This window comes from Akebia trifoliata, chromosome 16, assembly GCF_017979445.1.
Source record: "Akebia trifoliata isolate Shusen 1 chromosome 16, ASM1797944v1, whole genome shotgun sequence".
In the NCBI taxonomy this organism is placed as follows: Eukaryota; Viridiplantae; Streptophyta; class Magnoliopsida; order Ranunculales; family Lardizabalaceae; genus Akebia; species Akebia trifoliata.
The window spans coordinates 4,668,597-4,740,685 of NC_141390.1; the positions used below are offsets into that span (position 1 = coordinate 4,668,597).

At 35.4% G+C, this 72,089-nt stretch overlaps 2 protein-coding genes and 2 long non-coding RNA genes across 5 annotated transcripts; 3 read left to right on the forward strand and 1 right to left on the reverse strand.

Moving 5' to 3' along the window:
- The first annotated feature begins 22,644 nt into the window (after positions 1–22,644).
- On the forward strand, positions 22,645–31,040 carry LOC147382386 (uncharacterized). Its single transcript, XR_015173296.1, has 3 exons — positions 22,645–22,812; positions 23,317–23,433; positions 29,897–31,040. It is a non-coding gene; the product is annotated as an uncharacterized LOC147382386 (long non-coding RNA).
- A 1,956-nt stretch (positions 31,041–32,996) lies between these two features.
- On the forward strand, positions 32,997–33,840 carry LOC147382387 (uncharacterized). Its single transcript, XM_086428557.1, has 2 exons — positions 32,997–33,749; positions 33,832–33,840. The coding sequence occupies exons 1-2, from the start codon at positions 32,997–32,999 to the stop codon at positions 33,838–33,840; spliced, it is 762 nt and encodes a 253-aa protein (XP_086284683.1).
- Positions 33,841–34,089: 249 nt separating this feature from the next.
- Positions 34,090–35,560, forward strand: LOC147382388 (uncharacterized). Its single transcript, XM_086428869.1, has 2 exons — positions 34,090–35,195; positions 35,291–35,560. The coding sequence occupies exon 1, from the start codon at positions 34,104–34,106 to the stop codon at positions 35,181–35,183; it is 1,080 nt and encodes a 359-aa protein (XP_086284995.1). The 5' UTR covers positions 34,090–34,103; the 3' UTR covers positions 35,184–35,195; positions 35,291–35,560.
- A 2,239-nt stretch (positions 35,561–37,799) lies between these two features.
- On the reverse strand, positions 37,800–44,728 carry LOC147382389 (uncharacterized). Of its 2 annotated transcripts, XR_015173978.1 has the most exons (6): positions 44,364–44,728; positions 42,905–43,102; positions 39,298–41,996; positions 38,434–38,912; positions 38,050–38,108; positions 37,800–37,956 (listed from the first exon to the last, which is right to left on the reverse strand). It is a non-coding gene; the product is annotated as an uncharacterized LOC147382389 (long non-coding RNA). The 2 variants fall into 2 exon arrangements; XR_015173979.1 differs by lacking the exons at positions 42,905–43,102; positions 44,364–44,728 and having other exon boundaries at positions 38,434–39,991; positions 40,113–40,144.
- Positions 44,729–72,089: the final 27,361 nt, after the last annotated feature.

The following is a 72,089-nucleotide window of genomic DNA, read 5'->3' on the forward strand; positions in this document are numbered from 1 at the left end:
ACCAAGTACACCGAGATGGAGAGTGGCCAATGCTCCATCGATACATGGGAAGACCTCAAGAAGGAGCTGAAGAATCAGTTCCTACCCCGAGAATGTGGAGTTCATTGCCCGTAGAAAGTTGAGGCAACTCCAACATACAGGTACAGTGCACAACTACGTCAAGCAATTTTCTGTATTGATGCTTGATATCCGTGACATGTCAGAGAAAGACAAGCTGTTCTCATTTACAGAAGGGCTTAAGCCTTGGGTTTAGATAGAACTACAGAGGCAACGTGTGCAAGATCTCACGACTGCTATCGCCGCAGCTGAGCGGTTGACAGATTATTCTCCCGTGGATGGGAATAGAAAGAAGGTATCCAATCAGTCGAAAGGGTACTCTTCACAGAGTGAACGCACACATGGGTCTTCCAAAGGTAAAAATAGAGGATCTAGACACAGTCCAAGCAGGAGATCCCACCGGGATTCCTCCCCTTCGAAGAACACAGGTACCCAGTCCAGCAATCACCGCAACATGATTCAGTGTTACTTGTGTGGTGGTCCTCATAAGACGTTCAATTGCCCGCAAAGAAGCAAGTTGAACGCATTGTTAGCTTCCCAGAGTGACCCTAGTCACGAGAGTTCAAGTGAGAAAGATGAGGATGAATCTTCTCACATGGGAGCTATGCATCTGTTGAATGCAATGAAACAGACCTCTGAGACTCAGAAGATCTGTCAGCGTAAGGGTCTCATGTATGTTGATCTGGAGATTGGTTGTAAGACCACCCAAGCAATGGTTGATACGGGAGCTACACATAGCTTCATTGCCCCTGCAGAGGTGAAGCGCCTCAATATCCGGCTCGAAAAGGATTCAAGCCGAATGAAAGCTGTTAACTCTGAGGCCACTCCTATACAAGGGTCGGCCAAGTCCGTGGCCATCAAGATAGGTCCATGGAAGGGTAAGCTAGATCTTCTCGTAGTTCTACTCAATGAGTTCCGAGTTATCATTGGGATGGACTTCTTGCGACAGAACAGGGCCGTTCCAATGCCATTTGCCAACACCTTGGGCTTGCTAGGTGAAAGTCCAAGCTTCATTCCTCTCTCTACAGGTAAAGAAGAGGGAAAGATGATCTCAGCCCTTCAGCTGAAGAAAGGGTTGAAGAAAGGTGAGCAAACGTTTCTTGCTACCTTACGAGTTGAACCTGATGATCAGGACTATAGTTCAACTCCCCCATTGGTTAAACAGGTTTTGACTGAATTTGATGATGTTATGCCGGAAGAGCTTCCGAAGACCCTACCGCCACGTAGGCCGATTGATCATCAAATCGAACTAGTACCTGGTACCAAGCCTCCTGCAAAGGGGCCATACAGGATGAGTCCTCCGGAACTAGCTGAGCTACGCAAGCAACTTGATGGACTTCTGGAGTCTGGATTTATCAGACCTTCGAAGGCACCTTATGGGGCGCCTGTTTTATTCCAGAAGAAGCATGATGGGTCATTGCAACTTTGTGTAGACTACCGAGCGCTGAACAAGGGTACCGTCAAGAATAAGTATCCGATTCCACTGATTGCCGATTTGTTTGATCAACTTGGGGCAGCCAAGTATTTTTTCAAGTTGGATTTGAGATCAGGGTACTATCAAGTACGGGTTGCAGATGGAGATGAGCCGAAAACTACCTGTTCTACCAGGTATGGTGCTTATGAGTTCTTAGTTATGCCTTTCGGCCTTACGAACGCACCTGCGACATTCTGCACCTTGATGAACGACCTCTTCAGACCGTACCTCGACAAGTTTGTTGTGGTATATCTCGATGACATTGTGTTATACAGTTCTACCTTAGAAGAACACGTTCAACATTTATGCAAGGTATTTCAAGTGTTTCGCGACAATCAGTTGTATGTCAAGCTAGAGAAGTGTTCATTCGCTCAAGAGCAGATTATGTTTCTTGGTCACGTTGTGGGTAATGGACAGATCCGGATGGACATGGAGAAAGTGTGAGCTATTGATGAATGGAAAATCCCATCTACCGTCACAAAACTCAGGTCATTCCTCGGTCTTGTGAACTATTACAGACGTTTTGTCCAAGGGTATTCCAAACGGGCCGCACCTCTCACAGACCTGTTGAAGAAAGATCACACTTGGTCCTGGTCGGACAAGTGTCATGAGGCGTTTGAAGACCTCAAGCTTGCTGTTATGCAAGATCCAGTCTTAGCTCTACCCGACATCACCAAGCCGTTTGAAGTTCAGACAGATGCATCTGACTTTGCTATCGGAGGAGTGTTATTACAGGATGGGCATCCACTTGCTTATGAAAGTCGGAAGCTCAATGATGCTGAGAGACGTTATACCGCACAGGAGAAAGAGTTGTTAGTCGTCGTCCACTGTTTGAGAGTTTGGAGACATTATTTGTTAAGATCACAGGTTCATGTGAAGACTGATAATGTGGCTGTGAGCCATTTCCTAACTCAGAAGAAGTTGACACCAAAACAGGCTCGTTGGCAAGAATTCCTCGCAGAGTTTGACTTGGCCTTGGATTACAAACCAGGAAAGAACAATAACGTAGCCGATGCCTTGAGTCGCAAAGCAGAGCTAGCAGCACTTTAGCGACAAGTTTCTCAGGTTACCAACACTTTACAGCAGAGAATTCAGGATGGTTTGAACAGTGATCCCCAGGCGAAGGCCATATTGGATATGGTGCAGAAGGGGAAAGCACACCGTTTCTGGCTTCGGAATGGGTTGTTATATACCACCAAGAGCCGCATGTTTGTTCCACGTGCGGACGGGCTAAGACGAGAACTGATGAGGGAGTGTCATGACACTCCATGGGCTGGCCATCCGGGCTGGCGCCGCACATTAGCTCTCTTGGAGCGAGGATACTACTGGCCGAACATCCGTGATGATGTGTTAGATTATGTGAAGACCTGCCTCATTTGCCAGCAAGACAAGATCGAGCGCGAAAAACCAATCGGGCTACTGGAATCGCTTCCAGTCCCCCAAAGGCCTTGGGAAGTGTTTCTATGGACTTTGTCTCAGGTTTGCCGAAGGTTGCAGAGTATGGATCCATCGTTGTGGTTGTGGACCGTTTCTCCAAATATGTTACATTTATACCAACCTCGACATATTGCTCAGCAGAAGAAACAGTGCACTTGTTCCTCAAACATGTCATCAAGTATTGGGGTGTGCCCAAGAACATTGTCAGCGACAGAGATTCAAGATTTACAGGGAGATTCTGGACCGAATTGTTCAGATTACTTGGGTCTCAGTTTGACTTTTCGACCAGTGGACATCCTCAAACAGATGAGCAGACTGAAAGATTTAATGCCATGTTGGAGGAGTATCTCAGGCATTTTGTCACTGCCAACCAAAAGGATTGGACGAATCTACTTGATGTCGCACAGTTCTGTTTCAACCTTCAGAAGAGCTCTTCCTCCAACAAGAGTCCTTTTGAACTTATTACTGGCCAACAACCTTTAACTCCTCATACTATTGTTTCAGGATATCAGGGACAGTGTCCAAGGGCGTACAAGTTTGCTAAGTTTTGGCAGGACAACAATGAAATTGTCAGATCTTACCTTGAAAAAGCGTCTAAGCGGATGAAGAAATGGGCTGATGAACATTGTCGACCAGATCGTTTAAAAGTTGGTGACTTAGTTCTACTCAAGACAGATCAGTTGAGAAGGTTCAACCGAGTACAGCGAGCACACAGGGGTCTACTACAGCGTTATGAAGGTCCAATGCTCATCCTCTCTCGAGTCGGCAAGGTCTCCTACAAGCTGAAGTTACCACACTGGTTACGCAACATTCACCCTGTCTTCCATGCCAGTTGTCTCAAGCCATTCCACGCAGATCCAGCAGATCCAGTGCGCAGCATTCTAACACATTCACCTTCTCGTTCAACAATCCAGCCGGAACGTGTTGTCGACAAAGTTCTCGTCGAACGGCAAGTCAGCAGCAGTTCAAGCAAGCAGCAGCACATAGAGTACTTCGTCACATGGAAGAACTTGCCAGAATGTGAAGCCACCTGGGAAAGAGCAGAGAACCTATATCCATTCAAGCAGAAGATTGAAGAGTTTCTCAGGGACAATGCGACGAGGACGTCTGCAGAATAGGTGGGGGAGACTGTAACGATCATGTACTCTGACACCTAGAGTTTAGGTGTAGCTCGCCCCGGAGTTACCCGGGAGCACCCATGTAATACTATGTAAGGCTCATTATGAAGTCATGTCAGCCCCCCTACCAGGGCATATCTGTTAGCTTAGGGTACATGTCAGCCCCGTGCCAGGGCACCCTTGTTAGCTTAGTGGCATTTTCGTAATAAGGGAGTATGACCTCCACTTTTGATGTTTCCTTCTGGAAACCTGGATAAGGAAAGATATCTACCTTGTAGGAAGGATGTCAGTGCTATCCCAATCCCCGGCCTACACCCACGTTGTTGAATCCCAGCTCCGTGGAAGTCCCGCGTGTCATAGGATCATCAATTGCTGGTAACGCATCTATTGCTTTTGTAACGCGTTGCACCGTGTAATCAATAATATATCAACAAAGTTTCCTCCGGGCTTTGCCTCGTGTTGCCTCATTTACTTGTTTGCTAGCTACGTGTGTGTGGTGTACGATCATTTTACAGGCTTGCAAGTGGATTTGACCCCCTTGCGCCGCACGACCTCGCTTCGAAAAGAATAGGGCCGTGACAAGGTGGTACTCACTTTCTCTTCCTTGATAGAGAAGTTCATGAGAGGAACCTTTGTGGTTAAACCCTCAAGGCTTGGTTTACAAGGTCAATCTCTTGGGACCAGACCAAGGATTTTAAGATCAAGCCATGGATGGGCTTGAAAGTCAATTTATAGGACCTAAGATCGAACCAATGAAAGCAAGTCAAAGGGTGCGACTCATAGGGCTGAACTCTCTACCAATGAGAGTAGAGGGTTCGGCCTTGGGCTATTTTCACATATCTCAAGGCTTTCTCGATTTCAGATCAATTTTTATGGATCTCGAAGATCTCTTAGAACTTTTAATAATCCCATGGAATGCGTCAGTTTTTGGTCTTACATAAATTATGTATTTGAGCTTAACCATGAAGAATTTTGTGTTACAATGAGTCGTTTGATTGATATAAAAGGAAAAAGAATCGAAAGCACCATTATTTTTATTCTTTTTTATATATCAAATTCAAACACTCTACCAAATTTTCCATATAAAACATGGTTTCAAAACCCTCTGGGCTGGTATGACACGTCCAAGATCCAAATTGAGTCACCAATATTGTTAAAATATCAATCAAATTTCTAAACATTCGGCCAATTCAACCAGATTTTGTACTTTGATGTACAATAATTTATTTTTAACGATTTAAATATTTATTATCTAATACCTATAAATATAGATTATTGGGGAATGACTTCTCAAGTCGATCGATCCATTAGCTTGAAAATGTCCATGAAATATCAATTTTTTTCCCATTTCCTTTAAAGAGGCTTATAGCTTAGGCTTGGAATTTGACTTTTTTTTTCTTTTCGTTATTTTGTCGTTTCCTTTTTATAACTTCAAAGATTATTGGTTTATATACCAGGAAGTTTATAAACCTGGTATCCCATCTTGTTTTGGCACTTACCGAGATTGAGTTGACTTATCTTATCTCAGACCATTAAATCCTTTGAGATTGAATTGTACTCATTTTTATATTTGTAGTTAAATAGTTATAATTTTTTATTATAAGATGGATTCATATGTAAGTATTACAAAGGATATTTTTCGTTGGGTATTAAGGGGCTGTTAGAACCCAATAGGAGTTTATCTATAGGCCCGAATCTGACTTCCTCTTGATCTAGATTATCTGTATCATTATTTTTCAAAATAGGAGCTTTTAGCTCCACCTGTTCAATGACACCATGAGGTCTCTCAGTATCGAATATCTCCTTCGCACTGAATATGACAGACTCATCGAATATAACATCCTTACTGATAAGAAATTTCTTCCCTATTACATCTGGGCATCACAATCTGTAACCTTTCTCTCCAGTTTGATATTCAAGAAATATGCATTTCTTTGCCCTCGGTTCAAACTTACCATCATTTACATGAGTATACGCTAGACATCAAAATATCCTCAACCCAGAATATATAGCAGAAGACCCTGACCACACCTCCTCGGGAGTTTTGAACTTAATAGCACTGTTAGGAGATCTATTTACTAGATAACAAGCTGTGTTAACAACTTCAACCCAAGACTGCTTTGGCAAACTAGAAGTTGATTGCATACACCATGCCCTTTCCAATAGAGTCCTGTTCATTCGTTCTGCAACTCTATTCTGTTGTGATGTTTTCCGTACTGTATGATGTCGCACAATGCCCTCATCTTTATAGAACTCATCTAACTCTCCAATGTAAAATTCTGAACTATTATCAGTTCTCAATTTTTTGATTTGTTTTCCAGTTTGTTTTTCTATCAGTGTCTTCCATTGCTTGAATTTGACAAAACCTTCATCTTTGCTCTTCAAAATAAATATCCAGATTTTCGTCGAAAAATCATCAATGGACGTCAACATTTATTTGCCTCCACCATGTGATACAACCGGAGATGGACCCCATAAATTAGAATGGATATAATCCACATTACCCTAGGTTCTGTGAATACCCGTATTGAACTTTACTCTATACTGCTTCTCGAAAACACAATGCTCACAGAAGTTTAATTTTCCAATTTTCTTTCCGTTAAACAAACCCTGTTTGCTCAATACTGTCATCCCTCTCTCGCTCATATGCCCGAGGCACATATGCCACAATCTGGTGGTGTCTAAATCTATTGTTGATACTGACGCCAAACCTGTAATTGTCTGTCTTTGCAATGCGTACAACCCATTCTTCTTCAGCCCTTTTATTATCACAAGAACACCCTTAGAAACCTGAATAACTCTACCCAAGGAAATCAAATTTTTCTTCAATTCTGAAATATGCCTGACATCTGATAACATCCTCACAATACCATCAAACATCTTCACCTGAACTGTGCCTATCCCCACTACCTTACAAGCAGCATTGTTTTCCATAAGAACTTCACCCTCATCAAAAGGCCAATAGGTTGTGAACTAGTCCTAATTGGGACATATATGATAGGTGCACGCCAAATCAAGAATCCCCTTCTCACTGAAGAGATTGGTAGAAACTGAGAGTACATCACCGTTTCCATCTGCCACTGCTGTATCACTAGCATCATGGTCATTATGATTTTGTTTTCCCTTCCCTTTACGCTCCGGACAATTTCTTTTAAAATGTCCCTCTTGATGACAATTGAAACACTTTAACTTTCTAGTCTTCAATTTTGATCTAAACCGTCCTTTTCCATTATGGTTCCCTTTATGATTTGATCTCCCCCTAACAAACAAACCTTCACCTGGGCTTTTTGTAATTCCATCTACTTTCTTCTTTAATTCCTTAGAATTAATAGCAGATTTAATCTCCTCAATCGAAACAGTAGTTTTACCATACATTAGGGTGTGAACGAAATTCTCATACGAGGGTGGTAGAGAACAAACCAAAAGTATGACCTGATCTTCTTCATCAATTTTAACACCAACATTCTTTGAATTCAAAAGAAAATTATTATATTCATCAAGATGATCAGGAATAGAAGTACATTCTCACATCCCAAGGATGTAAAACCGTTTCTTTAGATACCACCAATTTGTGAGAGATTTTGTCATGTATCAAGTTTTTATCTTTGTCCATAGTAAATCTGTCGTGTCTGAATCATCGAATTCTTGCAGGACCTCATTCCTCAAAGACCACAGAATCGTATTGTCTGCCTTCTCCACGATCTCTTCTTTCTGTTTTGGTTTCAACGATTCAGGAAAATTATCGCTTCCCAATAGCGCCTTATATAAACTTTGCTGAACAAACAAAACTTTCATTCGAACCCGTCATAGATTAAAATTGTTCCTTCTATCAAATTTCTTGACATCATACTTTGCAGCCATAGCTCTGATACCAGTTTGCTAGAAAGAACCCTATGATCCGAAGTATAAATCAATAAGAACACAAGAATTTCACAAGATACAAGATATACGTGGTTCGGTCAAAGCATTGACCTACGTTCACGGGCGAAAACGACGATTTCACTATGATAACCAAAAAAAAAAAACTAGGTTACAATTTCTCTTTGCCTCTCGTATATCTCTCTTACCATTTTAGGGTTTCATCTCTTACCTTTTATATACTTAGGGTTATAAAGAGGCCAAACGGGTTGGATTCAAATCCAAACCAAATGGGCCCAATATTTTACTTGGGGGCAATACCTCCGGACCCCAGGTAATGGTGGGGAAACCCCACATATTACCAATTAAACGTGTTATACGGGTCGTTAACGAATCATCAAAAGATTCGGGTTGAATCCACGATAACTCTCCATATACAAGAATAGAAGACATAACCCAATAACTATATTTGCACACCTTCAAACATTATAAAGATCTATTCTAGCCCTTAATTTCTAATTTATCTAATTTTTCTTTCTAATTATTATAGAGATCTACAATATTGTCACAAAGGTTTTCGATATATATATTTTTTCTCTCAGTTATTTCTTTTCCTTCTTTTACACCTATTGATGTTGTAGACTTTCCCACATGAAAAAACCGCATTCATTTTTTCTTGACTAGAAAAATATTCATATAAGACATAATTTAACAAAAAACAAACTTTAAAATAGATGTTGATTTTGTACAAACTTAAATTATATTAAATTAAATTAATTTAAAATTTAAATTAAATTTAAATTTACAGTTGATTTAGGACAGCAATAAAAAAATTTCCCTTTATTTCCATTTTTGGTGGATGTGGTATTAATTTGCAAGTTCCGCATCCACATCTACACCATTGTAGTTTATCAATCCAAAACCAATATCCACATCCATTGTCATCAGCATATTTACTACTATCAAATCCAAATTCAGTTTTATAATTTAAAGAAAAAGATAATCATAAAACACTAAATATGTGGCCTCTTTCAAGCTTGTATCTATTAAAAATGATTGATGCTGTTGATTTTCTCTGACATCAAACTTAGCGTAATTATGTGGGAGAGTTCTACTATGATACACTATTAATTTTCAAATAAGTTTTGCATGGATGTAATGAATCCACATGTCAACAAGGTTGGCTTAGTAATGTGTACATCTGATTAAAGGAGACCAGAGACACCATCCTCATCTCCAATCAGCTCATTCTAAAACTTCTAACCCATATAGGACAAAACCCACTGGCTAAGGTGGGGGTGCCCTAGCTAAATTGCTAGGCACAAAAACACATGCCCAAATGATCAAATTTACCAAGATTTTAATCAATGGACCCAAATGGATTGCTACATTGGAAAAATTACAGCACAATCTTGTAAAATTCATGAACTTTGAAAATGGATTGACCCACCAGTCAGACCGCTTCGGATGGATCGACTTAGTCAATCATACTTGTCAATGACTGGTCTGGTTTTCAAAACATTGGTTTGGAGAAAGAAATTGTCTGATTTTTTTTGTATATTTTGAATGGAAACAGTGTGACTCGGAATTACTTTGAGAACCTGGTCCGAGCATTGGAGAATGGTCTATCAGACGTGGACTCACACGGTTCATGCAGCAGGGCTGCCAGTTCCAAGGGTTTGGGTGGGGGCAGCAAAGGAAAAGGTGGTAGGGGCAATGACACAACGTCCTCCTGATCTATCGGCCCAAGTCAGAGTGTGGATGACTCAACCCATTGGATTTGCGAGTACTGCACCTTCGCCAATGTCAAGTCTTCGACCACTTGCCAGATTTGCCATCAGCACCGGTAAGTGCTCCAGTCCCCATACTCCTCCACAAAGGTTACTGCAAACCATATTGGGAGACGTTGAATCGGCCTTGCGTCTGGCATTTTCGAGTTAAAATTTCCCGGGGACCCATTATGACCAAGAAGGATATTCATATTATTGGTTGGTCACCTCTGATGCTCCAAATGCAATGAGAAAGCAAGAAAATGGGGATAATAAACAGAAAAAGAGGGAAACCAGCCTTACAGTCTTCAATGTTTGTGTGTCTGACATGATGAAGTGAACACTTAGAGTGTGTGATAGCTTGCTCTCAAAAAATTTGTATATAGTATCTTTATCTATGTTGGGAAGTGGTTCTTGGTACTGTTACACTGACTATATAAACATATCAGTGGGCACAAATGCATATGACTCATTTGTAATCTACCTTCGCTAATTAACACCCCCCTCCCCCCTTTAGAAAGATGGTTTTTATTTCCTCTTTTAAAACAATCCCATTGTAATGTAAATGAACTTTTCAGCTGGAATAGGATGGATCATTAAGCGAAAGAATTATCAGTAATGGCTGTAATTTAGTAAAAATTATGTCGTTAATGTTGATTTCTTATTAAGCCTGATCTTGTTCTTTCTATTGTTCCTTAATTGAATATCCAATTACGCAATCATGACTTTTTTTGTTGATCAGATCTGATTAGAGTTTTCCACGCTTCATAACATAAAGATGAGGGTTTTATATGCATGTGTTTCTGATTTATGTGTATCTTGGTAACACATATCTTGGAGATACTTATTCCGAGGATAAATCTCAACCATTTGATTGTGGTGTTTAAACAGTTTGGATATCATGTGTTTTTTCAATGTCTTTCTTCCCACTTCTCTTTAGAGGGTAGATGATTGAAGCCTTCCCTATCATTTAAAGTTAATGTATATTACATAAATTGTGAGCAATTCTCCTGATCACCCACTCCTCAAGATTCGTTCTATTACAAATGACTGATTTCTAATCATTGGTTGTTCTTCCGCCCCCCTTGTACATCATGATGGTTGAAACAACTTGAGTTGTAGAGACATTGGTGTGGTGGCGATCAAGTCAATGAGCAAATAAGTTGCAGAACAAAGTAAATATTGAGAAGACAAGAGAGTTCAAAATAGCTCTCCATGATGGAATATGTCACCTTTTATAGACTTAGATGGGCAATTATGAATTGGGGGTACCAAGTTCTTATTCATAAATGTTCTCCAATAACTTTTGCATTTAACTACCATGAGTAATGGACTTGATAGAGTAATAATGGAACGCGGTGGACTCATCTCCTCTAATTAAACACTTGACTTGAGTCTTATGATCGTGTTGTGATGTTGGATGAAAGGGAATTCGGACTGCAAGGGTGAAAATGTTGAAGAATTGTTTGGATGAAGCTTTAGAATGAAATTGATGGAAAATAAAGGCTGACAAATTAATGGACAAAATGGTGGGTCATGGACTGATTTGTGAGCTGATTACAGGGGATAAAAAATGAAGTAAAGATGAAGAAAAGGTGGTGGAGACAATGGAGATCTTTGTGGCTGGGAATTGGTGAGGGAAAATAGGAAAATAAAAAATGATAATCGGGAATCACTCAACAACCATAGAAGGGAATCACACTTTCAAAGAGGAATCACTGAAAAACCATAGAAGGGAATCACACCTTCAAAGAGGAATCACTCGCACTACGTGAAAATTGGAAAATTCGACATAAAAAATTGACGGGTCAAGGCCCATGAATTTTAGAAACTGATTTTTGACGGTCTAGGACCGTTGAAAATCTTGATGTTCTCAGATTTGACGGTTTAGAGTTGTCGAATTTCTCTCATCCTTTATTAATTTGACAGTTTCGATCCGTCGAAAAAAAATTTGACAATAAAAAATTCGACACCAATTTGACCTCTTGGTCTGTCAAATTTTATGAAATTTGACAGCCCAAGGCTGTCAAATTTGGGCTTTCTTCACATTGTGTCGACTCCATCACTCCAAAGTTATGGTGTGTAAGTAAGAAAGAAGCTTCTTTTTAATCAATATCAACAACCATTTTTCCATTTAATTCTCAACCTTATAAAGAGATTACAAGGAAAAATTTCAGCAACTAGTAATTAAGTTCTCTAATAAACAACATAAAAGAAAGCTAAGTTTTCAAGTAAAACTAAAGGTTCAAGAGAGAAAGGACCACTTTCCAACAAAACAACAAAATTCAAGAGAGGTGAGAGAGACAGACCAAAGTTCTCTAGCATGGGACTTACTCTAAGTTTTGGGTCATGGGTTGGTCAAAAGTTGGACCTAACGAGTTTCCTTTTGGAATTAGATCAGAGAGAGATGGAAATGGGTTGTAAAGGGTACATATAGGCTTGGTCTGGATTTGTATAGCTTGGGTGGCCACTACATCATTTTGGAGCTTGGAGGATCTAAGTGAGCCACGTAGGTGGCACTCTCCTATTGGATGTATAGAGAGGTACATGAGAGGAACCTTGCACTATGTTAAAAAGAAAATGGATAAACTCGCCATGGTCAATTTAATTTAGCCACATTTGATGGACCTTCACATCGATCCCCTTTTTTCAAGTAGTGTTTGTGGTTGAACCCTTGAGGCATAGGTCTCTTCCTTTGGGAATTACTTGGTCTTTTTCATAGGTTGGAAGACCCATGGGACTAGTCCATGAGAACAAGAACTTTAAGATCAAGCGATGCATGAGACCAAATTGAAGGCCAATTTATAGGACCTAAGATCGAACCAAGTGAGTGCTAGTCAAAGAATTGGATCAAGGGTGCAACTCATAGGACCTAATTCTCTACCCATGGCCCATGGGAGTAGAGGGTCTCCTTGGGCTATTTTCACATATCTCAAGGATTTTTTGATTTCATTGATCAACTTTTATTGATCTGGAGGATCTCTTATTAGAACTTTTAAGAATCCCGTGCAATGTGTCTTTTTTGATCTTACATAATTTATGTATTTGAGCCATACAATGAAGATTTTAGTGTTATAACGAGCAATTGGATTGATATATAAGAAATTGTTTCGAAAGCACCATTTTTTTATATTCTTTTTTATATCATATTCAAAGTACTTTAATGCACATACACAAAATTTTCCATATAAAACAGGGTTTGAATACCCTCTGAGGCTGGTATCACAACTCCAAGATTTAAGTTGAGTCTCCAATACTTAGAAAATATCGATCAGGTTGCCTGATTCATTTGCTTGACAAAGTCCAAGAAAATTAAATATTCCTTTAAATATTCCTTGAAAATATCGTTCAGGTTTACAACAACTTATTTTATATAAATCACAAGTGTATAATAATTATTAAAAAATTGAGCCAATTCATATTTCTCAAGGATCCTTTTTGGTTCTATGTGGAGAGAAAAAGAAACAAGGAAAGCAAACTGATTTCCCTCCCTAACAATGTAAGTATCGCTTCCCAACAATGTAAGTGTCGCTTCTTTACCCTAATCCATACTCCTCACTACCAAGTCGGACTTATATTTAAGAAGGAGAAGAAGAATAGCACAATGTGATTAGGTGAATCCAAAGAAGGAAAATGGAGAAACAAATTTGTTTGAATGTAACATGGGATGATGCCAAGTATTCTTCCCCAATGCCAATAATTGGCCTATACATAGCAGCAGGTACTTCAGCATGCCTTCTATTTATGGTTTGTGATTTATTTCATGGATTATATGATAGGAAACCATGGATACCATGTAGATTTTTAAAACTCAATTCCCTTACACTCACTCTTATTGCAATTGCTTCGAAACTCCCAGTAGATCTCACCACTTCAATGCCATCTGCTCAAGACCAACTGTCCAAGCTTAGTGGCACTGTCTTAATATGCATCTCTATGTGTATTTTCTTTCCTTCACTCGGAACTCAGAGTCATTCTGAACGTCTTTCAAACATACTTTCCTTGAGCATCTTTGTAGTAACGATTGTTGTGAATGTCTGTATGCAGATGGTTACTGGTGTCATATTCTTGTTCATAGTTGAACATGTCATAGTCATGTCATGCATGCTATTAATGCTTGCATTGTTGTGGATTACTTTGGATTCTTTTAAGTGGGAAATTTCCCACACTTCTAGATTTGTTCATGAACTTGAAGAAAAGGACCCTCAAAATTCAGAGAGTAAGAGTATAATACAGATGTTGAAGTCATTTTATATATCTAGTTGTACACAAAACCATGAATTGGTCTTCGTTACTTCCCCAACATGTTTAGTTGTGTGCATGCTTTCTACACTTTGTGCCCTAGTTCTATCACAGGCTGCACTTCGATCTGTTGTTCTTAAGAAGGTGGATTTTCGATGTGGAATTTCTGATTATAAATGGTCAATGTGGATGGTTGTAGTGACTCAGATTATCACTGTCCTAGTAGGAAGTATAACCACCATGTTTAGATTGTTGTCACTAGCCCTTATAGCATTTAAAGACAGAATAAATGTTTACGAAGTTTTATCAACTTTTTCAAAGCTCCACATTTTTATTTCGTGGGTTTTATCAAATTTGTCTAAGCTCCGCACTATTTCATTCTTCAAAATCCCTCTAATGGTTTTCGTGACCATCTTCCAAACTATTAAGAGGAATGTTTCTATGGTATTCATCATGGTGGAAAAGATTATGATCATACTGGGTATTCTTTTTTATGTGATGCTCAAGATACCTTTTATGTGTGCCAAAAAAATCAATAAAATTTGTTTTGGTGTACAAAGAAACGATGAAGACCGTGACATGAATCTACAAGAGTGGATACAGAGAAACTGTGAATTTGACATGAGGAGATGGATGGTCAAATATCAAAGGAATTTCCCAACTGATCATCTCATCCAACTTCTTTCCAAAACTTGTCAATCTGAAGAGCCATTTACCAACAAAGTTTCTTGTCTTTCAGTGGTAATTTTTATAAGAATAGCCACAGTTGCATTACCAGATGCCCTTGGTGCTTCTCTAATTCATACATTCGACGAAGTCTTTGGAATCATTTATTTCATTGAGCAGAAAATGAATACCACAGCTAAAGATAAAAATAAACTTGTAGTGGGAAAAGAATTGTGGATGAATAGGAACAACCCCTATCATTGGTTCCATAATACATTCATTAAACCGTTGGTAATGAAATTGTATTCTCAGTCTCCATTTCAACCTCCATTGGACTTATATTTTGCACTTTGGCTTACTGAAGAATTAAAAAAACGTGTTGGACATTCCAACCATTTTTATAAGTCAGAGTATAGTGTAATTAGTGGTATGCAATACCGCAAAAAAGTAAAGTATGCAGTTATTGAAATTCAAAATGTCTGTGAATTGATCATTGGACAACAGCCAAGACAAACCTTCTCATCAATCCATGAACTATATGGTCACATGGAGCAACTATTTGTGGACATGTTGCACTTTTTCCTCTCTCAACTCCCACTTGCCATATTCAAGCATCTTGTTGAGAGCCCCATTCAAGAACGTGAAGAAAGAGCAAGACTTGGGCTGAAATTCCTTTACAAACTTGGACCGTTGGAGAATAAAGTTAATTGGTCATTTCCCGATGGGACTGGTATCACTAGCTTGATAACCCCTCAAGTTCCTGCGACATCTATTCAACTTTATCATTCATTAGTTGATGGAATTGGTGCCAATAGCTTGACAACCGCTCAAGTTCCAGCTATAGACACTCAGTGTATCGAACCAGTGGAAGGCAATTTTGATGCAGATGATGAAATTCAAGAGCTTGTTTGAGTAGCATGGAATGTAAGTACATTTTTTTACTTATTTCTTTGAATTAATTAGATGAATTTTTTTAATGTGCTTAGGACCATTATTTTAAACATTTTATTTTCTGATTAGGTGAATGAGAAGGATGAGAAGATCTTAGCCTGAATTGGGTGAAGCATGAAGCCAAGAGCAGCTTCAAGAAAATGTTAAGAGGCATTCTAATACCTCATCGCCTAGAAGTATAAAGAAATTTAAGATCAGTCTGTTTGTCAAGAAATTTTAGAAGTATTGAATTTCATCTTCAAGCCTTTTGTCAGTTTTTTTCTTCTGTAATGTGTTGGGGGTATGAAAGATTTTCTTGGGGGGATTTGTAAGATTGAAAAACTTCAAGATGAGTGATTTTTTTTTTTTGTCTATGAGAGAATTCGGCATTGCATTTTTTTTTTAATTGAACATAAAGGGTTAATGCCATCAATATATGTATAATAAAAAAAATAAAAAAAATAGGGTATCTCAAATATTGATCAAAATGTTTGCATGTGACTCAGTTTTATCTAAGAGACATTATGCGAAAATGACATTAATACCCCAGCCTTCAACCGAAAATAAAAAAACTCTACTTTGATTTCTCTTCTCAAAATCAGTCATCTTCTACCTGTTGGGTAAATAGTTTATCCTGATTTTGAACCTTAAGATTAATCTAGTATTACTTTCGATCGTAAGATTTATTTAAAAGGAAAATTCCAAGTTCTACAAAGAAATAAGGTAATGTTCAAAATGATGGAATGAAAATGAGGTTAAATACATTAAAATTGATTTTCTATAAAAGTTGAATAGTTGAAGATAATTGATTTTGGGATGAAAACTAAATGAGTTTGTTACAAGTTGAAAGATATAGGTTATTTACGTTATATTTTCCATTAGTGCAGACAAGAAGAATAAGGTCAATAGGGCATACGATTTGTTTGAAATGAGTGATGCTATATGCACGCTGTTTTTGGCCAATGCCCCTGACGCCCTTTTCTCTCTCCTACCCATAGTTAAAAAAAACGAACTTCCTGATTTGATAATGTTGTGACGTTCAAAAACATGATCTGATGCAATGGAGTTGTAGAGGACAAAATTATATGAACTTAACAAAAAAAAAGTTATTTTTCACCGTTGATTTCATATTTTTTTCTTTAAATTTGGGTGCACGGTGGCTGTCAATTTTCAACACTTTGAATCAAGCTCGAAAAATAATATATTTTTAATTTCTTCCCTTTAAATATGAATATTTTCATGAAATATAAAAGGCTGTGATGTTAAATTGTCCCGACTACCCTTTTAAGATTTGAAATCTAAAAAAATATGTGGGTAGTGGACAAGAGAGAGAAGCTCTCTCTATTGCTGATGTCATTGCACCACATGTCAAAGGTTTGGTGGGCTGTGAGCCAACATGATATAGGGTGTTTGGAGCCTTGGCCAAAACGGAATTTAGCATTTCTCTTTCAAATATCCACCAAAGTTTGTAGGGGTATCCAAATAGGTCAAAATATTGGGTGGGGGAGGAGCCATAATGTATCTAAAATATCCATTAAAAGTTAGAGGGGGTGGGTGATAAGATCAAAGGGGCATGAATCATTCCTCTTAAATCTAATGATCATGTCGAAGCTTGGAGGATCTGAGTGAGCAACGTAGGTGGCACTCTCTTCCTTGATAGAGAAGTTTATGAGAGGAACCTTTTTGGTAACGCTCAAGGCTTGGTTTACAAGGTCAATCTCTTGGGACCAGACCAAGGATTTTAAGATCAGGCCATTGATGGGATTGAAAGTCAATTTATAGGACCTAAGATCGAACCAATGAGAGCAAGTCAAAGGGTGCGACTCATAGGGTTGAACTCTCTACCCATGAGAGTAGAGGGTTCGGCCTTGGGCTATTTTCACATATCTCAAGGCTTTCTTGATTTCAGATCAATTTTTTTATGGATCTCGAAGATCTCTTAGGACTTTTAATAATCCCATGGAATGTGTTACTTTTTGGTCTTACATTAATTATGTATTTGAGCTTAACCATGAAGAATTTTGTGTTACAATGAGTTGTTGGATTGATATAAAAGGAAAAAAAATTGAAAGCACCATTATTTTTATCTTTTTTTTATATATCATATTCAAAATCTCTACCAAATTTTCCATATAAAACATGGTTTCAAAACCCTATTTAGAAGAAACATTCTTATTTGGAAGAAAATTTTAAAAAGGAATGTAGCAGTCCATTATTATTTCAAAAGATAGATAACAAATCAAAGCGAATTACATAATCATACAAATAGACCACAAACAAAGAAAAACTATCCAATCAAACTCACATAGATAAATTTAACTAAACTGAAAATCAAAACCAAAGAAACCAGATAACATAGGTAAAATGCCTTCCAATATAGACTACTGGCATCATCAATGTATTCTAACCATATATAACTTGAACATTTTATAGGCTAGTGGTTGAAGGGGAAGGGGAGGGGAGAGGAAAGGGATTGAAGGAATTGTGGTTGGGATGGTTGGAATTGTGGGGAATGTCGTTGGTATGGTGGGCAAAGGATTTGCAGGCTGTGGAGGCAATCTGACCTTTGGAATTGTGGGCATTGTAGGCAATGTAGGGAGTGGAGGTAATGTAGAGTTGGGCAAAGAAGGCAATTGGGTGCTTGGCAATGGTGGCAAGGTTAGCTTGGGTAATGTTAGAATAGTAGGCAAAGGTGGTAACGTGGGCTTACGGAGAGTGGGCACAACAGGCATGGTTGGTATGAGGGATTTAACTATGAGAGCCTATGCAAAACATTGGAACAACTTTCAAGAATTGAGACAATAGTGAATTCAGGAGTGATTGGGTCAAAATTTCTGAGTGGTTTAAGTCTAGAAGATATAAGACGAGCTGGTGAACATTTAAAGCTCCAAGATGGTTGCATAGATTTCTTTAAGAGGATTGTAAACAAGGCAGATGTCCATATGCTTTCAAAATGTTGGTGTGGGGATCTCATTAGATCAGCTTTTTCATCAGGTACTCTCATTAGTTCCCTTGATGTTCTCATAACATTTTTAATTAGGATATATTACCAAGCTATTTCTGTTCATTAATTAACATTGTGACAACCTGATTTGCTGCTTTATGTAAAGTATACTTACTTCTGATATTTAAAAAAAAATTAAGTCATTAGTTAATGGTGTTTTCTTGGATTGGTTGAGATTGTGCTTCTTTTGAAAATACTTCTCTGATTCTCTGAGCCAAGTCGAGCAATCTTATTTCTCATGACATACAAGCCCAATGATTTGGCCACGACGAAGAAGATTGTAACTTTAATTTTAAATAATTTTCATCAAACATTAATCAATTATGTTAATATCTGAATTTGAAGATACTAAGAATTTTTAAAATATTTTGCAGGACAAGATAAAAGAACTTTTGAGTTTATTACCAGAAGACTCTCAAGATATTATATGTCGAAATGATGTATTATCTCAAGTCTTGGGTCCTGATAGACATGGTCATGTTCGTGGTGTCGGCCTAGGATTGACTCCTAGCAAATTATTTGCATCATATTCTGAAAATTCCTCTAGTGATTCTGCTGAGATACATAGGTTGAAGAAGAAACTAGAGTCTTTGGAGCAACAATAGATTGTGGGAGATGTTGAGGTGGAGAGACTCAAGGAATTGATCATTATTCTAATGAAAAAAGTAAATTCTCACCGATAATAGAATATGTTGTGTTTTAAAATATTTTATTAATAAATAAATATTTATTGATATGACTAATTTGATTAATGTATATGAATTGTAGGTTGATGAGCAGCACAATCAACTCGACAATGATCAGTGTCCACAACAATAATCATGATAGATAGTTTTTGTTTTTAAGTAATAAACATGGATTTATAAGCATTGACTCTTAATTCAATCGACTTATTATTTTGTTATACTTATCTCTTAACTAATTTGATTTACTACGTAATTGTGTTTAATTGACTGGTTGTATAAAAAAAGGTATTTAATTACAAATAATTTTAAAATAAAAGAAATTAAAAAATAAAAAAAAATCTTATTAGCGGTGGCCATTACCGCCACTATAAGCATTCAAAATTATATTTATAGCTATGGTAAAAAACTAATTAGCGGCGGTTTTTGACTGCCACTATAGGTCTCATTTATATTTATAACGACGGTAATACAATCTATTAGCGGCGGTTTTGACCGTCACTATAAGACTTACTCACAGTAATATAACTATTAGCGACGGTTTTTAACCGCCATTATAAAGCTCCATATGGCCTTTAACTACACCACCAATAGTGGTGGTACACGTGGCCATCACTATTAATAATAGGGGCGGTTTTTTGGTATTTGCGACGGTTTTTGACCCCCTGCTAAAAACCTAAAATTTTATAGTGTTATATGACTCGTCCAACAACCGAATTGAGTCTCCAATATTGTTAAAATATCAATCAAATTTATAAACATTCAGCCAATTCAACAAGATTCTGTATTTTGATAAAAAAAATAATTTATTTTTAATGATTTAAATATTTATAATCTAATACCTATAAATATAGATAATTGGGGAATGACTTCTCAAGTCGATCGATCCATTAGCTTGAAAAGTCTATGAAATACCAATTTTTTTCCCACTTCCTTTAAAGATGGCTTATAGCTTAGGCTTGGAATTTGACTTTTTTTTTTTCTTTTCGTAATTTTGTCTTTTCCTTTTTATAACTTCAAAGATTATTGGTTTATATACCAGCAAGGTTATAAACCTGGTCTCCCATCTTGTTTTGGCACTTACCGAGATTGAGTTAACTTATCTTGTCTAGGACCATTAAATCCTTTGAGATTGAATTGTACTCATTTTTATATTTGTTGTTAAATAGTTATAATTTTCTATTATAAGATGGGTTCATGTATAGTTAAAATGGAGGATATTTTTCGTTGGGTATTAAGGGGTTGTTAGAACTCAATAACTGTGTGGCTCAATTGACCTACACATTTTTTGGTTTTTGACTTGCACAAAAAAAAATTTATTGTAGAAACATCAATAAATAAGGATAAATCCCAATTAAATTTGAATTAGAAATACTTTTTAGGTTTTAGTAGAAAATCTTGATGATGGATATGACTCCTATTAAAAGAGGATCTCTTGGCCCTCTAGCCCTCTATTTCAATCTATTTAAGTTAATTGACACCCCATAATAAAATAGGCATACACATAATATGTGAAAAGAGATTGGGTCTTGAATTGTGGTGATATGCATCAATCACTAAAACCCTAGCCGATCCAATATAAAGTGGATAGAGAAGGTGGGTTTGAAAAATTAAAGAACACATGGATCAAGGTTCACAACTTGGGGATTTGTGCACATTGGATGATTGACACGTGGATTACGAAAGGCACATCTCCAACTATGTCTTGGATCATCGATTTAACTTATGACACAAGGTAAGTATGTTAAACTTATGATTTTTAGGAACATGAATATATTTATTGAGATATATGAATGATTCTTGCTCTTGGTAAATTATAGATTTATAGTTATGTGAATAAAGATTTAGAATGTTATAAATCTCACATGTGCTATCAGAGTATAGGTCCTTTAATTTCTATATCTTGGATTAAAGTCTATTCATGCATGACTGTTGTCATATTGGCTAGATTCTTTTTGAAATCTTGTAGAAATTTTATGGTTATTATACCCATAAACTTTAGATTTTGTTTTGAATGCTATATCCATCAAATTCAGATTTCGTTTTGGGCAATCACTACGTCATACAACACTAAAAACAACCGTCCATAAAAATCGTTTTTTAATAAAACAACTACTCTATCCATCTCAGCAATAGTCGTTTTAAAAGGAGTGGTTTTTCATTTGCGACTATCCAAAGGTGTCGGGAAAAACGACTGTCTTAAATTGAAAATTAAAAATTGGAGCTGGATGGATAGCTTTGTACAATACTAGGTGTAGTGGATATTTGTACCAGTAAAGGATTAATAATAACTAATAAACCTTTAATCCAATGTTTGTTATTAATGATTAAATGCAAGAGCTCGCGAGTTATGCCACTGTGTTGGCAACTTTGAAAATAATATCAAGTACACCCACTTGCCATACAATACTATTAGTGTAGCTTGGAGTTGGAGTTTGCTATTTGCAAATGATTGTGTTGAACAACAATAAACTACCATGTGTTCATTTAAAAAACAAGAATAATGATGAATGCATCCGATTTTTGATACGCGGCTGATGTGGCACTTTAAATCACTAAATTTTTTTTCCAAAGCAACAATCTTGTTGGTTTATGTGATCTTTGCAGGATCGTCTACTTATAACAAGTGAGATTGTCAATTTAACAACAAATATCAGCAATATCACTACTTTATATTAGTGAAATCGTGCCTTTGAAAAACTTTTGATCTCGTTCTTCATGTTTCATCAAAAGTAGAACACAGGGAAATCCTAATGAAAGTACGTGACAAGAGTACGCCAATATATGTGGACTCATAAAATTGAGATGGAAACATAGTTGTGAGGCTACGTTAGATGATAGAAGTAGATTTTAGAAAGAAGTTTTCAATTTATGGGATCTAATGTAAATAGTACAACAATTTTGGCCCTACCCAGTAAAATAATTTTTTAAGGAGGTGACATAAAACAATTGAGACCCCCTGTAATGACAGTAAAGTACACTTCTGCATTTTTCCTGCCTAATCCAATTCAAAATCTCTATATTCCACTGTGCGTTGTCAATCATATCTAATGACTCTCTGTCAACATACTCAACCAACATCTCTCTCTCAATGGACTCAAAGAAGTAAGAGAAACCTTAAAAAATATTTTTCTTTGCACCTATCATCTTCAATTTATTCTAGTTCTTTTTCACTTGAACAAATAGGTAAACTGTCGAATTTTAATAAATTAAAAAAAAAAAATTTCGACACTTTAATTGTCAAACTTTTCTATTTTATTTTACTTTCTTAAAATTTAAAAACATTTTGACACTTCAAGTACCTAATGAAAAAAAAAAAAATCAAATTTTGTTTTAATAATAAGATATTAAAAAAAATGGCACTTAAAGTGCCGATTTTTTTTATTATTATAATAACGTCATAAACAGCCCCTCTCCCTAACCCTTCCATTTTCTTCTTCTCCCTCACTTTCCTAAACCACACAGCAGCCATTTTTCGTCTTCTCCTCCATTCTAGAACGAGCAGCCACTCGATTTCGAGTTCGTCTTCTCCATAACTTCAATGTTGTGATTTCATCTTCTCTAAAGCTGAAATGTAAGACAAATCTTCATTTCCTTTTCCTTTTTGTTCAATTTTTCTGTAATCTTATTGAAATCACATATATCTGATTACACATTAAATAATCTGGTACTGCTCTATTTTTCCTCGATCTTTGTAGTAAAATATCTTCAATTAGAACTTGAAGATTATGGAATTTTTATTTGGTCAATCTATAAATCTGGATAAGATAGGTGGAAAATTTCTATCCAAATAGACCATCTGAGTTAACAATGTCATTCCAAGGACCGATCCATCAAGACTTTCATGGATACCCAACATACCACAACGCCATTTGTACACAATCTTTCCATTGGTTAGGTACAGTAATTCCCCTTTATTGTATTGCATATATGAAAGAAGTGCTATGAAAATTCCATGGATTCTTCCATCAATAAAGATTACCCTACGCATCATTTTGGTTCATTTCACATGATTTGGAATGTTTTACCAAAACAGTATTCTATATCATGTGTTGAAAACCAGGTTTTCAATTGGCAGGAAAGGGTTGATCATTTTGTGGCCGCAAATCATCCATATTTAGCATGTATCGGCTGCTCATGTTGCTGTTGGCTTCTCTAACTTTTTGATTTGAGGATTTGTAAGAAAGGAAAAAGAGTAAATATAACACTTGGATGGGTTTCTTTTCATTTTTGAATCTGATTAACACTTACTTTGTACACCCTTTTTGTCATATTGGATGGGAAGTGAAGCATGTTTGTTGACAGAGACTTGAGGTGTACACCTTTTTTATTTTTATTTTTTTATTTTTTATTTTATAGTTATAAAGAAGTTGAGTGGAAACTAATTAATGGTTCTCTCTTGTTATTGAATTTGATGGTTGAAGAGGAATACTTTGCAAGAACACGACCACAATTATGCCCTTTAAATTAAAATCATAGTATCTGATTCAATAATCAAGTTTACCTAGACCTTCGACAAATCTTGAAGCTAAATTTTTTCCAGATCATATCTACTAGACAAGACTTCTGAAGCTACATTTTAGAGAATTTCGAATAGTATTTCATAGGTGCCCATTGATATAATATAATTTCACACAAGTTTTTTGAAGAAAATTGACTAGATGGAGAGACATGCCAAATCAGTTTGTCCATGGGAATAAGTAACAATTGGGGTGCCAATAGTAGGTCTCTAAATATAATTCAAAAATCAATTTACATGTTAGTAAGTGAGCAATTTACATCCAAATCCAAATAACTATTGTTAGAAAGAACCCTATGACCCGAAGTATAAATTAACAAGAACACAAGAATCTCACAAGACACAAGATATACGTGGTTGGGTCAAAGCATCGACCTACATCCATAGGCGAAAACAGCAATTTCACTATGTTAACCGAAAAAAAAAAAAACTAGGTTACAATTTCTTTTTGCCTTGTATATCTCTCTTACCCTTTATATACTTAGGATCACAAAGAGGTTAAACGGGTTGGATCTATATCCAAACCAAATGGGCCCAATACTTTGTCCGGGGGCCTTACGTAATGGTAGGGAAACCCCACACATTACTAATTAAACGCATCATATGGGTTGTTAACGGATTATCAAAAGATCCAAGTTGATTCCAAGAATAGAAGACATAACCCAACAAATCTTCACTTTGGCTTCAATTCCAAAAAAAGAAACCGCTTTTGTCTCACCCTACTAGGGTCTCAAGAACTACAAACACCTATCAAGTTTAGGCTACCCCTAAACTTGATGCTTGGGATGACTTTAGTCATTAAATCTGTTGGATTCTTCGCTGTATCAATCTTTTTCACTACAATAGCTCTTTGAGCAACTACATCTTGGATGAAATGCAATCTAATATCAATATACTTGGTCCTCTCATGATATATCTGATTTTTGGTCAGATGTATGGCACCTTGGCTGTCACAAAATACCGTAGTAACACCTTGTTCCAAACCCAAATCAGTAATCAAGCCTTGCAACCATATTGCCTCCTTTACTGCCTTTGTAGCTATCATATACTTAGCCTCTGTGATAGACAATGTGACTGTTGACTGCAAAGTTGCCTTCCAATTGATGGTATTACCACAAAGAGTGAAAATGTAACCTGTCAAAGATCTCTTCCTGTCTAGATCACCAGTATAATCAAAATCAACATACCCAACAATACTCTCAGAAGTGTCACTGCTTTTATCATATAACAAGCCAACTCCTGTAGTACCCTTTAAGTACCTCAGCATCCATTTGACTGCTTGCCAATGGATCTTCCCAGGTTTATCCATGTATCTGTTGACTACACTAACTGCATGTGAAATATCAAGTTTGGTATAAGCCATGGCATACATAAGACTGCTAACAACATTAACATAAGGAACATGAGACATGTGCTCTACCTCCTCCTCTGTTTGCGGGGACATTTGAGCTGAGAGTCTAAAGTGAGCTGCTAAAGGAGTATTCACAGACTTAGACTCTTGCATCCCAAAGCAATCCAACACCCTCTCAATGTATTTCTTTTGTGATACATATAATCGACTTGCTCCTCTATCTCTATGAATCTCCCTACTCAAAATCTTCTTTGTAGCCCTCAAGTCTTTCATCTCAAACTCACTGCTGAGTTGAACCTTCAGCCTTCTAATCTCAGAGGTATCTTTGCATGCAATCAACATGTTATCTACATATAATACTAAGTACATAAGCGAACCATTTGTGAACTTCCGATGATAAACACAGCTGTCGTACTTACTCTTGGTATAGTTGTTTCCTACCATAAAATTATTAAATCTCTTGTATCATTTTCTAGGAGTCTGCTTCAGGCCATATAAAGATTTTTTTAACAAACACACATGATCTTCCTTCTCCTAAATAATGAATCCCTTTGGCTGATGCATAGAAATCTACTCTTCTAACTCACCATGTAGAAAAGTAATATTTACAACAAGTTGTTCATGCTCTAATTTGTATAAGGCAACTATGGCAAGGAGTACCTTGATGGAAGTATGTTTCACCACATGCGAGAAAACCTTGGTGACATCCACACCTTCCCGTTGTGTATACCCCTTTGCAACCAATCGTCCTTTGAACCTAGCATCTTCAACACCTAGAATTCCTTCCTTTTTCTTGAAGACCCATTTGCATCCCACAATCTTCTGACCCTTTGGCTTTTCAACAATCTTCTATGTTTGATTTTTGTAAAGAGACTCAATCTCCTCGCTCATGATAACACACCACTGTGTTGACTCCTCAAATGTGATGGCCTCTTGATAGGTAGATTGTCCTTCATCATCCATAGTCTCTGCCACACTAGGTGCATAAGCCACCAAATCTGCATGAGCAAATCTTTAAGGTGGCCTAACTTGCCTCTTTTGTCTGTTTCTAGCCAAGCTTTACTGTTGTAACTGAACTTCATCCCCGATTGTAAGATCCTTTCATGGTTCTTCATCTTCTTGATCTAGATCATCTGTACTATTATTTTTCAAAATAGGAGCCTCTAGCTCTACTTGTTCAATGACACCACGAGGTCCCTCAGTATTGAGTACTTCTTTCGCACTGAACATGACAAACTCATTGAATGTCACATCCTTACTGATAATAAACTTTTTCCCTGTCGCATCTAGGCACCTTAATCTTTAATCTTTCACTCTAGCTTGATATTCAAGAAATATGCATTTCTTTGCCCTTGGTTCAAGCTTACCATCTTTTACATAAGCATATGTTGGACATCCAAATATTCTCAACCCAGAATATGTACCAGGAGACCCCGACCTCACCTTTGGAGTTTTGAACTCAATAACACTATTAGGAGACCTGTTCACCAGATTACAAGTTGTGTTAACAACTTCAGCCCAAAGTTGCTTTGGCAAATCAGAAGTTGATTGCATACACTGCGCCCTTTCCAATAGTCATGTTAATTCGTTCTGCAACCTTATTCTGTTGTGGTGTCTTTCGTACTGTGTGATACCACACAATACCCTTATTTTTGTAAAACTCGTCGAACTCTCTAGAGCAAAATTCCAAATCGTTATCAGTCTTCAATCTCTTAATTTGTTTTTCAATTTGTTTTTCTATTAGTGTTTTCCATTGCTTGAATTTGACAAAAACTTCATCTTTCCTTTTCAAAATAAATATCCAGACTTTCCTCGAAAAATCATCGATGAACGTCAACATGTATCTGCCTCCACCATGTGATACAACCAGAGATGGGCCCCATAAATTAGAATGGATATAATTCACAGTACCTTTGGTTCTGTGGATACCCGTACTGAACTTTACTCTACACTGCTTCCCAAAAATAAAATGCTCACAGAAGTTCAATTTTCCAATTTTCTTCTCATCAATCAAACCCTATTTGCTCAATATTGTAATCCCTCTCTCGCTCATATGCCCAAGGTGCATATGCCACAATCTAGTGGTGTCTAAATCTATTGCTGATATTGACGCCGTACCTGTAATTGTCTGTCCTTGCAATGCGTACAACCTATTCTTCTTCAACCCTTTCATTACCACAAGAGCACCCTTAGAAATCCGAGTAACTTTATCCCCTAACAACAACCATTTGAGTCTAGCATACCTAAGGAAATCAAATTTTTCTTCAATTCTGGAACATGCCTGACATCTGATAATGTCCTCACAATAGCGTCAAACATTTTCACCAGAACTGTGCCAATCCCTACCACCTTACAAGCAGCATTGTTTCCAATAAGAACTTCACCCCCATCAAAAGGCCGATAGGTTGTGAACCAGTCCTTATTGGAATATATATGATAGGTGCAAGTTGAATCAAGAATCCACTTCTCACTGGAGACATTGGTAGAAACTGAGAGTAGATAACCGCTATCACTGTTTCCATTTGCCACTGTTGGATCACCAGCATCATGGTCATTATGATTTTGTTTTCTCTTCTTTTTACGCTTCGGACAATCTCTTTTAAAATGTCCTTCTTGATGACAATTTAAACACTTTAACTTTCTAGTCTTCGATTTTGATCTAAACCGTTCTCTTCCATCATGGTTCCCTTTATGATTTGATTTCCCCCTAATAAACAAATTTTTGCTTGAGCTTTCTGTAATTCCATCTACTTTCTTTTTCAATTCCTTAGAATTTAAAGCAGATTTAATCTCTTCAACCGAAACAGTAGTTTTAGCATACATTAGGATATCAACGAAATTCTCATACGAGGGTAGTAGAGAACAAACCAAAAGTATGGCTTGATATTTTTCATCAATTTTAACAATGATATTCTTTAAATCTAAAAGAATACTATTATATTCATGAAGATGATCAGGAATAGAAGTACCTTCTCGCATCCGCAGGGTGTAAAATCGTTTCTTTAAATACTATTGATTTGTGAGAGATTTTGTCATGTATCGAGTTTCCAGCTTTGTCCATAGTAAAACTGCCGTGTCTGAATCATTGACTTCTCGCAAGACCTCATTCCCCAAAGACAACAAAGTCGCATTGTGTTCCTTCTTCATGATCTCCCTTTTCTGTTCTGGTTTAAACGATTCAGGCAAATTATTGCTTCCCAATAGCGCCTTTGATAAACCTTGCTGAACAAGCAAAACTTTCATCTGAACCCATCATAGATTAAAATCGTTTTTTCCATCGAATTTCTCGACATCATACTTCGCAGCCATAGCTCTAATACCAGTTGTTAGAAAGAACCCTATGATTCGAAGTATAAATCACAAGAAGACAAGAATCTTACTGGGCACAAGATATACGTGGTTTGGTCAAAGCATCGACCTACATTCACGGGCTAAAATAGCGATTTTACTATGATAACCAAAGAAAAAATTAGGTTACAATTTCTCTTTGCCTCTCGTATATCTCTCTCACCCGTTTAGGGTTTTATCTCTTACCATTTATATACTTAGGGTTATAAAGAGGTTAAACAGGTCGGATTCAAATCCAAACCAAATGGGCCCAATATTTTTCCTGGGAGCGATGCCCCTGGACCCCAGTTAATGGTGGGGAAACCCCACACATTACCAATTAAACACGTCATATGGGTCGTTAACGGATCATCAAAAGATCTGGGTTGAATCCACGACAACTCTCCATATACAAGAATAGAAAACATAACCTAACAACTATATTTGCACACCTTCAAACATTACAGAGATCTATTCTAGCTCTTACTTTCTAATTTATCTTTAAATTATTACAAAGATCTACAATATTGTCACAAAAGTCTTCAATATCTTTTTTTTCTCTCAGTTATTTCTTTTCCTTCTTTTACATCTATTGATGTTGTAGTCTTTCCCACATGAAAGAACCACATTCATTTTTTCTTGACTAGAAAAAGATTCATATAAGACATAATTTAACAAAAAAACTTTAAAATACATGTTGATTTAGGACAGCAATAAAAAAATTTCCCTTTATTTCCATTTTTGGTGGATGTGGTAGTTATTAATTTGCAAGTTCCGCACCCACATCTACACCATTGTGGTTTATCAATCCAAATCCAATATCCACATCCATTGTCATCAACATATTTACCACTATCAAATCCAAATTCAGTTTTATAATTTAAAGAAAAAGAGAATCATAAGACACTAAATATATGGCCTCTTTCAAGTTTGTATCTATTAACAATGATTGATGCTGTTGATTTTCTCTGACATCCAACTTAGTGTAATTATGTGGGAGAGTTCTATTGTGATACACTATTAATTTTCAAATAAGTTTTGCATGGATGTGATGAATCCACATGTCAACAAGGTGGGCTTAGTAATGTGTACATCCGATCAAAGGAGACCATCCTCACCAAAAATCAGCTCATTCTGAAACTTCTAACCCAAATAGGACAAAAATCATTGGCTATGGTGTGGGTGCCCTAGCTAAATTGCTAGGCACAAAAACACACGCCCAAATGATCAAACTTACCAAGATTTTAATCAATGGACCCAAATGGATTGCTACATTGGAAAAATTACAGCACAATCTTCTAAAATTCATGTGCTTTGAAAATGGATTGACCTACCAGTCGGACTGGTTTGGATGGATCGACTTGGTCAATCATACTTGTCAATGACTGGTCCGGTTTTCAAAACATTGGTTTGGAGACAGAAATTGTCTGATTTTTTTCTGTATATTTTCAATGAAAACAGTGTGACTCAGAATTACTTTTTGAACCTGGTCCGAGCACTGGATGTGGACTCACACGGTGCCTGCAGCAGGGCTGACAGTTCCAAGAGTTTGGGTGGGGGGAGCAAAGGAAAAGGTGGTAGGGGTAAGGGCACGACCTCCTCCTGATCTATCGGCCCAAGTCAGAGTATGGATGACTCAACCCATTGGATTTGCCATCAGCACCGGTAAGTGCTCCAGTCCCTGTGCTCCTCCACAAAGGTGACTGCAAACCATATTTGGAGACGTTGAATCAGCCTTGCATCTGGCATTTTCGAGTTACAAATTTCCTGGGGACCCATTATGACCAAGAAGGATATTCATATTATTGGTCGGTCACCTCTGATGCTGCAAATGCAATGCAAAAGCAAGAAAATGGGAATAATAAACAGAAAAAGGGGGAAACCAGCCTTACAGTCTTCAATGTTTTGTGTGTCTGACATGATGAAGTGAACACTTGCTGTGTGTGATAGCTTGCTCTCAAAAAATTTGCATATAGTATCTTTACGTATGTTGGGAAGTGATTCTTGGTACTATTACACTGACTATATAAACATATCAGTGGGCACAAATGCAAATGACTCATTTGTAATCTACCTTTGCTAATTAAAAAGATGGTTTTTATTGCCTCTTTCAAAACAATCCCATTGTAATGTAAATGGACTTTTCAGCTGGAACGATTCATCTGTTGGCAAGGATGGATCATTAAGCAAAAGAATTATCGGTAACAGCTGTAATTTAGTAAAAATTATGTTGTTAATGTGGATTTCTTATTAAGCCTGATCTTGTTCTTTCTATTGTTCCTTAATTGAACATCCAATTATGCAATCATGACTTTTTTTTTGTTGATCAGATCTGATTAGAGTTTTCCGCGCTTCATCACATAAAGAAGAGGGTTTTTTATGCATATGTTTCTGATTTATGCGTATCTTGATAACACATATCTTGGAGATACTTCTTGAGTTGTAGAGACATTGGTGTGGTGGCGATCAAGTCAATGAGCAAATAAGTTGCAGAACAAAGTAAATATTGAGAAGACAAAGAGTTCAAAATAGCTCTCCATGATGGAGAATGTCACCTTTTATAGACTTAGATGGGCAATTATGAATTGGGGGTACCAAGTTCTTATTCATAAATGGGCTTGATAGGACTCATGTCCTCTAATGGAACACTTGACTTGAGTCTTACGATGATGTTGTGATGTAGGACGAAAGGGAATTCGGACTGCAAGGGTGAAAATGTTGAAGAATTGTTTGGATGAAGCTTTAGAATGAAATTGATGGAAAATAAGGGCTGACAAATGGACAAAATGGTGGGTCATGGACAGATTTGTGAGCTGATTACAGGGAATAAAAAATGAAGTAAAGATGAAGAAAAGGTGGTGGAGACAATGGAGATCTTTGTGGCTGGGAATTGGTGAAGGAAAATAGAAAAATAAAAAATGATAGTCAGGAATCACTCAACAACCATAGAAGGGAATCAAACCTTCAAAGAGGAATCACTGAACTCCATCACGCCAAAGCTATGGTGTGTAAGTAAGAAAAAAAACTTCCTTTTAATCAATATCAACAATCATTTTTCCATTTAATTCTCAACCTTATAAAGAGATAACAAGGAAAATTTTGAGCAACTAGTAATTAAGTTTTCAAGTAAAACTAAAGTTTCAAGAGAGAAAGGACCACTTTCCAAGACAACAACGAAATTCAAGAGAGGAGAGGGAGAGACCAAAGTTCTCTAGCATGGGACTTGGTCAATGTTTTGGGTCATGGGTTGGTCAAAAGTTGGACCTAACGAGTTTCCTTTTGGATTTAGATAAGAGAGATGGATATGGGTTGTAGTGGGTCCATATAGGCTTGGTCTGGATTTGTGTAGGAGGATCTAAGTGAGCCACGTAGGTGGCACTCTCCAATTGGACATATAGAGAGGTTCATGAGAGGAGCCTTGCACTATGTTAAAAAAGAAAAGGGAGGTCAATTTAATTTAATCACATTTGACGGACCTTGGCATCGATCCCCTTTTTTTCAGGTAGTGTTTGTGGTTTAACCCTTTAGGCATAGGTCTGTTCCTTTGGGAATTACTCAAGTCTTTTTCATAGGTTGAAAGACCCATGGGGTTTTGTTTACAAGGTCAATCTCTTGGGACCAGTCCATGAGAACAAGAACTTTTATTGATCTCGAGGATCTCTTATTAGAACTTTTAATAATCCCGTGCAATGTGTCTTTTTTGATCTTACATAATTTATGTATTTGAGCCTATCTATGAAGATTTTAGTGTTATAACGAGCAATTGGATTGATATATAAAGAAATTGTTTCGAAAGCACCATTTTTTTTTTATTCTTTTTTATATCATATTCGAACTACTTTAATGAACATAGACAAAAATTTCCATATAAAACATGGTTTGAATACCCTCTGAGGCTGGTATGACAAGTCCATGATATGAGTTGAGTCTCCAATATTTTGAAAATATCGATTGGGTTGCCTGATCCATTTGCTTGACAAAGTCCAAGAAAATTAAATATTCCTGTAAAGATAATAGCTTAATTTTAGTATTTGACATTTTTTCTTTTCTCTTTATAACTTTATAGCTGATTGGTTTACATACCATCATGTTTATAAACCCCATATCTCATCTTGTTTCGGCACTTACCATTAAATCATTTGAGATAGATTTACAGTTTTTATATTTGCAGTTGAATAATTTTTTTTTTCTATTACAAGATGGATTCATATATAGGTATTCAATCACATTACCTTATTTTATATAAATCACAAGTGTATAATAATTATTAAAAAATTGTTCATTTTTATGGAATACAACATAGAACTAGTTGATTCGGTTGAATTTTCAAGAAAATGAGCCAATTTATTTCTCAAGGATCCTTTTTTGGTTCTATGTGGAGAGAAAAAGAAAGAAGGAAAGCAAACTACTTTCCTTGCCTAACAATGTAAGTATCACTTCCCCAACAAGGTAAGTATCGCTTCTTTACCCTAATCCATACTCCTCACTACCAAGTCAGAGTTATATTTAAGAAGGAGAAGAAGAATAGCACAATGTAATTAGGTGAATCCAAAGAAGGAAAATGGAGAAACAAATTTGTTTGAATGTCACATGGGATGACGCCAAGTATTCTTCCCCAGTGCCAATAATTGGCCTATACATAGCGGCAGGTACTTCAGCATGCCTTCTATTTATGGTTTGTGATTTATTTCATGGATTATATGATAGAAAGCCATGGATACCGTGTAGATTTTTAAAACTCAATTCCCTTACACTCACTCTTATTGCAATTGCTTCAAAACTCCCAGTAGATCTCACCACTGCAATGCCTTCTGCTCAAGACCAATTGTCCAAGCTTAGTGGCACTGTCTTAGTATGCATCTTTATGTGTATTTTCTTTCCTTCACTCGGAACTCAGAGTCATTCTGAACGTCTTTCAAACATGCTTGCCTTGAGCATCTTTGTAGTAACCATTGTTGTGAATGTCTGTATGCAGATGGTTACTGGTGTCATATTCTTGTTCATAGTTGAACATATCATAATCATGTCATGCATGCTATTATTGCTTGCATTGTTGTGGTTCACTTTGGATTCTTTTCAGTGGGAAATTTCCCACACTTCTCGATTTGTTGATGAACTTGAAGAAGAGGACCCTCAAAATTCAGAGAGTAAGAGTATAATACAAATGTTGAAGGCATTTTATATATCTAGTTGTACACAAAACCATGAATTGGTCTTCGTTACTTCCCCAACGTGTTTAGTTGTGTGCATGCTTTCTGCACTTTGTGCCCTAGTTCTATCGCAGGCTGCAGTTCGATCTGTTGTTCTTAAGAAGGTGGATTTTCGATGTGGAATTTCTGATTATAAATGGTCAATGTGCATGGTTGTAGTGACTCAGATTATCACTGTCCTGGTAGGAAGTATAACCATCATGTTTAGATTGTTGTTACTCGCCCTACTAGTATTTGAAGACAGAATAAATGTTTATGAAGTATTATCAACTTTTTTGAAGCTCCACATTTTTACTTCGTGCGTTTTGTCAAATTTGTCAAAGCTCCGCACTATTTCATTCTTCAAAATCTCTATAATGGTTTTCGCAACTATCTTCCAAACTATTAAGAGGATTATTTCTATGTTATTCATCGTGGTGGAAATCATTATGGTCTTCTTGGGTCTTCTCTTATATTTGATGCTCAAGATACCTTTTATGTGTGCCAAAAAAATCCGTAAAATTTGTTTTGGTGAACAAAGAAATGATGAAGACCGTGACTTGAATCTGCAAGACTGGATAAAGAGAAACTGTGAATATGACATGAGGAGATGGATGGACAAATATCAAAGGAATTTCCCAACTGATCATCTCGTCCAACTTCTTTCCAAAACTTCTCAATCAGGAGAGTCATTTACCAATAAAGTATCTTGTCTTTCAGTGGTAATCTTTATAAGAATAGCCACAGTTGCATTACCAGATGCCCTTGGTGCTTCTCTAATTCGCACACTGGATGAAACCTTTGGAATCATTTATTTCATTGACAAGAAAATGACAGCCACAGATGATGATAAAAATAAACTTGTAATGGCAAAAGAATTGTGGTTGAATAGGAACAACCCCTGTCATTGGTTCGATAATACATTCATTAAACCATTGGTAATGAAATTGTATTCTCAGTCTCCATTTCAACCTCCATTGGACTTATATTTTGCACTTTGGCTTACTGAAGAATTAAAAAGATGCGATGGACAGTCCAATCCTCTTTATAATGCAGAGTATTTTGCAATTAGTGGTAGGCAACACATAAAAAAAGTTACGTATGCAGTTATTGAAATTCAAAATGTCTGTGAGTTGATCATCGGACAACAGTCAAGACAAACCTACTCATCAATCGACGAACTATATGGTCGCATGGAGCAACTATTTGTGGACATGTTGCACTTTTTCCTCTCTCAACTCCCACTTGCCATGTCCAAGCATCTTGTTGAGAGCCCCATTCAAGAACGTGAAGAAAGAGCAAGACTTGGGCTGAAATTCCTTTACAAACTTGGACCGTTGGAGAATAAAGTTAGTTGGTCATTTCCTGATGGGACTGGTATCACTGGCTTGATGACCTCTCAAGTTCCTGCGACATCTATTCAAGTTCATCCTTCATTAGTTGATGGAATTGGTGCCAATAGCTTGACAACCGCTCAAGTTCCGGGTGTAGACACTCGGTGTATCGAACCGGTGGAAGGCAATTTTGATGCAGATGATGAAATTCAAGAGCTTGTTTGAGTAGTATGGATCGTAAGTACATTTTTTACTTATTTCTTAGCATTAATTAGTTGAATTATTTTAATGTGCTTAGAACCATTATTTTAAACATTTTCTTTTCTGATTAGGTGAATCAGGAGGATGAGAACATGAGAAGATCTTAGTCTGAATTGGGCTCTCCAATAAGCATGAAGCCAAGATGAGGTTCAAGAAAATGTTAAGAGGCATCCGAATACCTCATCGCCTAGAAGTATAAAGAAATTTAAGATTATTCTGTTTGTCAAGAAATTTTAGAAGTATTGAATTTCTTCTTCAAGCCTTTTGTCAGTTTTTTTCTTCTTTAATGTGTTGGAGGGGTATGAAAGATTTTCTTGGGGGGGGGACAAGATTTTTTTGCCTATGAGAGAATTCGGTAATGCATTTTATTATTATTATGTTATAATGCCATCAATAAGAAAAAAAAAAAAAAAAAGGGTATCTCAAATATTGACCAAAATGTTTGCGTTTGACTCAGTTTTGTCTAAGAGACATTATGTGGAAATGATATTAATACCCCAGCCTTCAACCTAAAATAAAAAACCTCTATTTTGATTTCTCTTTCCAAAATCAGTCATCTTCTACCTCTTGGGTAAAAAGTTTATCCTGATTTTGAACCTTAAGATAAATCTAGTATAACTTTCGATTATAAGATTTTTTTTTTCAAAAGAAAATTCCAAGTTCAATAAAGAATAAGGTAATGCTCAAAATGATGGAATGAAAATGCGGTTAAATACATTCAAATTGATTTTCTGAAAAAGTTGAATAGTTGAAGATAATTGATTTTGGGATGAAAACTAAATGAGTTTTAGTTACCAGTTGAAAGATATAGGTTATTTATGTTATATTTTCCGTTAGTGCAGAGAAGAAGAATAAGGTCAATAGGGCATACAATTTGTTTGAAAATGAGTAATGCTACATGCACGCTATTTTTGGCCAATGCCCCTGACGTCCTTTTCTCTCTCCTATCCATAATTTAAAAAAGTAAACTTTTTGATTTAATAATCTTCTGACATTCAAAAACATGATCTGATGCAATGGAGTTGTAGAGGGCAAATTATATGAACTTAAAAAAAAAAAAAAACAAAAAAAATCACTGAAATAATTTTTTTTTTTTTAATTTTATAATTTGGGTGCACGGTGGGTGTCAATTTTCAGCACCTTGGATCAGACTTGAAAAATAATATTTTCTTAATTTCTTCTCTTTGAATATGAATATTTTCATGAAATATAAAAGGCTGTGTTGTTAAATTGTCAATGTGATAATCAAGGCTTTCTTGGTTTCCAATCAACTATTTTATGGATCTCGAAGATCCCTTATGATTCTACAATAACAATCAAATTTATAAACATTCAGCCAATTCAACCAGATTCTGTATTTTGATATAAAATAATTTTTTTTAATGATTTAAATATTTATTATTTAATACCTATAAATATAGATTATTGGGGAATGACTTCTCAAGTCGGTCGATCCATTATCTTGAAATTTGATTTTTTTTTTTTTTTTTTTACACCTTTTCTTAATTTTGTCTTTTCCTTTTGATAACTTCAAAGATTATTGGTTTATATACCAGCAAGTTTATAAACCTGGTATCCCATCTTGTTTTGTTGGGTACTAAGGGACTGTTAGAACCCAATAACTGTGTGGTCCAATTGACTTACACATTTTGCACAAGAATTCTTTATAGTAGAGACATCAATAAATAAGGATAAATCCCAATTAAATTATAATTAGAAATACTTTTTAGGTTTTAATAGGAAACCTTGATGATGGATAAGAATCTATTAAAAGAGGGTTTCTAGGCCCACTACTTCCATCTATTTAAGTGGATTAACACCCTATAATAAAATAGGCGTATGCATAAAACGGAAGAAGAGATTGAATCTTGAATTGTGGTGATCTCCATCAATCACTAGAACCCTAGCCGATCTAATATAAAAATGACAGAGAAGATGATTTTGAAAAATTAAAGAACACATGGATCAAGGTTCACAATTTGAGGATTTGTGCACATTGGATAATTGACACGTGGATTATAAAAGACACATCTCCAACTATATCTTGAATCATCGATTTAACTTATGACACAAGGTAAGTATGCTAAAATTTTGATCTTTAATATAAATATATTTCTTGAGATATATGAATGATTCTTGCTCTTGGAAAATTATACACTACAGTAAAATAGGGCTATAGCGACGGCCTTGACCGTCGCTATAGAGCCAAAATACCGTCGCTATAAAAGGTTTTGAAAAAAAAAAATTTTAATTCTACACCAGCCCCCTCATGTATTGCTGAATATTGGAGATACCCCTATGTTTTGAAATTAATGACCTTGACCCCAGACATCAGCATTGCTGAATATGTTTTGAAATTGTTACCTATTACTGGACTATGACACAAATTGTCACTAGACATCCTTGATGAGCTACTGATTTTACTTTTATGTTACAAAATTTAATGGACATTGAGTAATTAAAACCACTTGTCACCAACTACAACACGTTAAATTCCTTTCATATAATTGCTAAATGACTGGGTAAGAACCAGAATGCTTGCATGGTAAGAATACAAATAAATATAGGTTAAAAAACGGCTGAAAATGGAAATTACTTTTCCGGAATGGGTAATGTGAGGTTATTACTACATAGTTAATACAAAAGAAAAAATATAATTAAAACAAAAACAAATTGAAACCTAACAAACCTAAAACCTCAGCAAACAACAGACTGCTTCTTCACCTACATGTAAAGGCTGCAAGGAGAAAAAGTAAGATATCAGATAAATTGAATCAAGACAGAAGATAACAGAGACAATTTGTGATAAGAATACTATGTCAAGACTAACTGGTTTGCCATCTTCTGCGAGTATCTAAGAAAGTGTGACGGTGACCATGACTGATTAGCCTAACAAAAAGAAGAAACAAATTCGTGGAATTAAACCATTTGATCTTGTGTACAAAAATCTAGAGAAATAGCTCAAAATCCAAATGGCAACAAACAATAAACTAAGAAAGTGTCAGCTGAGATGGTTTGGGCATGTTCAAAGCAATGGGAAGATGCAAATTAAAGTGATACAATCTAATCTCACCATTTTATCTATGACTATATTTCCCTAAAGAGTCGTGACTTTCTAACTCTCCTTCTGACACACATCCTGATGTGGCATTTGCATTTGTAACAAGAACCACTACCACCCAATACAAGTAGACTACGTTTGCAATTATCAAACCCGCACATTGCCCTTAAATTAACTCTGTATCACATAGCATATTTTCTCATGCATAAACACCTAAAACCATAACGCCTACACTCACTGTCCCCCCATGCTCATGAAATAAAGAAAGGAAATAGAAAAACACTAGCTAAGCAATAGAGGCGATGTAGACACCACATGAGGATAAAGACCGTATGAAGAAACCACCACAACAAATGATCAAGAGATACTGCTGTCATATTACTCTGAATGACATTGTGGAGCTGACTCAACCTAACAATGGTGTAGACAACATAGACCTAACACAGGACAACAAAGTAGAGAGAACCAAACCTTCAACTCACCCCAGTAATGGAAGACATGTCAACTTTGTATAATGTTTTTATCATAATCACATCATCATCAGCTATGTGCTCTTCCACAACTTCATCCGCAGATACAAGGAGTGACGAATCAAACGTTTCGTTTCCTTCCATATCAGCAAATGTTGAAACCTGCCAAAGAAGGATCATAGAGCAAGCACAAGATAGCCAGGATAAAGTAAGAATGCGAAAATTATTGGAGATGAGATGTAAGAAAAAGGAGTACAAAAAAAAAAAAAACAACAATCTCAGGAACATCAATGCCTTGTCAATCTATTTAAAGCCAGGTCTTTTCTTCGTTCAGGTCTTTTCTATTATATTTTAGTCACAATATATGTTTAGGCTAAAATGAATCTTACAATCATATCAACATTCTAGTAATAAATATAATAGAAAAAAAATGCTTAGGGTATAAATGTATAATTAGATAATAATATTTTAGTTGGGGATGACATCAAGCACATCTAATATTTATTATATAAAAAAATTGTAATAATCTTCAATGATATCGACAAACCAGGTAGCATAGGCCAAAGGTATGGATCAATGTTCCCAAAGGAGTTGGAGGCTTATGTCATCGCCCCAACACAAGGCTCTCATAACATGGTCTAAGGCTTACGAAAGGATCTCCTCTAGAAGGTTTACTCCTTGGCAACGTGGCGCAAATCTTCTTTGCGGACACACCTCACAGCAATAGCCCCAGCCTCCACAAAGTACTGACATAACATTTGAGAAAACAAAATCCATTAGTAAAAAAATAACAGTACGCAGTTTAAAATATCACATGCACAGCTATGTACACATGTACTCCATGGATATGAGAGGCTTAGAATAGTTGGACATGAACAGAATGGGAAGGGACATTCAACAATGTCTCAGCCTTCTGAAGTCATCACTATCATCATGCCTAACAAATATTCGGGTTGGCAACATCAAATCCTATTTCTCCATTCAACACAATCTAGAGCCAAATCTCCACTATAGCTTTCTGAGGTGAAAACATCATACATATGATGTATCATATATCATAACCTCTCTAAGGTGAAACAACGTATCTATGATGTATCATATAATGTAACCATGCAAGTGAGAAAAATGGAAAATACGGCAGATGCTGCTATAAGAGAAGGAAGGATCTTCAGGAACTCATACTCAACCAAAGACAATTCTGCTAGATAATTGGCCAAGAACTCCAACTCTAGACTTGGGGCCTACAAATCAGATTGTAAATTTGCGAGCTAGATTGTTACTAAACAGAAATCAAAATGTGAAATCTTTTTTCATTTGGATGTAGCCATGTAAGTTGGATATGATGGAAACCAGATAATTTACCTTATAAGAAGCTTAAGTCTCTTGAAGGAATCACTTACAAAAAAGAAAAATAAAAGGTAAAATATGAGGGAAGAAGAGTGCATTATAAACTTCAGTGGAACTACATTAGGAGAAATTCATTCAGTAATTGATAGGAAAGAATTGGGATAAGCTGAGGTCACCTGAGGAAGGTCTGTATGGTTGGTGTTAATAGTTGGAAGCCCAAACAGTTAAGCACTTGAGTCTCCATTTTAAGTACCTGTTACTTTACTGAACAGTCAAGCAAACTGATCAAGAAACAATCTATGGGTTACGCAATGTTGTGTAAATGGATTAGATTCTATGAAATTAAGTAGATAGACAAACAAAACTACAACTACACATATAGATCCAACAGAAAAGGCTTTACAGTTAAAATTTTATGTGACAAGTTAAATTATTACAATCTGAAAATTTGTTAAATTTAATAAATAAATAAAATAAATAGCAAAACCAAGATCAAAAGCACATACACTAGTAAACAATACATTTCAATGGCATTCAACTTCCTAAATTCATCTACAAACTTGATTATAACAATTTTAAGATTTTTGATTAAAAGGGATGACACCACATGAATTGGATTAAATCCCTATCCAGCATCTTGTAATCTTAATAGTTTATATATATAGAAGTATCTAACATGATGTAAAACCTTTCTAAGGTTGAAAGGAGCTCCCCTCGTATATGTGGGAGTCTCAAAAGGACTTTGGGCACTTCTGCATAGCATTTGACATATCTAGGAACTATCCTCACAGTGAACATCCCATTAGTTGAAGATTATGTCTTCAAGTGGGAGGCTCTTTGCAATGATTAATCTTTAGCTTTGTTGTTGTGGGCTGTTTTGTTGTTTCTCTTTGTCGCTTTTTTCTTTGTTTTTTCTTCTTTTTGTCTTGGGTAGGGGCCACCTCAGCCTCTAGTCTTTTTAATCAATAAAATCTTATACTTATAAAAAAAAAAACCAAGTACAACTTCTTTCATCCAAGAAATTGCAAGGATATGCAACAGAAAATAAGCAAGAATATGCATAAGCGCCATAGAATTGTGAACCCCTAGACAGGCATTGGTATACAATAACAGGGCAAGAGGCAGAATCACGCCTCACGAGCCGGAAAAGACATCCATGCAAGCCAGTGCAATGAGACCACACAAGTTCAGACATACTCAGAAAATTTAATTAGAAAAAGCTTGCCTTAAGCGCCATGTCATTGAATTGGGCAAATCTTATTAGAGACTTAAGATTTCAAAAACAAACAAAAATACATACAAAACAGACCATCACTTTGTCATATATTAAACTATTATATAGTAAAACTATTTCATGACCAAATGTACTAATTACAAATGAATGAAATTTGATGCTTTTGACCCTACAAATCTTAGGTTTTGTACCATTTGTAGAGAAATCCCAAGATTGAGGCTATAATAGCTTTGAACTATCACCAACACCCACCCATTCCAAACACTTCGTTCTTCGTAAGATTGACATGCAACACTAAGACAACTTTAAAACACCTGATATTACATCTAAAGCACCTCAATTGAGTTTGTGATACCTTGATAGATAAGAATGTGCTATAGGCAAAACTACAAATGAGAAATGAGAGGACTTCTCTTTATTAGATTCACAAATACTATGTGAATCAAAGGAGAATGGGCTTGTGGGTGTGTGTTGAAACTCACTTGCCTACACTAGAATGCATACCAAACTCAGCTGGTAAGGAGCTCTTGTAATTAAGCATTTGCAATAGCTCCAGCAAGATTGAGATAGCCTTCACTCAAATTGGAATTGTTGATTATGTCTTGCAATGCCTGCCTTTCATCATCTTCTTCGACCACATCTCCATTGAGCTCGAAATTAAAACCCTAAATTATTAAATAGTAGTAACAAAAAATCTCTTAGAAGTCAACAATTTACAAATCAAGTTCAAGGTAAAGCATATTAGCAACAATGATAATTTCTGAAATTATATCATATCTACAAATAAAATTCACAATTAATTCTTCCACAATGAAGCTGGTGTAGTGTTAGTTGATGAGATTATAGAGCGAGTCAACACAAAACTAGAACTTTTTTTTGGATGAATGATCCAATATGAATAATGATGCAAATTCTTTACAGTCTAGGGCTGTTAGACACACTAATCCCCACACACCAGATTAACAATCAAGTAATTTTTCAATCACGGCCCTATCAGTATCAATTTCTTAGCTATGGAAATAGCTCAAGTCCAAGGTATTAAATAGAATGAAATCTATAGTCAATTGCACACAACAAAGAAAAGTGACTTTTATTTCACTTAAAGTGTGTCAGATCAACAATTCAACATCAAACCAAATGAAGCAATAATTAGAACTAGTCACAGTAAACTGAATGTACACCATGAGCCTAGTCAAAGAAAACTGAATGTACACCCTAAGCAGAATAGGATCAATTGAAGTAGATTATTGGTCACTGATTAGATTTTATGATAAATACCCATAGAATCTAGCCTTATACAATTTTTGTGTTGGAAAATTACATTGATTTGACTATAGCATTGATCGTTGGTGGACTTAATTGGCCATGTTCTGTGTCAACACTTCGAATAAAAGAACATGCAACATTCTATTTCTCTACATCACAAAATCCAATAGATCAAATCAAAGAACATAACAATCTTTACCTCACATTATCATATTGAGTCCCAAAAAATCGATACCCAAACATTAAAAATGATGACACAAATCACTAAAATGAATGACATAGAACATAGAAGAAAGCTTGAACTTACAAACTTTATCAGAATGTTGGCGCTGAAATAGAACCTCGGTACTTGATATCACTGTTACTTCCATTTAGAAGCTGAAGAGGTTGGAACATGATCCCACTGAAGACAAAAAGCCTCAAGTAACTGGGTGTGCATCACTTCTCTGTCAATCTGGAGATGTGTCACTACCCATAGTCACTCCTTCATTTACTGTCTGTCAATCTGGAGTTGTTTATGGATTACATTAGCAAATAAAAATGTTCCACCATTAAAAAAAATGAGATTTACTTATATAAAAAAATGACATCACAATAGACTAAATAAGGGGGAAGAGTAAAATAACCAATGTGCACAATGCAGTGTTCAGTGTAATTTTGTAAGAAGAAGGACACTTAATTCTTTCATAAGAAGTTCCATTAACTCAATCAGCTGCTTCCAAGTTATAGTAATAATATGTCTTTATTCATAACACCAGAAAGAAAATTGAAACATAAGCAGCCATTGCAAAGGGCATTACGAATTTGGAGATTTTTAAAGTGACTATTTCGTAGGTTTAAAGTGACAATTTCATTATAAACCTGCGAAATAGTCACTTCTGAATTTTTTTTTAATGAAAACGTGATAGTTCACATTTTGGTAATTAAAATGAACAGAGGGCGAGAATCGTAAATAACTAATTTTAGCTCACGAAATAGTAATTCACCCAACATTTTATTATAGATTTTCCAATAATAATCACTAGAATTAATCAAAATGGGAATGAAGTATGAAGAAATAGATTGTGGCATAGGATTCATGTTTTGAACCGAATGATCTATGATGAGGTGTAGATGTCTTGTTCTTCACCCAGATTGTTTATTGTTGATTTCACAAAGAGCTTGTCAAACTAAGTAAAACAAGTTCATAAATAAAATCAAAACTAGTTCAAATCCAAAAAAAATAATTGAACCTCATTATCACAATGAATTACTTACTTGGTTAATCCAATTGGGGATCTTAACAAAAGACTCGATAGAGAGAGAGAGAGAGAGAGAGAGTCAAGACCGACTGAAACAGACGATTAAACTGAAATTAAGGTTTAATTCTAAAAAAATCAAAGTGAAACCCTAAATCTAAGTTTTTTAAACTGAAATTAAATCATGAACTCAACTGAAATCTGATTTCTATCAAAATGTGGTTGAGATCAGAGCTATGGTATCCTAATCTCAACCAATGAGATCTTAAAAAACCTACATGTCGGTACAGGAAGCTCAACTAAGCAGATCTTGTCTTAATATTAAAAACCTAGAAGGAAACCTCACAATTGAAACAAAAAACCCTCACAGTAGTAACATCGCCTGTTGAAGAAGTAAATTTCAATTAGGTTTTGTGAAATCGAATACCTTAGATCTCTTGACTTAAGTAGGAAAAATAAAATCAACATTGCTCGTTTTCAACAACCCCTTGATCCACAACACACACAAAAACACAAAGAGAGAGTTACCTTGATTTGATCGGTGAGAAACCCTAGATCTTAGGCTGTTTGATTAGTTTAAGAAGAATAACCAAAAGAGATCGACATGGGATCACAGAGAAATCCTATATTTCAAGTAGTCTGATTCATTTAAGAAGAACCAGAAGGGATCGAGAGAAAGATGGCGAGCTTTCTCAATCAATCTGAGTAAGTGAGTTGTGAGGTTTTGGATTGAAAGAGAGATTGCTCGACCAATCTAAGTGGGGGAGTTGTGAGGTTTTAGATCGAGAGAGAGGGCGAGCTTGTTCAATCGCATCTAAGTGAGGGAGTTGTGAGATTTTAGATCGAGAGAGAGGGCGAGCTTGCTCGATGGATCTGAGAGAGGGAGTTGTGAGGTTTCGAAATAAAACGCGAGAATAGACGGAGAAATAAAATGCGAGAAGAAATTAGGCAAGATTTAAAAACTCTACACCCACATTTTTTTTCCGTCGCTATAGTGCTACACAACAACGGAAATAAGTCGGCTGTTTGCTAATGTCGTTGCTATTTCTCAATTTACCTATAGTGATAGATTTATAATTATGTGTATAAAGATTTAGAATGTTATAAATCTCACATATGGTATCAGAGTATACACAATGTGAAAAAAGCTCAAATTTGACGAACAAAAGGGTCAAATTGGCATCGAATTTTTCATTGTCAAAATTTTTTTTTTGACAGATCAAAACTATCAAATTAATGAAAGATAGGAGAAATTTGACAGCTCTAAGCCATCAAATCTGGAATCTAGAATTTTGACAATCCAAAACTGTCAAAATTCAGTTTCTAAAATTCGTAGGCCTTGGCCCATCAATTTTTTCTGTTGAATTTTCCAGTTTTCACGTAGTGATAGGTTCTTGAATTTATATATCTTGGAGTAAAGTCTATTCATGCATGATTGTTACCATATTGGCTAGATTCTTTTTGAAATCTTATAGAAATTTTATGGTTATTATACCCATAAATTTTAGATTTGGTATTGAGTACTATACCCATAAATTTCAGATTTCGTTTTGGGCACTATACCCACAAATTTTAGATTTCATTTTGGGTATTATACCCATAAATTTCAGATTTTGATTTTCATTTGGGTGACTAACCTATAGGTTTAGTAAATATTATTAGTCAATTCAGATATATATAAATTCTATTAATTTTGTAGCTGCCAAAATAGTCTAAAAAGTAAAATTTATGAAATACCTAGTTGAATTAAATTTGAGTAATCAGAATGACATTAAAGAATAGTAATATTTACAATGAGAGATTCAATTAGGTAAATAAGATTAGTCCAAAGGAAAATTTCATTTAATTAATTGAAATTTGGTTAAAGTAATACAATTTTATTTAACAAAATTAGGACTAGATACCAAAAATAATAAAACTGACTGAATAAATTATGTAAATTATATTAACTTTATAAGGTAATCTAATTAGACTATTACACTAAAAATGAGTGAACAATAAATAAACGTAGTTTAACCCAAAAATAAATTTAGGTGATATTAATAAATTCATCATTATCAAATAAAACTCAAGGCACTTATTAGAGTATTATTCTTATTTAATTTAACTTATTGGTTCATTGCATTCTTATGCCTCTATCGTCTTGATTTTTATCTGATCAAATTTTTTAGAATGGTATGAGCACATCCAATTCATTCCTGGTGTTCAAGATTGAAACGCCCTTAATCAGCGTGGCGCGAATCCCTTTTTGGTGTTTGAGAGTCGCTACCTAATTTTATGGTTTAGGAACTAAAACATGACTCAAAATAGAAAGGGAAATACTGATCTACCAAAAGAAACTATGGGTCCGGAGATCACGTTACAAGATCAGAAGGTGTTAGACACTGATCCCGTCGGCAAACGTCGATTTTTACTTTTTTTAAAAATTACATTGTTGAAAACAACTTAAAAATAAAATAAAATAAACCTAACTTACCCGGATGATTGCGACAATTGGTTCCCTCAAAACTGGCGAAGAGCGTTATCGTGTGAGTTTTCCTATTTTTTCTCTATCACTGGATCCCTTTTCGATTTTCAAGATGAGGTATTCTCCTCCTACATCTGAGTATTTTCTAATTTTTTAGGTGTTTTAAGGGTTTATGGGTGTTTTTGGAGGATTTCTTGGTGTTTCTTGAGTAAAAAATAGCGTTTGGGGTGTTAGATAGGGACTTGGGACTTCAGATTTAGGGTTTTGGGAAGATTAATGAGAGTTTTTGACCTCTCTTTCCTAGGATTTTTTTTGACCTGCAAGATTAAGTTGTAGAGGCTCCTTTTTATAGAGTTTTTTGGAAGTTTTTCAATTTGACTAAGTTTCTTTAAGATAAGGTTAATTAGGGTTTTAAATTATGATTTTAATTCTTACATACAATGAATATTTTTTTTATTTTTTGAAGAACTCCTAATTATATTTTTTGGGACCCTAAATGGAGGGGTCTTATTATAAATATCAGGTGGGCCCCACTTAAATAAATGGGCCACCACTTAAAAGTTGGCCCGTGGGCTTTATTTATTTAAAATTTTTAATTTAATTTATTAAGTTTTCACTTTACGTTAATTAATGTTTTAATTATTAATTTTAAAATTTTAAATTTTAATGGTTCAAAATTATCGTTTTGTCCTCAAAGAGGACTTTTGCATTGAGAGGTCATTTTTCGATGTTTTGAAATCAGTTTTTTATAAAGATTTTTAATGGGAGTATTGGTTTGTATTACTTATGTGTTTTTGGCGTGAAATGGTCGTGGACCCTATGAGCGCGTTTTAGTAATTTTGTTGAATTTCGTGAAAATTGGTGAACGATTTTTTTGGTTTTAATTTTTTGTTTTACGTGTTCGAATTTTTTTTTCTAAGTGTAATGTAGGGTCTAAGGATGTTTTGATGTCGGGGGTATTTTGATTATTTGATCAATTTTTAGTGATTTTTCTCGTAAAGATTCTTTTTGTCTCAAAATGATGATTTCTATGTTTTTGGGTCATATTTTCCTAGCGTAGTATGGTTCTTAAAATTTTGTTTGTTTGAGATACCTCAGCTAAATTTCTGAAACATATCTAGTAACAAAATAAAAAATATTAGAATATTCATCCATCATTGGAAACTGTAGACACCCCATTTTTGCATCCGCCTGATTAATCAAGTCGTCAACCAGATCGCAAAGGTTCCCAATGATGAATGTCTATTCCAATGCTTTATTTTGTTACCAGATATGTTTCAGAAATCCAGATGAGGTATCTCGAACTGACAAAACTTAGAAACCACGCTACGCTAGGAAAATACTCCCCCAGAAACATAGAAATCATCATCCTGTAAATCAAAAAGAAGCTTCACGATAAAAATCACTAAAAATGACCAAATTACCAAAATACCCCTAACATCAAAACAACCTTAGAGCTTACATTACGTTTAGGAAAATCCGTTCAAACACATAAAATAACAAATCGAAACCAAGTAAACCACTTCGCCAATTTTCACAAAATTTGACAAAATTATGAAAATACCCCTCATAAAGTTCACGATCATTTCATACAAAAAACTTCATGAATGACAAAAACCAACATTCCCATTGAATTCCTTACGAAAAACTGATTCCAAAACATCCTGGAACATTGAAAAACGACTTAAAACGTAAAAAATCCTCTCCGAGGGCAAAATGGTAATTTCACAATTTTCATAATTAAAAAATTCAAAATTAATAAATAAAACATTAAATAATTAAAGTGAAACATTAATGAAATTAATTTAAAATTTTGAACCTAAAAAATCGATTAATCGGACTCTCAGGCAAAATTGTTGAGGGTTCATGGGATATTTCTTTAAGGACCCCTCCATTTGGGGGTCCAAAGAATCAAAGACATAATAGAGGGGGGTTCTCCAAAAATTAAAAGTAAATCAAGCAAGACTAAAGTCAAGATATTAAAGTCAATCAAATAAGATTAAAGTCAAAATTAAAGTCAATTAAGCAAGACTAAAGTCAAGTATTAAAGTCAATCTCATAAGACTAAAGTCAAAATCCTAAATCTAAACCCTAATCTAAACTAATCAAGTCAATCTTATAAGACTAAGGTCAAAACCCTAAATCAAAATCCTAATCTAAACTAATCAAGTCAATCTCATAAGACTAAATTCAAAACCCTAAATTAAAACCGTAATCTAAACTAATCAAGTCATTCTCATAAGACTAAAGTCAAAACCCTAAATTAAAACCCTAAAGACTAAGTCAAAACCCTAATGCTTCTAAAAACTTTATAAATAAGAGCCTCCACACCCTATTTTCGTATCAAAGAAAAAACCCTAGAAAAAGTAGGTGAAGAAGCCTCCACAACCCCTCCAAAACCCTAATTTTGGAGCCCCAACTCCTTCCCTAACACCCCTACTCCGATTTTAGCCTAAAAAACACCCAAAAACCTCTAAAAAACATCCCAAAAATCCACAAAAAATTCGAAGCACCCAGATCCAAGAAGGAGATACTTTACCTCGGAGATCAGAAATCAGATCCGGAGACAAAACGAAGCAAGGAGTACGGTACAAGGAACTATTTTTCAGATCTGAGGGAATAGTACTTTTGCAAATCGAAGGTAAGGTTTTTTATTATTTTTTAATCTAGGTTTTCTCATTAGCGATGTAGTTATATTTGGAATAAGTAGAGACCGGCATTGGCCGGGCGGGATTGGTGCTTAACACCTTCCAACCCCGTAACATGATCTCCGGATTCAGATTTCTATAGTAGATTAGTTCCTTTTTATCCATTTTAGAGTCAGTTTGGTTCCTAGACCACAATAACTAGGTGGCGACTCCCAAACCTCAAGGGTCAAAAGCGGATCCGCGCACCCCGCGGATCGAGGGCGCTTTCAGTGGCGACTCCACTGGGGACATTGAGGATCAAACTTGAAAAACCCCAAGTATGGGAGCATTGCCAAGATGACCTAGTTTTTTTTATTATTTAGTTGGATTTATTTTATTTATTTTTTCTATTTATTTTTTTTTCTTGATTATAGATGATTTTAGGTATTGCATTTTTTTCCAATTAAGGATCACTTTTTGATGACCCCTAAATAATGAAAGATTCAAATTGACCTATGAAAATGATGGAATGATGAAGGTTGGACAGAAATATTGAAACGTTTTTAGAGAATATTCTAGTGAGAATTAAGTCTTGGAGCCTATTAATAAAACATAGATATCGTCGAGTAGATTAATTTAGAATTTGAGTTCACTCAATTTCGTTATCGGAAGCCTTAGATATCATCGATGCAAGTTCAATCTGTAAATCTGGAATTATTTCTGAATGAAAGTTGGGACAGCAACGTTAAAACTTTTTTACAGAACATTCTAGTGAGAATTTAGTCTAGGAGCCTTCAATAAAATATAGATCTCGTCGAGTAGATTAATTTAGAATCTGAGTTCACTCAATTTCGTTATCGGAAGCCTTAGATATCATCGATGCAAGTTCAATCTGTAAATCTGGAATTATTTCTGAATGAAAGTTGGGACAACAACGTTAAAACTTTTTTACAGAATATTCTAGTGAGAATTAAGTCTGGGTACCTTTAATAAAACGTAGATCTCATCGAGTAGATTAATTTAGAACTTGAGTTCACTCAATTTCGTTATCGGAAGCCTTAGATATCATCGATGCAAGTTCAATCTGTAAATCTAGAATTATTTTTGAATGAAAGTTGGGACAGCAACGTTAAAACGTTTTTACAGAACATTCTGGTGAGAACTAAGTCTGGACACCTATTAATAAAATGTAGATCTCATCGAGTAGATTAATTTAGAACTTGAGTTCACTCGATTTCGTTATCGAGAACCTTAGATATCATCGATGCAAGTTCAGATTGTATTTTTCCAATTCATAGAAAATCTGAATTTATCTAATGTTGGCACAATTAATGTTCTTGAGAATGAGCTCATCTCAACCATTGTCATTCTATCATCAATGTAACACCTATTGGAATCTCGATTTATTTTGGATCACCCAAAAGTGATCATTGATTGGACCTTAAAATTATAAAAATTATGCCTATTGCAATGTTTGTTTGATCAATTATTATATGCCATGCTCATTAATTGATTTGCCATGATCTTGACAGATATATTTGTGATGGGTTTAATTTCATCTTAATTTCGATGTGATGGGTTTTGGATTATTTTCTTGATCAATATTCATTTAATATCCATATGTGATGACATAATCTGGCCCATGGGCCCATATGTTTGAAAAAGGCCCCGGGCACACCCTACCCTGTTTTGCACACACCACATGCATGTTTACTGTTTTGAGCACTTACACGTCCCATTTAGCCAACGTGGCACTAGTACGTGGCCCGGTCTCTTCGGAGATGCGACGTCATTCATGAAACCCACAACTCCAGTCACGTACCTTAGGGTATATCAAACTGGGGCATCAATACCGTCTGATCAGGTGATTCTGAGAAGTATGTTGATGCACCCAGGCTGGAGCGACCTGAGCCTTTGTCCTATTGTGAGCCACACAGTCACATGTCCCGATTGCCAACGTAGTACTAGTACGTGGTCGGTCCCCTCGTGGGATGCCAAACCATTTATGAAAGCTACAACTCTTGACTCGTACCCGTAGGTGTAAAAGGTAATATAAGTATATCAATTGCACTTCTTGGTCAAAATTGGTGCCTAAGCAAGATCTTGCCCCGCTGTACCCTACTGTACGAGGGGGATAGATTACGTCTATTCTAGACGAGAGGTATTTAAGTGGGCCCTTGCTCTGCATTGTGCGTCACCTCTGAACTGGAGATCAAACTGGCTGTTTTTGGCTTCAGAGAAGTGAATTGAGGTTTTAGATTATCACCTATACGGTATATCAAACCAAGTCACCACGTATCGAAAGGTATATAGGTGTGCTTGGGCAAGGGTGGCTAGATGAAAATGTATTGCACGTAGTAAGCCTAGAGTCTAGAAACCTTCTCAGTAGGTCACGACTCGAACTTATCGTGGGTCTTCCCGGGTTGTTTATTGAATGGAGTCCGTTGATTGATGAATGTATGTGAATGATGATATCAGAATGCATGTGAATGATGAAATTGATGTATGTGAATGATGAGATCAGAGTGTATGATTGTCCTCAAGGATAAAAAATGTTGTTTTTGAAAATCAAAATGGGTGCACCGACCCAATAAAAAATCCATCTCTTGCAAATGACCCAGCCCAACTCGATCCAACAATCCTGATGGACCGGGCCATTTAAATTGAAATAGAAATCAAATTTTCAAAGAAGAAAAATAGTTTACAAAGGGAAAGTATTTTCCAGAAAAAAAATATTTTTCAAAAGAAGTGTTTTTCAAAAAAAAGTGTTATTCTCTAAAAAAAAAAATTTTCTAAGAAAAAACATTTTCCAAAAAATATTTTCCATAAAAACAAGATTTTCCAAGAGAAGATATTTTCCAAATAAAAACTATTTTTCAAAGAAAAAATGTTTTCCAGAAGAAAATGTTTTCCAAAAGAAAAGAAAATGAAGGAAAAATGATTTACAAAAGATATATATTTGCATGAAAAATTATTGAAATATGTTTGAAGTTGTTATTCAATGAAAACATTATTTGTGCAGTAAAATCATTTTTCTTCTGAATAATCATTAAATGGATGAACTTTTTAATGGATTGGTGCACAAAATTCAGTAAAATCTCAGGGTTCATTTAAAATGTTATCAAGGGGGTGACACTGAAATTAGTTAAATTCACCTTCAAAGAGGTTTAAGGGTTATCATTGTATCTAAGCTCAATCGTCAATCCTCTAGGTAGGGTTGTAAATCCGGTCAGTTAGAGTAAACGTCAATATCAAGTCAACAGTCAGAAATGACCTCAAAATTTCTCAACATCATCCAATTGTTCTTTGAAAATCATAGTGCTTCAATCCTACCGGTTGTAAGTAATGTCTCAGTTCTCATCAAGCCCGTTTTGGGTAGTCTTGAGTTTTCATGGGTCATTTGGGTTAGCTCGAGTCCTTTTTTCTAGCAAGGTCATGTCTTCCTTAGATTGAGGCTACTCTTTCTTATTGAGTCAAGTTAGTTCGTCGAGTTTATAGAGGTGTCTGTCGCCCCTTCTGAATTGATCGTACAAAAGAAATTTTTGAATATCTCGAGCGCATTAACGAATTAACTAATAATCTAGCTTCAAAAATAAGAAGATAAGAGTCGGGCTCAAGAAAGCAAAGGTCATTGACCTCGGAACAAAAATAAATTCCTAAAGAGATTCAAATAGAAACCATCTTATCTCTAGAGGAACACAAGAGGATAATGAATTGACTCAGAAATTTCAAAAGACTTGTTCGTGTGATCATATGAGGGTATGCTAGGTACAAGCTTGGGTGTTATTCAACATGGAATGGATACTCGTCTATATCAATGGAATCAAATAAGATGTTATAAAATGTATCAGCCTTATCCTTACTACATCTTGAGTTTCAAATCACATATTATCAGTCGATATGGGGGTACCTTTTGAACTGATCTCTGATAATGGGTTGTACTTCAAAGCATAAATCATTACTCTATGATTGAAGATCCGGAAGTACGAATCATCCCCCTACCGTCCTCAGATCAATGGAACGGTTGAAGCAGTTAGTAAGAGTCTCAAAACTTTCATCAAGAAAATGTGTCAATCACATCGAAATTGGTCAGAAAAACTATCATTCACGCTATGGACATATCGAACTTCAATTCGATCCTCTAGTGGAGCTACTCCCTACTCCTTAGTGTATGGCATGGAAGCAGTCTTGCCAGTTGAAATGGAAATTTCGTCTCTCAGGTTTTTGTTGAAAAATCATTTGTTAGAAACAGATTGGGTTCGTCAGCAGTATGAAGAATTAAACTTGATCGAAGAAAATGAGTTAAAGCCTTGTACCATGTGCAAGCTTATCTAAGAAGTCACCCGTGCATTTGACAAAAAGGTCAAAGCTCATCATTTACAAGTCAAAGATTTAACTATCAGACTTCAAAGAAAATTGAACACTCCTCCTCGATTATAGGAGAAAGTCTAAATTGAAAAAATTCATTCATTAAGGAAATATTGTCTGGAAAAGTCGTCAGACTTCAAGATCATGATGGAAGTGAACTACTAGAGTCAACCAGCTTTGACCGAATCAAATGGTACTACATTTAAGGAGGCCATCTTTGGACGAATCAATTCTCCTATTACCCAGTTCAATATATCCTTTCTCAACCCTTTTGCAGTATTTTCAAAAAAAAAAAAATTATGCCTTTTTCTTTCTCAGCCCGTTCACCTAACCTAGGGGAGGGAAAAATTCGAACTACGTTTTGGTCTAATCCCAAAATTCTGGGGTACGTAGGCAACCTAAGAAGTTACTTCAGACCCGACCACATCAAAATAAAAAAAATATATTTCCCACACAATAAAAAATGAAGAAAAAAAATTCAAAAGAAAAAGAAATATCATCCAAAATGGGAAAGAAAATTCAAGAAAATTTTTAAAAAAGAAATGCCACACAAGGGGCATTTGGGTTTTTGAGCCTTAAAATCCTTTTCTTTTATACCCAGTCCTAAGCTTACCCATGAAAGTCCTCCTAAGTACCGTGCGAGAAGTCAAGGAACATAGCAAAGCATGATCAGACAGCAACTCCAGAAGGTCAGAGGAAAAGAAAAAGATAAAAAAAAAATGATGAAACCTGCTAAGATGAAAACCCGAAAAGGGCAACTTAGGCAAAAATTAAGGCAAGCTCGCAAAGTTGAAAATCTGAAAGGACAACTTTGACAACAATCAGAGCCAAGAAAAAAGAAAAAGCTCGCTAGATTGAAAACCTGAAAAGGCGATCTAGGCAAAAGTTAGAGCAAGCTCGATAGATTGAAAACCTGGAAAGGCGATCTAGGCAAAAGTTAGAGCAATTAAAAAAAAAAAAAAAAAAGAAGAAGAAAATCCCAAGCTGAGAGCAGTTCGAGCTGAAACATCAGAAATTTGAATAATCAAGTTCAATACTCAGCTTAAACCAGGCATAGATTCAGAAGCCACAAGTATCTTGTCTACGATCGATCTGAAAATTCTTACTTCCCCAAGTGAACCAATGGAGAGAATGGTGAATTCTATGATGAGTCTCAAAAGGAAATATTTTGTTCTCTTGAGCCTGACTCAAAATCTTTAATAAAATTAATCAAAATTAAAAGTTGGATCTTTATTGCGCTTGTGGTAATCAAATATTTCAAACCTTCATACAAGGGGCATTTTTTCTTTTTTCTCTAGATATGTAATTTCCCCCCTTATACTAGGGGCATTTTTTAATGATGTGTTCAATTATTTTCAATGCCATGTTTATTGTCAAACTAGGGACATTTTTTTCTTGAGCAATGTTAATCCTAAGAGATAATGAGAACCCCAAATTTAAGATAACCCTCTTGATAACAGTTTTTCGAAAATTTTTTGAGGTTCAAAAGAAATAAAAAACTTAGGTTTTAAATTCATAAAACTTTTGGATAAATCCTTGAGGTTCAAACAAAAGCACTTCGGATCTCACATTTGACTGTGTCCAGAGATCAACTAATATGGTATTCCCAGATCCAATCATTCCTGGATTCGATCATTTCTCTTCCAGATTCAGTATCTTCCAGATTTATTCAATTCACCCTGATCAGTCTTTTCCAAATTCATTCATTCTTTCCCAAAAGTCCTTCATTCCTGTGCCAATTTTGCTCAGTTGCCGCCAAGGGTTATCTTGGATTTTGCTCAGTTGCCGCCAAGGGTTATCTTGGATTTTGCTCAGTTTCCGCCAAGGGTTAACTTGGATTTTGCTCAGTTGCCGCCAAGGGTTATCTTGGATTTTGCCCAGTTTCTGCCAAGGGTTATCTTGGATTTTGCTCAGTCTTCGCCAAGGGTTATCTTGGATTTTGCTCAGTTGCCGCCAAGGGTTATCTTGGATTTTGTTCAGATGCCGCCAAGGGTTATCTTGGATTTTGCTCAGTTTCCGCCAAGGGTTATCTTGGATTTTGCTCAGTCCCTGCTAAGGGTTATCTTGGATTTTGCTCAGATGCCGCCAAGGGTTATCTTGGATTTTGCTTAGTTTCCGCCAAGGGTTAACTTGGATTTTGCTCAGTTTCCGCCAAGGGTTATCTTGGATTTTGCTCAGTCTCCGCCAAGGGTTATCTTGGATTTTGCTCAGTTGCCGCCAAGGGTTATCTTGGATTTTGCTCAGATGTGGCCAAGGGTTATCTTGGATTTTGCTCAGTTTCCGCCAAGGATTATCTTGGATTTTGCTCAGTCTCCGCCAAGGGTTATCTTGGATTTTGCTCAGTTGCCCCCAAGGGTTATCTTGGATTTTGCTCAGATGCCGCCAAGGGTTATCTTGGATTTTGCTCAGTCTCCGTCAAGGGTTATCTTGGATTTTGCTCAGTCTCCGTCAAGGGTTATCTTGGATTTTGCTCAGTTGCCGCCAAGGGTTATCTTGGATTTTGCTCAGTCTCCGCCAAGGGTTATCTTGGATTTTGCTCAATTTTCGCCAAGGGTTATCTTGGATTTTGCTCAGTTGCCGCCAAGGGTTATCTTGGATTTTGCTCAGTATCCGCCAAGGGTTATCTTGGATTTTGCTCAGTTTCTGCCAAGGGTTATCTTGGATTTTGCTCAGTTGCCGCCAAGGGTTATCTTGGATTTTGCTCAGTCTCCGCCAAGGGTTAACTTAGATTTTGCTCAGTTTCCGCCAAGGGTTATCTTGGATTTTGCTCAGTCTCCGCCAAGGGTTAACTTAGATTTTGCTCAGTTTCCGCCAAGGGTTATCTTGGATTTTGCTCAGTTGCCGCCAAGGGTTATCTTGGATTTTGCTCAGTTTCCGTCAAGGGTTATCTTGGATTTTGCTCAGTTTCCGCCAAGGGTTAACTTGGATTTTGCTCAGTTGCCGTCAAGGGTTATCTTAGATTTTGCTCAGTCTCCGCCAAGGGTTATCTTGGATTTTGCTCAGTTGCCGCCAAGGGTTATCTTGGATTTTGCTCAGTCTCCGCCAAGGGTTATCTTGGATTTTGCTCAGTTATCGCCGAGGGTTTTCTCGAAGTTATGCTCAGTTTATACTCAAATTATGCTAAAATTATACTCAGATTTTACTCAGTTTTCACAGTACACACACTTGCACATTTGCACTTTTTAGTCAGGGAGAATTCTTTAAAATTCAAGGATCTGACACTGTCAGTGAGAGCTCACACTCAAGGACCTGACAACCTTTTAATTCGGGGAGAGCTTTACCCTCAAGGATCCGAACACCGACGAATTGCTAAATCAGGCTGCAAAATGAACTGTCATTAGCTTTGGCATTCAGATATCGCACTATCTACCAAAATAGATTTGCTATCTAGTTTGCTTCAACCCTCTGCCAAAGAGGGGCATCTGTAGACACCCCATTTTTGCATCCGCCTGATTAATCAAGTCGTCAACCCGATCGCAAAGGTTCCCAATGATGGATGTCTATTCCAATGCTTTATTTTGTTACCAGATATGTTTCAGAAATCCAGATGAGGTATCTCGAACTGACAAAACTTAGAAACCACGCTACGCTAGGAAAATACTCCCCCAGAAACATAGAAATCATCATCCTGCAAATCAAAAAGAAGCTTCACGATAAAAATCACTAAAAATGACCAAATTACCAAAATACCCCTAACATCAAAACAACCTTAGAGCTTACATTACGTTTAGAAAAATCCGTTCAAACACATAAAATAACAAATCGAAACCAAGTAAACCACTTCGCCAATTTTCACAAAATTTGATAAAATTACGAAAATACCCCTCATAAAGTTCACGATCATTTCATACAAAAAACTTCATGAATGACAAAAACCAACATTCCCATTGAATTCCTTACGAAAAACTGATTCCAAAACATCCTGGAACATTGAAAAACGACTTAAAACGTAAAAAATCCTCTCCGAGGGCAAAATGGTAATTTCACAATTTTCATAATTAAAAAATTTAAAATTAATAAATAAAACATTAAATAATTAAAGTGAAACATTAATGAAATTAATTTAAAATTTTGAACCTAAAAAATCGATTAATCGGACTCTCAGGCAAAATTGTTGAGGGTTCGTGGGATATTTCTTTAAGGACCCCTCCATTTGGGGGTCCAAAGAATCAAAGACATAATAGAGGGGGGTTCTCCAAAAATTAAAAGTAAATCAAGCAAGACTAAAGTCAAGATATTAAACTCAATCAAATAAGACTAAAGTCAAAATTAAAGTCAATTAAGCAAGACTAAAGTCAAGTATTAAAGTTAATCTCATAAGACTAAAGTCAAAACCCTAAATCTAAACCCTAATCTAAACTAATCAAGTCAATCTTATAAGACTAAGGTCAAAACCCTAAATCAAAACCCTAATCTAAACTAATCAAGTCAATCTCATAAGACTAAATTCAAAACCTAAATTAAAACCGTAATCTAAACTAATCAAGTCATTCTCATAAGACTAAAGTCAAAACCCTAAATTAAAACCCTAAAGACTAAGTCAAAACCCTAATGCTTCTAAAAACTTTATAAATAAGAGCCTCCACACCCTATTTTCGTATCAAAGAAAAAACCCTAGAAAAAGTAGGTGAAGAAGCCTCCACAACCCCTCCAAAACCCTAATTTTGGAGCCCCAACTCCTTCCCTAACACCCCTACTCCGATTTTAGCCTAAAAAACATCCAAAAACCTCTTAAAAACATCCTAAAAATCCATAACAAATTCGAAGCACCCAGATCCAAGAAGGAGATACTTTACCTCGGAGATCAGAAATCAGATCCGGAGACAAAACGAAGCAAGGAGTACGGTACAAGGAACTGTTTTTCAGATCTGAGGGAATAGTACTTTTGCAAATCGAAGGTAAGGTTTTTTATTATTTTTTAATCTAGGTTTTATCATTAGCGATGTAGTTATATTTGGAATAAGTAGAGACCGGCATTGGCCGGGCGGGATTGGTGCTTAACACCTTCCAACCCCGTAACATGATCTCCGGATTCAGATTTCTATAGTAGATTAGTTCGTTTTTATCCATTTTAGAGTCAGTTTGGTTCCTAGACCACAATAACTAGGTGGCAACTCCTAAACCTCAAGGGTCAAAAGCGGATCCGCGCACCCCGCGGATCGAGGGCGCTTTCAGAAACAGTCGCAATCGGGTTGACGAGTTGATTAATCAGACAAGTGCAAAAATGGGGTGTCTAGAAGGATCTTGACCTAGCAGTTATTTCTATGAAGCGTGCAAACCTCATTGAGAATAGTATGGTAGAACATGATAATTTTCTTCACGCTTGAGAAAGATCAAATAGATTTGATTTGATATTTATGAGGATGATGATCGCTAACAACATTAAGACATCCCTATCAATAAACTGACAATGCACATGAGCATCTAAAAAGTGGAAGAAAAGTTCAAATATATTAGTAAATCACTTGTGGGCACTTTGATGACTGAATTGACGATTATGAAGTATGATGGGGCACGAGGAATGTAAAATCATATCCTTAACATGACTAACAAGATTGCAAAACTTAAAAAATTAGAAATAAGCATGGATGATTATTTCCTAGTACAATTTATTTTTAATTCTCTCCCAACTTAATTCAATCCCTTCAAGATTCATTACAACACCAATAAAGATAAATGGAGCGTGAACGAACTGACTAGTATATGACAGAAAAAGAAATAGTCTATTTTTGTGATGACTCAAGGAGTGAGTAACAAAGGATAAAAGTCAAAAAAATGGAAAAAAAAAATCTATTAGGGAAAAGTAAAGGGCTTGAGAATGTAAATCAGGCTAAAAGTAAAAATAACAATAGTGTCAAGTGCTATTTTTGTGGCAAAGCTGGACACGTGAAGAAGGAGTGCACAACACGCATCAATTGATTCGAAAAGAAAGGTATGTTTCTTTCTTTTGTATGTTATAAATCAAATCTAACTGAAGTTCTTTCAAATATTTGGTAGATTGATTCAGGAGTTTATATTACAAATTCGATGCAGAGATTCCTTTCAAATAGTAAGTCGATGTAAAATAAGAAGTCTATCTCCATAAGAAGCCGTTTCGGAGCGCAAATGCTAGCTGTGGAAGCCTATCACTTGGTATTGGTGAAAGCGTCCTTGATCCGTAGGTTGTGGATCCACTTTTTTTGGGATTTTGGAGTTGCCATCTAGTTTTACGGTCTAGGAATCAGATCATGACTCTAAACAGATAAATAACACTAATCTACGAAAAAAGAAACTACGGGTTTCGGGATAATGTTAAGGGATTGGAAGGTGTTAGGCATTAATCTCGCCTGGCAAATGTCAGTCTTTATTTTTCCCCAAAAAAATTATATTGCTAAACATACCTAAAGATAAATAAATAAATAAATAATTGACTGGTTGATTGCGACAACTGGTTCCCTTAGAACTGACAGAGATTGTCCTCGTGAGAGTTTTCCTACTTTTTATTCGTCACTGGATTCGCTTCGGATCTCCAAGATGAGGTATCCTCCTCCTACATCTGAGTATTTTCTTATTTTTAGGAGGAATTCTGAGTATTTTTTGAGCAAAAAATGGCATTTAGATGTTAGGTAGGGAGTTGGGACTTCAAATTTAGGATTTTGGGAAGGCTAGGGGGTGTTTCTAACCTATTTTTCCTAGGATTTCTCTTGACCTGCGAAATTTGGTTGTGGAGGCTCCTATTTATAGAGTTTTTTGAAAGCTTTTAAGTTTGACTTGGTTTCTTTTAGATAAGAGAAGGTTGTTTACAATTTGGAGAGTTTGCTTCTACACGGAAACGAAGACCTTCGAGACTAATATTGGATTGTAGACACCCCATTTTTGCATCCGCCTGATTAATCAAGTCGTCAACCCGATCGCAATGATTCCCAATGATGGATGTCTATTCCAATGCTTTATTTCGTTACCAGATATATTTCAGAAATCCGGATGAGGTATCTCGAACTGACAAAACTTAGAAACCATGCTACGCTAGGAAAATACGACCCCAGAAACATAGAAATCATCATCTTGCAAACCAAAAAGAAGCTTCACGATAAAAATCACAAAATTTGACAAAATTACGAAAATACCCCTCATAAAGTTCACGACCATTTCATACAAAAAAAACTTCATAAATGAAAAAACCAACATTCCCATTGAATTCCTTACGAAAAATTGATTCCAAAACATCCTGGAACATTGAAAAATGACTTAAAACGTAAAAAATCCTCTCCGAGGGCAAAATGGTAATTTCATAATTTTTATAATTAAAAATTTTAAAATTAATAAATAAATTATTAAACAATGTAAAGTGAAACATTAATAAAATTAATTATAAAATTTAAACCAAAAAATTGATCAATCAGGCTTTCAAGAAAAATTGTTGATGGTTCGCAAGATATTTCTTTAAGGATCCCTCCATTTTGGGGGTCCAAAGAATCAAAGATATAAAAGAGGGGGGTTCTCCAAAAATTTAAAGTCAATCAAGCAAGACTAAAGTCAAGATATTAAAGTCAATCAAATAAGACTAAAGTCAAAATTAAAGTTAATCAAGTAAGACTAAAGTCAAGTATTAAAGTCAATCTCCTAAGACTAAAGTCAAAACCCTAAATCAAAACCTTAATCTAAACTAATCAAGTCAATCTCATAAGACTAAAGTCAAAACCTTAAATCAAAACCCTAATCTAATCAAGTCAATCTCATAAGACTAAAGTCAAAATCCTAAGTCAAACCCCTAAAGACTAAGTCCATCTCATGAAACCAAAGTCTAAACCCTAATTGAAACCCTAAAAAGAAACCCTAATCAAACCCTAATACTTCTAAAAACTTTATAAATAGGAGCCTCCACACCCTATTTTCGTATCAAAGAAAAAATCCTAGGAAAAGTAGGTGAAGAAGTCTTCACAACCTCTCCAAAACCCTAATTTTGGAGCCTCAATTCCTTACCTAACACCCCTGCTTCGATTTTAACCTAAAAAACACCCAAAAACCTCTCAAAAACATTCCAAAAATTCACAATAAATTCGAAGCACCCAGATCCAAGAAGGAGATACCTTACCTCGGAGATCAGAAATCAGATCCGAAGATAGAATGAAGTAAGGAATACGGTACAAGGAGTCGTTTTCATCAGATCTGAGGGAATAACACTTTTGCAGATCGAATGTAAGGTTTTCATTATTTTTAATCTAGGTTTGTCATTAACAATGTAGATTTATTTGGGATAAGTAGAGACCGGCAATGGCCGGGCGGGATTGGTGCCTAACACCTTCCAACCTCGTAACATGATCCCCGGATTCAGATTTTCTGTAGTAGATTAGTTCAGTATTCGTTTTAGAGTCAATTTGGTTCCTAGACCATAATAATTAGGTGGCGACTCCCAAACCTCAAGGGTCAAAAGCGGATCCGCGCACCCCGCGGATCGAGGACACTTTTATGGATAGAAAAAAAAATGGGAAAAAGTCAAGTCTAAGCGCATATGGCACGAAAAGGAAATTTGAAATTTTTAAGAGAACCCCCTTAATTATATCTTTAATTATTTGGACTCCCAGATAAAATGATCTTTTAATAAATATCAGGTGAGCTCCATTTGAACAAGTGGGCTACCACTTAATATTTGACCTGTGGGCTTAATTAATTAATTTTATTAGTTTAAAATTTTAAATTTAATTTGTTTAAAATTTTAAATTTAATTTATTAAGGTTTCACTTTACTTTCATTAATATTTTAATTATTGATTTCAAAATTTTGAATTTTTAGGATTGAAAAATTACTGTTTTGCCCTCAAAGAGGACTTTTGCATTTCGAAGTCATTTTTCGATGTTTTGAGATATTTTGAAATCAATTTTTTGTAAGAAATTAAATGGGAGTATTGGTTTATGTCATTTATGAGTTTTTGGAGTGTAATGATCTTGGACTATGTGAGTGGTATTTTCGTAATTTTATCGAATTAGGTGAAAATTGATAAAATAGTTTATTTAGCTTTAATTTATTATTTTATATGCTCGAAAGGATTTTCCAAAGCGTAGTGTAGGCTTTAGGGATGTTTTTTATGTTAGGGGTATTTTGGTCATTTGGTCATTTTTTATCGATTTTTCTCGTAAAACTTCTTTTTATCTCACAATGATGATTTCTACGTTGTTAGGTCATATTTTTTCTAGCGTAGGGTAATTTCTAAAGTTTTGTCTGCTTGAGATATCTCATCTAAATTTTTAAAAGATATTTAGTAACAAATAAAAAGTATTAAAATATTTATCCATCATTAGGAACCGTCACAATCGGGTTGACTACTTGAGTAATCAGGCGAGTGCCAAAATGGGGTATCTACAGATGCCTCTCTTTGGTGGAGGGTTGAAGCAAACTAGATAGCAAATCTACTTTGGTAGATAGTACGATATCCCAATACCAAAACTAGCGATAGTTCATTTTGCAGCCTAATTTAGCAATTCATCGGGAAGTTCGGATCCTTGAGGGTAAAACTCTTCCCAAACTAAAAGTTTGTCAGGTCTTCGAGCATGAATTCTCATTGACGATGTCAAATCCTTGAATTTTGAAAAATTCTTCCTAACTAAGGCAAAAGTGCATGCGTGTGTAATGGTGTGATGCTCATTGAGTATTCTATCGGATCATTGAGAATAAACTCTCTTCGATTAAAAAGAATGTCAGATCTTAAAGATCTTTTCTTACTGACAATAATGATTTTAATTGAAATGCACTTATGCAATAAAAACAGTCATATGATATGAATTTTGGCAAGTTTGAGCAATAAGGTAATTGGAGTGATGACATTATCAGAATCACGTGATATAGGAACTTCATTAAATCCTATCGAAATTCTTTTTTAGAGTTCGAAAAAATTTGAATCTCATTTATCGAACTCAAGTTTCATGACGCCACGTTTCCCGGGCTAAGATTTGGAAGGAACTTAAAAAATTCTATTCAAGTTGGAATCTCGTTTCTCGGACTCTAACTAAGGTTTACAAGAACTTAAGCAATCTCATTAATTCATTCTATGATTCAAACAAAACTGGAGTCTCGTTTTTCGGACTTTGGTTAAGGTTTACAAGAACTTACACAATCCTGTTAATTCATTATATGATTCAAACAAAGTTGGAGTCTCGTTTCTCGGACTCTGGTTGAGGTTTACAGGAACTTAAACAATCTCATTAATTCATTCTATGATTTAAACAAAGTCGGAGTCTCGTTTCTCGAACTCTGGCTAAGGTTTACATGAGCTTAAACAATCTCATTAATTTATTCTATGATTCAAACAAAGCTGGAGTCTCATTTCTCGGACTTTGACTAAGGTTTACAGGAACTTAAATAATCCTGTTAATTCATTATATGACTCAAACAAAATTGGAATCTCATTTCTCGGACTCTGGCTAAGGTTTACAAGAGCTCAAACAATCCTGTTAATTCATTTTATGATTCAAATAAAACAGGAGTCTCATTTCTCAGACTTTGGTTAAGGTTTATAGGAACTTAAACAATCCCATTAATTCATTCTTTGATTAAAAAAAATTGGAGTTTCGTTTCTCGGACTCGAACTTATTGGGGCCACGCTTCTCAAACTTTAATTAGTTAAAAATTCAATATTATTGAGCTCAAAGTTTGAAAGATTGGGTCTTTATTGGTATATTATGCATCTAGATTATCATTGGGCTTCGTTGAACTTTGAAGCTTTTGAACAAGATTTTCCTTTTTATCATGTGATTAGGAACAAAACTTTGGAATCACAATGACTTTCAAAAATGCCCCTAATTTCAAAGTTTACTTTAATTGGAACTTGACTACGAAATTGATGGAATGTATTGTACTTGAAAAATATGAACGAGCAACTATGGACTCTAATATATGACAGATAGAAGAATCGACATTTCTTTAAAGTTTTAAGACTCTTAAGATTATCACATGTGCAATAAAGAATTTGATCATTTTATTTTGAATTTCCTTTAAAAAAATGTTTGAGCTGGACGTAAAATCTTGATAATTATTGGAATAGAAGATCTTTCTCTTCATAGTGGTCGATGGTTCTACACTTTCCTATAGCGAACACTTGGACAAGTAAACATATTCTTAAAGATCTTATAATGTTCAAGATGACTTCTAAGTTTCTTCGACTTCAACATTGTTTTCATCGAATGTTGTGGCTTCACTGGTACTGTATTTCCTAATTTTTGCACAAGGTTCCTTTTGAATTTTCTTCTTGATGGAATATTTTTCCCTATTTGATGATGTCTTAATTTTTGCCTAGATCACCTCTTTAGATTTTCAATCTAGCGGATTTTATTTTTCTTTTTCTAATGATGCCTTGATTTTTGCCTAGGTTACTTTTTCAGATTTTTAACTTAGCAAGCTTTTTTATTTATTTTATAGTTATGTCTTAACTTTTGCATAAGTCGCCATTTTGGGTTTTTCAACTTAGGGGGGTTCTTTTTCTTCTCGATGATCTTGAATAACCAACTCGACAACTTCCTTTTGAATTTTTCTTCTCAGTGGGATTTTTCCTTTTTTGTGTACCTTAATTTTTGCTTAGGTCTCCTTTTCAGGTTTTCAACCTAGCAAGCTTATTTTTTTTTTCTTGATGATCTTGAATATTCAACTTGACAACTTCTTGGTTCCTTGCACCTTAACCGAGTCAATTAACATTCATAAGGACTTAATAGGTGGGACTTAGGACATGATTTAGAAAGAAAATGTATAAGGCTCAACTTTTCCAAAATGCCCCTAGTATGATATTCTCTTATTTTTTCTAATGCCCCTAGTTTGGTATTCTTTTTTTTTTTGTAAATTTTTTTGATTTTCTTTTTTTTAATGCCCTTAGCTTGGCATTCTTTTCTTTTCTGTCAATTTTTTTGACTTTTTCTTTTAATGCCCCTTATTTGGCATTACTTCTTTTGAACTTTTCAATGGGGGATTTTTCTTTTGGATAACATTTTTCTTAAGAGAATACATTTTTTTGGGTGATCGGGCCTGAAGTAACTTCTTAGATTGCCTACGTACCCAAATATTTCTTTTCTCTTTTGGGATCAGGTCAAAACGTAGTTCATACAAAGATTTGTTCCCAAGGTTGGTTGGTGTAGTTTAGAAAGAAGAGGCTATTGAACTTTTTTAGAAGCTGTGAGGAGCTAAAGAAGGTTTTCTTTTCTTGGTAAGACAGGAAAATTGTTCGACCAAAAAAGACATCCTTTGGAGAAATACTACTTGATTTGGTCAAAGTTTAAGAAACTTGATGTCTTGAATGCTCTATTAAGTAAAGTCTTCTTTTAAGAATGAATACCTTTTCAGTCTTCTTCTACGGAATTGAGTGTGATTGGGTTCTTTGTATTTAACTGTTCAACTCTTCTAGAACTTCGAAAAAATCTTTTATTCTTTTGTGAATGAGAACTCTCCTCTCTCGAATGAAAAACATGATGGATCCCTTTTTACGGATTTTAGCACCTTTGTTGATGATTTCAACTGCATCATTATTGATCGATGAACTTTGACTTTGAAAATCCTCATGAGACTATGCAAGAACGTTATTGAGTTTCTCAAGTAAGTTTATTATTTTCTCATATTCCCTTGAAGATCATGTTGTACCAATTTGCACTTTAATTTTAATATTTATCAAATTTAATTTGTGAGTTTTGAGGCATTCCTTATGTTTGATATTATGCTCAAATCATTATTACATGCATGATAATCAGAAGCTTCTTTATTCTATTGGAATTTAAAAAAATACAGACTGACAAACTTGACTAAAACTTGAAAATTAAAAAAAGACTAACGTAACTGAAACAACTAACTGAATTTAAAGATTGACGAAAATTGGATTGAAACTAAAAGAAAACTCAAGGGCAATTATGTACAAAGCGGGGAGGTCCTTCTGAGTGGATGGGCATAATACTATGGTGCAAGGTTAGACTACATGGACTTAACATTGGTACTTTGGCTAGATGACTCTTTTGACCGATCCAAAGTGGCATAGATGGGGGTTTAGAACGTCGATGAGAAATTATGAAAGTAAACCAAGAATATTCATTGATTTTGAAGGTTTGCCTCTTAACCACATGATTAAAATTTTGATATAAGTTAGCTCAAGTTTTGTGGGAAATATCGAATCCAAATGTATTATAAGTCTATAGTGATCAAGAAGGTGAGCAAGGTTAGTCACGGGTCTACCCTTGATTGGGATAGAACCTTTGATTAGACAAATTAATTTGATCTTAAAATCGAATTTTTTTGGTATAAAATGATCTGATTCTTTGAAAATAAAACCAATTAGTCCAATCGGTTAGGTGTTGATCAATTTGATCTATTTGTCGATTAGGCAATTGATTTACATTTCACACATTGGGTCAGACCGATATTGCGAGTTTAGTTTGAATGATCTGGACCGGTTCGTCCACTTACCTGTTGGTTTGATTGAATAGAGTAACCTAGGACCACCCATAGTCAGTTTGGGTCATGAATTATAGGAAGGCTCGTAGACTCTAGGTTTACTACGTGCAATGCAATTTTATCTGACCACCCTTGCCCAAGTTCACCTATATACCTTTCAAGCGTACTCAATCAAACGATATGTGATGACTTGGTTTGATATACCGTATAGGTGGTAATCTAAGACTTCAACTCAAATATTTGAAGTAAAAAACAACCAGTTTAATCCCTAGTTGAGAGGTGGCGCACGATGCTGAGCAAGAACATTCTTAAGTCACCTCTTATTTAGAATAGACGTAATCTATCCCCCTTATACTGTAGTACATTGAGGTAGGATCTCGTTTAGGTACTGATTTTAACCAAGAAGTGCAGTTGGTGAACTTAGATTAATTTTGACATACCGTATAAGTAAGAGTCTAGGGTTATAACTTTCATAAATAATTTAACATTCCACGAGGGAATCGACTACATACTAGTACTACATTGATAATTAGGAAATGTGATTTTACGGCTTACAATAGGATAAAGGCTTAGGTCGCTCCAGCCTGGGTGCATCGATATACTTTTCAGAGTCACCTGATCAAACGATATCGATGTCTGAGTTTTATATACCATAAAGGTACGTGACTGGAGTTGTGGTTTCATGAATGACGTCGCGCCTCACGAGGAGACTGGGCTATGCACTTGTGCCACGTTGAGTATAAGGGACATGGAAACGTGCAATGTAATAAAATAAACATGCCAGTGGTGTGTGCAAAACAGGATGGGGTGTGCCTGGGGCATTTTTCAGATAAATAGGCCCATGGGCCAGATCAATTTCAAATGCATGGATATCACATAAATATTGATCAGAGCACAAAATTTATAGCATCAAAATCAAGATCAAGGCACGCAATAAAAAAAAATTATATCAATCGAGATCATAACATATCAATCAAGGTAGTGCAAGAGAGAATAATGATGATCAATCAATCATGATAACAAAAAAAAATCAATCATCTATCAATCATAGGTACACGAAAAACTCTTTTTTTTTTTTTTTTTTCGAGAGAAATGCTTGGTGAACCTTCTTGTTGATTTTTAACACAAAAATTCTCATGTTTAATCAAGTTTGTTACCTAAGAAAACTTTGGGTGAGGACTAAACTAGCTCGACTATCACAATAAGGCTTCAAAATTTAGCCAAAGGTCATTAAACTAACGTGGTCCATCATGTCTGCAATCCAATGTCACAGTCTTCTAGATTTAATGGAAAAGTTTGGATCAAAAAACGAAATTCACATTTTTTAACCTTAATCCAATGTTTTGAAAATGAGCGGCTATGAAATCAAATTCAAAATTCAAAATGAAAATTAATTTTTAAGAATTTTCTTGAAATTTTTCTTTTAAAAATTCTTAAAATTTCATCTACCACAAGCACGTGGCATTGGATTACTCTTGGATACCACGTGGCAAAATCAATAACTCTTAATAAGAAAGAAACCTTACTAAACTAGTGTGGAAAGCAAATAGTCCCCCCCGTCCCTCCCTTTTTAATCCAAATGCAACAACGAATTTGACAAGTAAATCTCGAATTTTTTTTAAAATAAAATATGTGTTGCTGCCACGTGCTTATTTTTTTTTGTTTTGTTGTCAATACACAGCTCTTTTGTTGCTATCAACCCACCTAACATGCTGCCAGCAACACATACTTCACAAATTTTTTTATTTTATTTTTTTTTATGTTGCTGCCAGCAACCCAAAAAAAAACAAAACCACTTTTATATATGTTGCTGCCAGACTCACTCAGATCTACACCTCACTCAATCTCTCTCTCTCTCTCTCTTCCTCATCAAACGTTGCCTTCTCAGCATCTTTCTGCTTGCCCCATGTTCCTTCAGCCAACTTCTTCGTATAATCCAGATCATCGGAAACTAAAACATTGTCAAACATTGTCCCTGTTTTTACCATGACAGAACCAGTATGTAGATCTCCACGTATTAGGGCTTGTGCTCTCTCACATACCATGGATTTCAACTCAGCATTTTCAAGCTTCAACTTATTATCCTCCTGAACAGCCTGCTCAGTGAGCCTACATGACTCCATGTTCCCACAAAATTCAGCAACTTTTTGACGATGAAAAAACCAGCAGATCCTTCGATGATGTAAACGAAGCTTAGATTTCCATCTCCAACTTCTTTAATGTTCAAGTTTTCGAGATGATTGCCGAGCTTTGAGTACATGGAAGGTGTATTTTTTATGTATTCGACTAGAGATTCCTCATCCAAAGGATGAAACCCATTCGATTCCATTGATGGCGGTGGTGGTACTGTCCTTGAGTTCTTGTCTTCAAAACAACTGACTTAGTCAGTCAGTCACACATTCTTCTCCTTATCCATCCAATCCAACAAGTAGTTGTTACAGTTATCTTCAAAACCTCTCCCAAAGACCGTGATACAGAGAGAGAGAAAGGCAGGGTGTTGGTGGTGGTGTTGGGGGAATATATGTATTTTTTATATATATACCTCCGTCCAAAGAGCCTCATTTTTTTCTTTTAACGTGTGTGGCTGCTCTGCCCTTTACTAGATTTCTCTTTTTTCAAAGTTTCATTTCCTTTTTTTTTTTTTTTTTTTTTATTCTTGCTGTTACTAACAGCGTACAACACCACCGATGAGAGAAAAGAACAAAAATATTATTATTATTATCATTTTACAAATTTCTTTATAGCAAGCCACTATTTGTTTCTCTTTCTCTCTTCATAGATCTCATGTCATTTTGAATCTTTCATTATTCTTGGAAGTGAAATTTTGAAATTTTCGACAATATAAAAAATCCAAAATAAATATTAAAAAAAAAAACTATTTAACCAAAAGATTCTACTAACATCTCTAAAAAAATAAAATTAATTAAACAAAAAAATAATTAAAATATAAAAACTAATCCAATAACAATACAACAATTTTTGAGGTTTTCAAGTTTGATCCTTAAACTATCTCCAGTGGAATCACCACTGAAAGCGCCCTCCATTCACGGGTTACGGATCCACTTTTTTTTTTGAGTTTAAGAGTCGCTGCCTAGATTTACGATCTAGTAATCGGATCATGACTCTAAACAGATAAATAACATTAATCTATGAAAAAAGAAAATATGGGTTCGAGGATAATGTTATGGGATTGGAAGGTGTTAAGCACCAATCCTATCCGGCGCCGATCTCTATTTTTTCTCAAAAAAAAATTACATTGCTAAACAGACCTAAAAATAAATAAATAAATAATTATTTGGTTGATTATGACAATTGGTTCTCTCAGAATTGGCGGAGATCGTCATCGTGTGAGTTTTCCTACTTTTTATTCGTCACTAGATTCATTTCAGATATCCAAGATGAGGTATCCACTTCTTACATCTGAGTATTTTTTGATTTATTAGATATTTTTTGGAAGGTTTCTGGGTGTTTTTAGCGCAAAAACTGGGTTTTGGATGTTAAGTAGGGATTTCGAACTTCAAATTTAGGGTTTTGGGAAGGCTAGGGGTGTTTCTGACCTATTTTTCCTAGGGTTTCTTTTGACCTGGGAGATTGGGTTGTGGAAGCTCATATTTATAGAGTTTTTTAGAAACTTTTTAGTTTGACTTGGTTTCTTTTAGATAAGATAAGGTTGTTTAATTATGATTTAATTGTGTTTCTTATATTAAAGTTTTGAATTAGGGTTTTAGGATTTTAATTCATACGTACTGATGAGTAGGTTTTATACCTACGAATTAATCACTTTTAAATATAATATTTTGTTAATTTTAGAGTCTTTTAGTTGTTTTTATTTAATTTTAGTTAGTTTTATACTTTTTATGTGATTATATGTTTTTATTTAATTTTTATGCTTATTTTACAGATTATGAACAATATAGAACATTGGGATGTTTGCATTCGTTTAAGAAAAATTCTGGACTCAAATTTGTTTACTTTCATAAAAAGGAAGCTAAGCATACAAGCTAAAAAAAGTGTTTAAGCTGCAGCTTGATAGAAAATGAGGTCACGACAAGAATTCAAGAATTGCACAACAGAAATATGAAAATACAAGCTGCGGCATGATATATTGGGAGGTTATGACCTGCTTACGTTTCCAGCTTTACACGTTAATTTTTGGGGTCGAATTAGAGACGGATTTTGGAACTCTTAAACCCTAATGACTCCATACCTATAAATATGAAAGTTTAACCCTTATTCCGAGACAGAAGTTAGGCACCAATCCCGCCCGGCAAACGCCGGTCTCTACTTTTTCTATAAAAAAAATTACATTGCTAAATAGACCTAAAAATAAATAAATTAATTAATAAACAATTATCTGGTTGATTGTGACAATTGTTTCTCTTAGAACTGACGGAGATCGTCCTCGTGTGAGTTTTCCTACTTTTTATTCGTCACTGGATTCGCTTCGGATATCTAAGATGAGGTATCCTCCTCTTACATCTGAGTATTTTTTTATTTTTTAGATATTTTTTGGAGGTTTTTAGGTGTTTTTTGAGCAAAAACTGGGTTTTGGATGTTAGGTAGGGAGTTCGGACTTCAAATTTAGGGTTTTGGGAAGGCTAGCGGGTGTTTCTGACCTATTTTTCCTAGGATTTCTCTTGACCTGGGAGATTGGGTTGCGGAAGCTCGTATTTATAGAGTTTTTTAGAAGCTTTTTAGTTTGACTTGGTTTCTTGTAGATAAGATAAGGTTGTTTAATTATGATTTAATTGTGTTTCTTAGATTATGATTTTGAAATAGGATTTTAGGGTTTTGATTCATACGTACAATGAAAGAATATATTTTTTAAGTTTTTGGGAGAACCCTCTTAACTATATCTTTAATTATTTGGTCTCCCAGATAGAAGGGGTTTTTTAATAAATATCAGGTAGGCTTCATTTGAACAAATGGGTTACCACTTAAAATTTGGCCCGTGGGCTTAATTAATTAATTTTATTTGTTTAAAATTTTAAATTTAATTTATTAAAATTTCACTTTACGTTCATTAATATTTTAATTATTAATTTCAAAACTTTGAATTTTTAGGATTGGAAAATTATCGTTTTCTCCTCCAAGAGGACTTTTGCGTTTCGAAGTCGTTTTTCGATGTTTTGGGATGTTTTGAAATCAGTTTTTTGTAAGAAATTCAATGGAAGTATTGGTTTGTCATTTATGAATTTTTGGAGTGAAATGATCATGGATTTTGTGAGGAGTATTTTCATAATTGTGTCGAATTTGGTGAAAATTAGCGAAATAGTTTATTTAGTTTTAATTTGTTGTTTTATTGATGTTCGAAAGGGTTTTCCTAAGCGTAGTGTAGGATCTAGGGATGTTTTTTATGTTAGGGGCATTTGGTAATTTGATCATTTTTTATCG

Excerpts from the sequence above, each read along its gene's own strand:
- LOC147382387 (XM_086428557.1), top strand. The coding sequence starts at position 32,997 with ATGGAGAAACAAATTTGTTTGAATGTCACATGGGATGACGCCAAGTAT.
- LOC147382388 (XM_086428869.1), top strand. The coding sequence starts at position 34,104 with ATGCTCAAGATACCTTTTATGTGTGCCAAAAAAATCCGTAAAATTTGT.